Genomic DNA, 70,452 nt, shown 5'->3' with positions numbered 1-70,452 from the left:
GTTCAGAAGACAGCCTTTAGATCTAGATATGGCCATTACGAGTATCTGGTCATGCCCTTTGGTGTGACTAATGCCCCTGCCATATTCATGGATTACATGAATAGGATTTTTCGACCTTTCTTAGATAAATTCGTTGTCGTCTTCATAGATGACATTCTAATATATTCTAAGAGTGAAGAAGAACACGCCGATCATCTTAGAGCAGTGTTGAGGATATTGAGAGAAAGAAAGTTGTATGCCAAGCTCTCAAAATGTGAGTTCTGGATGAGAGAAGTGCAGTTCCTTGGTCATATTATATCAGCTGATGGGATTTCTGTAGATCCGGCCAAGGTTCAAGCCGTGTTGCAATGGGAAAGACCGAAGTCAGTCACTGAGGTCATAAGCTTTGTTGGGTTAGTAGGCAACTATCGTCGCTTCATTGAAGATTTCTCTAAGATTGTAGCCTCTTTGACACAACTGACTAGGAAAGACACTCCATTTGCATGGACAGACCGTTGTGAGGCTAGCTTTCAGGAGTTGAAGCAGAGATTGACTAGCGCTCCAGTATTGGCCATTCCTGACACAGGTAAACCTTTTGAGGTTTTCTGTGATGCTTCCTATCAGGGACTAGGATGTGTCTTGATGCAAGAAAGAAGAGTTGTTGCATATGCCTCAAGACAACTAAAGATTCATGAGAGAAACTACCCTACACATGATTTGGAATTAGCTGCAGTGGTGTTTGCTCTCAAGATATGGAGACATTATTTGTATGGAGCTCAATTTCAGGTGTTCAGTGATCACAAGAGCCTAAAGTATCTGTTTGATCAAAAGGATCTTAATATGAGACAAAGAAGGTGGATGGAGTTCTTGAAAGACTATGACTTTGATCTTCTCTACCATCCAGGGAAGGCCAATGTGGTTGCTGATGCTTTGAGCAGGAAGACCGTGCATATCTCAGCTTTGATGGTGAGAGAACTAGAGTTAGTAGAGAGCTTCAGTGATTTGAAGTTGAATGTGGAGTTTGAACCTGATGGTATAAGATGCTGCAAATTGGTGATATCTAATGGGCTCTTTGAGCGAATCATAGCAGGGAAACTCTTAGACCCCGAGCTTCAGAAGTCAAGGGCTTTAATTGGTAGAGAACAAGGAAGAGATTTTAACACTGGGACAGACGGTCTTCTACGATTCAAAGGAAGAACATGTATACCAAATGATGGAGAGTTGAAAAGAGTGATTTTAGAAGAAGGTCATCGTAGTCGTTTTAGCATGCATCCCGGCATGACTAAAATGTACCAAGATCTTAGGAAATCATTTTGGTGGTCAGGTATGAAAGGTGATATAGCTAGATTTGTTTCCTCTTGCCTTACCTGTCAGAAGGCTAAGATAGAACACCAGAGGCCAGGTGGTATGTTACAACAACCTGATGTTCCTGAGTGGAAATGGGACAGCATTGCAATGGATTTCGTAACCCATTTGCCACACACTGTCAGAAATCATGATGCCATCTGGGTAATAGTTGATAGATTGACCAAGAGTGCTCACTTCTTGGCAATTAATTTGAAGATGTCTATGCAGAAATTAGCTCAGTTGTACATCAAGGAAATAGTTAGATTGCATGGTGTGCCTTCCAGCATCATATCGGACAGAGACCCCCGCTTCACTTCTCGTTTCTGGCAGACTTTACAGAATGAGATGGGCAGTAAACTCCAGATGAGTTCTGCTTACCATCCTCAGACTGATGGTCAGTCAGAACGGACTATACATTCATTGGAGGATCTGCTTAGGACGTGTATACTTGATCATATGGCAGTCTGGGATGAAGTGTTGCCATTGGTGGAATTCTCATATAATAATAGCTTTCAGACCAGTATTGGAATGGCACCGTTCGAAGCTCTTTATGGGAGGTGTTGCAGGACACCTTTATGCTGGTTCCAAGATGGGGAGTTTGTGTTGACTGGGCCAGAAATAGTGCAACAAACGACTGAGAAAGTGAAAGTGATTCAAGAGAGGATGAGAGCCTCACAGAGTAGGCAAAAATCATATGCTGATAGGAGACGCATGCCTTTGGAGTTTGAGGCCGGTGATCATGTGTTTCTTCGTGTGACGCCTACTACTGGAGTAGGAAAGGCTATTCGAGCTAAGAAGCTTTCTCCCAGATACCTTGGGCCATATCAGATTTCTAGACGCATCGGACCAGTCGCATATGAGATAGCTATGCCGCCCCAGCTAGCTAATCTCCATCCAGTCTTTCATGTTTCTCAGCTTCAGAAGTATGTCCCCGACCCTTCTCATGTGTTAGAAGCTGACACTGTACAAGTCAAGGAAGATCTCTCTATAGAGATGCAACCGGTCAAAGTAGACGAGAGGCTATCCAAACGACCAGATGGGAAAGCTACCAGACTGATCAAAGTCATTTGGGACAGTAGAACTGGCGATTCTACCTGGGAGAAGGAGGAAGAGATGAAGAAGTCATATCCTCACTTGTTTTCTGGTAAGTCCTAATTTTCGAGGACGAAAATTTTTGTTGTTGGGGAGAATGTAAGGGCCGCACGTTCTCAGTGGGAGGGGGCGGCAGTCATCATGCTTAGAAGCACCAGCCGCCCCAATATCAGAAGTGGGCTTCTATTTTATTGCTAATGGGGAGCAGCACTCAGAGGGTCCCTTTCCTTCAACCTGCACCGTCCAAGAGCAACAAGGGAGCTGAGGCATGGCTTTAAAACTACAGAGAGGAGAAAATAGAGTTTTGGGCTGCAAAAATCTGAAAGGTGAGGTTGAGAGCTCTGGAATTGCAAGGAGACCGTGGGAGGGAGATTCAAAGATTTTGCAAAGGAAGTCTTCAAGAGGTAAGTGGAGCTAGATCCTTTTCTTTAGATTGTATGAATCATGTATGTGTTTAGGGAAATCTATAATATAGCTTCGTTCATGAACAAATTTCGTACTCAGAGTGACCTGGTTGTATGTAAATCTGCATGAGTGGTTGTAAAATTGTGTTGTTGAAGAAAATCTGGGAAGAAGGGGATGAAAAATTGGGGTTTTCTGGGTTTTCTGGAAATCTGGTGCGTTTCTGCAGAATTCTGCAGAACGCGCGTTCGTTCCAAATGGCTCGACCAATTAGTGCTCGGCCAAATATTATGCGCGTTCGGTTTTGATGGTACGAACGTTCGCGTTCGTTGTTATGTTGAGCGTTCGTCCTTAAATGTTATAGTGAGCGTTCGTCCTTAAATGTTATAGTGAGCGTTCGTCCAAACAGTGTTCGTCAAAGTGCTTTTGACGTTCGTCCAAACAGTGTTCGTCCAAGTGCTTTTGACGTTCGTCCAAACAGTGTTCGTCCAAGTGCTTTTGACGTTCGGTCAAATAGGGTTCGTCCAAATGCTTTTGACGTTCGTCAAAATAGGGTTCGTCCAATGGGTTTTGGACGTTCGTCCAAACAGTGTTCGTCCAAGTGCTTTTGACGTTCGTTCAAACAGTGTCCGTCCAATGGGTTTTGGACGTTCGTCCAAACAGTGTCCGCCCAAGGGCTTTTGGCGCTCGTCCAAATAGTGTTCGTCGAGTGGTGATATTTTCTGTTATGTTTTCTCTCATCCAGTAAGTTATGTTATTTAAATATTTCGGTTACAATTTATGAATGCATCTTCATGTGATCCAGATTGGTTGAAAGTGTATGGTTATAAGTGGTTTATGATGTACATTGTTGATCCAAAAGAAATATCATGAGATTTAAAATGGTAGGATTTAATCGGAAATTAAGATCTCTCGGTGGGATCGGTCAGTGTATTGAATGAATGTAAGAGGCTTCTATATGGGGGGTTATCCCTAACACTCCAACGGTCTTTCATTCTCACTTAGAGAGGATTGACGCGTGTGGTGGTAGTAGTGGGAGGTCCTAGGGTAGACGCTATCACTGGAGGTCTATCCCGCGGTAACGGACTAGCCTTGTGTATGGTCGGGTGGAACCCCTCGGCAATGGCTTTGCAAAGCAGTAGAGGCCATCACAAGTGCACAACCCGCCCCAGCTCTACATACATTCTATGTCCGGACGTGTCTAGAGTCTTAACATGATAAGATGCTTGTCTTGATGAGTTTTATGAAATAAATGCTAGATTGATTGAAAATGAATTGTATGATTGTTTGAGACCTAGCTCACCCTTGCATTTGTATGTGTTGCATGTGTTTGCTTTCCCCCTCGCGATGATCATCCAATCCTTTGGATGTGAGCAGTAGGTGATGATGTACCTTTGGAGCAAGCTTTGGAAGTTGAGGAAGACCCAGCTCCTAGTGCTTAGGATTTCTAATAGCTATTATGTTAAATAGCTCTTTATTTTGAAAGACTTCTAGCCTTCATTTTTAGCATGAGCTGTGTTTTGGAGAATTGTGAACATGTACTTAAGTTTTAAAAGTTTTCCAGCCAGACTTGGATAACTGTACTCCTTAATTCAATCTATTGTGTACTCTTAACTGCTTTCTATTATTATAATCGATGCATTCTACGTATATACATTGTTATATATTTTGGGATGTCACATTAATGGTATCAGAGAAGTTTTTATCCTTAGAGAACCTGTAGGTTATGTACATTCCTTACTTGTGCTTGTGTGCCTTAAATGTACTTGTGGTGGATTACACGTGGCGATCGCAGAGTGGACGTCCGGTAGTGGAGAACAGTGTGTCGGCCAGACTGAACGTGCGTCCGCGATGGTGGAAGACGCGTGGCAACAGTGCAGTGGTCGACCGTCCGGCGTGGGCCGTCAGAGGCGTAGTGGAGTGCGAACGTGCGCTGGCAAGTGGGAATTCTGAACTTATTCCCCACTTCCCCTGCACGTCCCTCTCTTTGCCATTTCTGAGAACTCATCGTCTCCTCCTTCTCTCTACACTCTCTGCACCCTTCTCTCTCTAAGGAACCACCACTACACCTCCTCCGATCAGTATCTCCGGCGTAGCTGAAGGACGCTCGGCGTAGGACTCCAGAAGAACGTTCGGTTCGTGAAAGCTGAACCGGTAAGTCTTTTCCTTCATTCTGCCGTTCGTCCTCCGTGCATGAAAACTCAGTTTGAATTGTACGTTCGTTATTCTCTTAGAGTAGAGTGGTTCTGATTTTTGGTTTTTGGGGTTCGTCTGAATAGTGGATTAACGAGCGTTGGCGATTAGGATTTGAGTGGAGAGCGTCTGTGTGCGTCTGTGAACGTTCGTTCATTACCAGGTAAGGCAAGCTTACTTAATTTAACTGTTTTGATGTATGTGTGTATGAACGTTCGTTATTTCACTGTATGATGTTGCTATAGTTGATTTGCATGAACGTTCGTTATGAAATATATGAAATTTGAGATTTTGGGTTGATATGAACGAATGAAATGATATAATTTTGATGAGAGACGAACCTTCCATGAAAAGTTGTACGTTCATTCTGGACAGTCATTGACCGTTCGGTTTTTCCTTAGAAATATGGTTGAAATGTTGATTCTGTCATTTGATTGAAACTCTGGTTGAGGACAAACGTCCTCATCCTAGAATGCTCTGTTTGAGCGTTCGTTTTGGCACTGTTGAATCTTGTACGTTTGATAAATTTCTTTCTTTTTGAACTTGTATATATATATATGAAACAGTGCATATTCCCGTTCGTATTACTTCTTCAAAATTCTCTTAGTTTATCTCCAAGATCTATCAATCTGAGTTATTGAACGTTCGGTCTTACACCTGACGTTCGTCCAGAATAGCGTTCGGTCTTACACCGGACGATCGTACTGGGAAGCGTTCGGTCTTACACTGAACGTACGTTCAAAGGGACGCTCGGTCTTATATCGAGCGCTCATTCTAAATAGTGTTCGGCCTTATGCCCAACGCTCGCTCAAATTGGTGCTCGGTCTCACACTGAGCGTTCGTCCTAAAATTGGGCTCGGTCTTATACTGAGCGCTCGCTCAAATTGAGGCTCGGCCTGGGCGTTCGTCCTAAATGACGCTCGTTATTATTTTGAGCGCTCGTACTCTTTTTCCGCGAAATGGCGTTCGTCCAATAAACAGTACCATACTTGGCCATTTCCGTACTTAACTGTAACTCTGCCGTTCGTTCTTTGATCCGAACGAGCGTCTTTTGGTCTCGCTCTTAGCGTTCGTTCTTTGATCCGAACGTCTTCTGGTCTCGCAAAACAGCGTTCGTTTTCGGTCTCCTTGTGATGGAACGTTCGGTATTTAATGATATTGATTAATAATAAATGATGAATAGTAAATGATGAAGAGTATATGAGATGAATGGAAAGTTATGACTTTTGAAAGAGCGTTCTGGGGAGGAACGACTCAGAATTTGATTATTGAGATCTGTAAAGTATGAATGTGGTAAGCTTAGCCGGTTGTTCATCCTGATGTTCCGTGAGTACTCGTCCTCACGTAGAGGGAGTACGTCATGTATGGGAACGGCAGGAGGTCCTAGTCCTGGTGGTTATTTGGACAGATAGGATTAACCTCGGGTGGCAGCTGATGAGAGTTCCAGTTACTACATTGTCAGGACTCAGAAAATAGCATGCACAGTGGAGTCCACGTGGCAGCAGGAGAGCGCGCCACCTCAGCAGTGTACATGGCCGACAGCAGTGCCCGACACCCACTGACGGACGCCAGCTGCCGCACGTCCGGGTGAGTCAGCAGCGTCAGTGGAGCGCCCACTACCAGCCTGTGAACGTGCGCTCGAAGTGGTGGAAAACACGTGGCAACCGCTGAGTGGACGTTCGTTCATCATGGGCAGTCTGGATTATGAAGTGGAAGACACGTGGCGACAGCAGAATGGACGTCCGGCCAAGTCAGTCAGAACCGGTAGTGGAAACTGGTAGTGGAGCACACATGTCCGCCTGGGAATGGACGACCGTCCGGTATGGGCTGAAGTGCGAACGTGCGCTGGCAGTGTGGAGTGCGCTGGCAGGTGCGAACGTGCGCTGGCAGAGTGGAAAGCAAAAGCTGAGAACTTCTGAAGTATTCCCCAACCTCTGCACGCACCACCATTTGCCATTTCTGAGAAACCTAAGTTCTCTCCTCCTTCTCTCTACACTCTCTGCACCCTTTCTCTCTCTAAGGAACCACCACTGCACCTCCTCCGATCAGTATCTCCGGCGTAGCTGGAGGACGCTCGGCGTAGGACTCCAGAAGAACGTTCGGTTCGTGAAAGCTGAACCGGTAAGTCCTTTCCTTCCTCTCTGTCGTTCGTCCTTCGTGCATGCAAACTCAATTCTGAGTTGTGCGTTCGTTATTTTCTTTGAGTAGAGAAGTTCTGAGTTTGGTCTTGGGGTTCGTCTGAATAGTGGATTAACGAGCGTTGGCGATAAGGATTTGAGTGGAGAGCGTCTGTGTGCGTTTGTGAACGTTCATTAATTTCCGGGTAAGGGAAGCTTACTTAATTTAACTGTTTTTGATGTATGTGTGTATGTGAACGTTCGTTATTTCACTGTATGATGTTGTTGTGGTTGATTGCATGAGCGTTCGTTTTTATGGAATGAGAATGATATATGACTAAGTTACATATTATGCATGAGATGTTGGATAAAATGAGATATATGAAATTTAAAAGTTTGGGTTGATATGAACAAATGAGATTATATGATTTTATGAGAAATGAACCTTCCATGAGACATTGTACGTTCGTTCTGGACGGTCATTGATCGTTCGGTTTTCCTTAGAAATATGGTTGGAATGTTGATTCTGTCATTTGACTAAATCTGTGGGTGAGGACGAACGTCCTCACTGTTTGAGCGTTCGGTTTGGCACTGTTGAATCTTGTACGTTTGATAAACTTCTTTCTTTTTGTACTTGTATATATATATGTAGCAGTGCATATTCCCGTTCGTATTACTCCACCAAACTTCTCTTAGTTTATTTTCAAGATTTATCAATCTGAGTTACTGAACGTTCGGTCTTACATCTGACGTTCGTCCAGTATAGCACTCGGTCTTACACCGGACGATCGTACTGGGAAGCGTTCGGTCTTAGACTGAACGTACGTTAAAAGGGACGTTCGGTCTTATGTCGAGCGTTCGTCCTAATAGTGCTCGGTTTCGAAATGAGCGGTCGTCCTAATAGGGCTCGGTCTGCAACTGAGCGTTCGTCCCAATAGTGCTCGGTATCACACTGAGCGGTCGTTCTAATTAGTGCTCGGTCTCACACTGAGCGTTCGTCCTAATGGTGCTCGGTTTGAACTGAGCGTTCGTCCTAAAATGGGGCTCGGTCTTATACTGAGCGCTCGTTCTCAACGGTGTTCGGTATTATACTGAGCGCTCGTTCTCAACGGTGTTCGGTATTATACTGAGCGCTCGCTCAAAATGAGGCTCGGCTTTATGCTGAGCGTTCGTACTAAATGACGCTCGGTATTATTTTGAGCGCTCGTTCTCTTTTCCCACTAAATAGCGTTCGTCCAATGAACAGTATTAGACTTGGACATTTCTGAACTTAAACCGTTCGTTCTTTGATTCGAACGAGCGTCCTTTTGGTCTCACTTACAGCGTTCGTCCTAGGTCTTTGGGGACAGAACGTTCGGCTTTTGGTGATTTTGTTATGAATGATGAAAATGATTATGGATTGATGAATAATGAATGATGAACAATATTTGAGATGATATGAAAGTTATGAATATTGAACGAGCGTTCGAGGCAGGAACGACTCATGGTTGAATGTTGAAAGTTGTAAAGTATGACTGTGGATAGTTAATGCTGGCTGTTCGATCCTGATGTTCCGTGAGTGCTCGTTCTCAAGTAGAGGACGCACGTCATGCGTGGGAACGGCAGGAGGTCCTTAGTCCACAAGTTAACATGGGCGACGTAAGAACGGACTAACCTCGGGTGGCAGCTGATGAGGATGCCAGTTACCACACCACCCGGGTGCGTGAACGCCTGTAGCTACGCAGATTTCATACAGTCCGGACAGTCAGTCGTGTTGAGTTTTATTTTGTTCATGCGTTAAATTATGTGATGTATGATGAATGCGTACGTTGATATGTATGTGTGAAATGAACTGTTTGCTGGAATTTATATATTGATGCATGAGTTAAATTACGTAAGCTTACCCTTTCGTTTTCCTTGTGTTGTCCATTGTTCTTGTACGTCCGTCTTGTCATTGCAATGATCATCCGTGTGGATGTGAGCAGAGGGAGACGAGCATTTGGAAGAGTTGCTGGAAGAAGAGAATCTGGTTGATATGGAAGTGAAGACCGAGCAATGAGACCGCTCGGCCAATAGTGTAGTTGTTGAATTGAGTGGTCGTTCGACCATCCCTTGTTTTCGTTTAAGTTGTTTTCGACCGTTCGGTATTTGTCTTGTGTAAACCGTTCGGTCAGGTTTCTTGTACGTTCGATTTTATTTTGTAAACCCTTGTGTGGACGTGCGGCTTTGCGCGCTCGTCCTTAACTATTGAACTGTACTCAAGGACGTTCGTCCTTGAGCGTTCGTTCTCATTTTGGAATTTTGTTTTATTTGGAAAAACTGTTTTGAATTATTGTTAAATGTGATATTCTGAATATATAGTTTTGGCTGTATTTTTGGGATGTCACATACATCACCCGGGTGCTCGAACACCGAAGCTACACAGAATTCATACAGTCCGAACAGTCAGTCGTGTTATGAGTTTTATGATAAGCGTGCGTTGAAATGTGCATGTATGTTGAATTATTTACTTGAATTGTTATGTTGATGCATGAGTTAAATTACGTAAGCTTACCCTGCGTTTTCCTTGTGTTGTCTCGTCATGTACGTCCGTCTTGTCATTGCAATGATCATCCGTGTGGATGTGAGCAGAGGGAGACGAGCGTTTGGAAGAGTTGCTGGAAGAGGAGAATCTGGTGGAAGTGGAAGTGAAGACCGAGCAGTGAGACCGCTCGGCCAGTAGTGTATTTTGTTGAACTGAGTGGTCGTTCGACCACCTCTTGTTTTCGTTTAAGTTTAATTCGACCGTTCGGTAATTGTTTTTGTGAACCGTTCAGTCAGCTTTCTTGTACGTTCGGTTTTATTCACTTGTAACTCTTGTGTGGACGTGCGGTTTTTAGCGCTCGTCTTGAAATTGTACTCAAGGACGTTCGTCCTTGAGCGTTCGTTTGTTTCAAAATTTTAACTTTTAGTGGTAAAACTGTTTGAGATTATTATTAAATGTGATTTTCTAAATTTATAGTTATGACTGTATTTTTGGGATGTCACAAAAGGCATCTTGAAGCTGCGAAGGTAAATCTTCATATACCCCAAACTCTTTGGTCATGTATATATGCCTTCCTTAGATATACTTTCCTTATGCGTGCTGAGTGATAAGATCAATGTATATATTTGCGTTCGCTTGCCTTCCTCTGTTAATCAAAACTGCACCCAAAATGCAGTTTCAGTGCTTTCATTTATTTAACTAACAATAGAAGATTGGCATACACTTCCCCAACCTCAACACTGCATACCCCTTTAGCACCCAGAAAAAACATGCAAATGAAAGCAAACTGGAATAACAGACGCATTACCAAACACAATGAACAGACTAAATCATAAATCCCACGCCATTAGGTTTGGAGCTTGGCTTTCGGAACCACTGACTGTATCTTACGGTATCCTTTGCGTTCAAAGGAGAAACAAGGTGCTAAATCAGCCACTGCCCCTATGGACTGGACCTTTTACTCTTCCCTCTAACACTAACACTGGCACAGAATCTTTGGACCTTTTACTCTTCCCTCTAACACTGGCACAGAATCTTTTCGTCAAAGCCTCTCAAGTCAGTCACCACCATTTTCGTTTCATCCAACCACAAAAAACGAAGGTTTCCCTTTCGTATACGCCGAATACACTTAACACAGGACCCATCCTTCGCCTCTCACGACTTCCATTACTCCATCTACTCGACCAAACTTCATTCCTTCATCCAATCATCAACCACTACCAACACCTCACGGCCACCACTACTCATACTCGCACTCATACTCAGTCGAACACAACAGTCGCACACAACAGACACCCATCGTTCCCAATCCATTAATCAATAAATGAGTAAATAAAAAAATGAGGAAAAAGAGGGAAGGATGCGTGGAGATGCTGGAGAGGAAAGAACTATTGAAAGGAGACTAGGAGGGCCCATCGGTGGGGGCCTCCAAGGCTGACGGCGCCGCGGTTGGAAACGATTCCGGTGGCGATGGGGGTTGCCGCCGACGCCAAGATCAGAAGAGGTGGTGGCGTGGTGGCTGGTCCGTGAGAGACAGTGACGCGGTGGCTGAGCTCGCCCAAGATTCGCGAAGGAGAGAACTATCCCTCTCGCGCGTAAAGAGAAGAGGAAAAGGGGAACTCGACGACGGCTCCGGCGACGAACTGGCGACGCCATGGAAGGCGGTTCACGGTGGTCGATTTGAAGAGGTGTTGGTGCGTGTGCGGCGGAGGGAGACCCTCCCTTGGGCTGCTGTCCTCGAAGCGAAAGGGAGAATAGGCAGGTCCGAGGCCGTGACCGGCGGCGGCCTAGGTGGCTTCGTCGGCGAAGTGTTGGACCAGATAGAGGGCCCTCCCGCAGTGACTGTTTGGGCGGTGGCTGGGGCGTGGTCGTTGAGAGGCGGAGGTGAGCACCTCTGGGATTTCTCGCTCAGAGAGAAAGAGACCCTGGGTCTCATGTGAGAGAAATGGCATGATATGTGAAGAATGGGCTAGAGGTTCCCTGAGCTGAGGAACAACAAGGCCTTGGGCCTGCGTTTTTGACCCAGCTTTCAAAAGATATAATAGAAAGCTTTTCCGTTCTGCAGACCCTGTTTTCTCACCCGCTCACCCCCATACCACCCCCGGGCCAGTGCTGGGTCAAGCCCAAGAAGAAAAAAAACTCCTTTCTCCTTCGCGCAGCTCCTGTTTCTCACTTCCACACCCCTTTCAGCTTGGGTTTTTGGCCCAATGCATTTACAAAAGAAAAAAATAGTTTAGACACCCAGTTTCTCATTTAGGCATCCTACTATTTGTTTTATTTTTACTACTTATTTATTTATTTGTTTTTCTTTATCTATTTTATTTTGTTCCCTCATTTATCTTATTCTATTTGTTTTTTTTTATTTTATTTTATTATTTTTATTGTTGTTTTGGTTTTTATTGTTTTCATTTTATTTTATTTATTTATTCTAAATATTTATTTATTTTAAATACATATTTAATAATACATAAAAAATAAAATATTTATATATATATATATAAAATGTACAAAAAATTATTTTAAAGGTTTAGGCACATGTGTGATCGCACGCATCGTCGTTGTGTTGGAACCTTTTCTTCTTCTCTTCTAAAAAATAATAAAAAAATATTTAAGCACACGTGTTCGCATTGTTCTTGTGCTAAAAACCTTTTCTCTTTCTTAAATGAAAATACCAAAAATATTTTAAAGGTTTAGGCACATGTGTGATCGCACGCATCGTCCTTGTGCTAAAACTTTTTCTTCTTCTAAAAATAATAAAAATGTTTTAAAGGTTTAGGCACATGTGTGATCGCACGCATGTTAGAACCTTTTCTTCTTCTCTTCTAAAAAATAATAAAAAATATTTAAGCACACGTGTGATCGTTCGCATCGTCCTTGTGCTAAAAACCTTTTTTCTTCCTTAAATGAAAATACCAAAAATAGTTTTTAAAGGTTAAGCACGTGTGTGATCTTGTGCTAAAAACCTCTCTCTTTCTTTTATAAAAATATAAAAAAAAATGTATAAAATCTTCAAAAAACTAAAAACAACACTTTCAAGCAAACAAACAATATTTCTAGCTAGAACTACGTTATCCTTGATTCTCCATCAAAAGTGGAGATACGTAGGAGTAAGGCTAGTCCTTGTCAGGTTCACTTCCCAAAAATCCAAAATCATTTCAAAACAAATTTTCAAACAACTTCCAAACAAACATCTCAAACAGTTTCAAAAGAACTATGTAACCCTGATTTCTCATTCTGAATGAGAATACATAGGAGCAAGGTCAATCCTTGTCGGCCCAAAAAACTAAAAAATATATTTTGTTTCTTTAGAGTTTTATTTGTGGGGATAGTTAAACATTTTGAAAACCACATCATATTCGCGTATTTAGTTAAAGGCACTGCCTTAGGGCAGGCGTTGTAGGGTGCTAACACCTTCCCTACGCGTAACTGACTCCCGATCCCAGAATCTGGTTTTCGCGAACCGTGTCTTATCATTTTATGGTTTTTCCGTAGTTTTCCAGAATAAACTATGGTGGCGACTCCAAATCTCTTTTCAAAACCCGTTTCTTTTTTGGATCGTCGTCCCGTCGCGATTCCGTTTGCGACAACATTACACCAACACAATCAAGTAAAACAACAAATTGGAAATGATAACAAACATTGTCAGCATTTGTTAAAACACAACCAAAAAGAGAACAAAAAAATAATAGTCATTTATTAATTCATATAATTCGTGCCACATAAAAATACATTTTGTCAGACTCCTGCTACAGGAACAGAACTGGTACGTAAGGCAAATTAACTGGGTACCTGGGTTCAACTTTTACCACAACGACGCCAACTACGACCACCACACTACTTTTGGGGTGGCTTGTTTATTTTCCCTCATTTCATCTACTTCTAAGTAATCTGGGAACAATTACTTAACATTTTATTAACACATTCGTGCCACATAAAACTACATTTTCTAACACTCATGGTACAGGAACAGAACTGGTACCTTAGGCAAAATAAGTGGGTACCTGGGTTCCAGTTTTTGCACACCAAGGCCAACTACGTCCATCACTCTCATTTTGGGGTGGCTTGTTTGTTTTCCCTCATTTCAGCTACTTCTAAGTAATTTGGGAACAATTTCTTAACATTTTATTAACAAATTCGTCTCGCATAAAAATACATTCTCTAGGACCCTTGGTTCACCAACATAACTGTTACCAAAGCCGAATGAAGTGGGTAATTGGGTTGAAGTTTTTTCACAGCAAGGCCAACTAGGTCCATGACTACCAATCCAACAAAATTACAGCAACAATGTAAGATTAACCAAAGAACATGTATACAAATCAGTAACACAACAAAATCCACTTGGGAGACGTATCATACATAACCAAATCCATCCACAAACAACATCATCCATGTATTAAACATTCATTCCACTGAAAAAACAAAAAAAAAAAACAACCTTGAGTGAAGACGACGTGTGGCGGTTGGAACAGAGACGATTGCCTAAGGTGTGGGTGGGACTGACAACCCGGAAAACCCCTCTTTTTGGTCCACCGAACAGTCCACACTCCGGCGACACTCCGGTGATGCTCCGGCGGCACTCCGGGACAGGGACGGAAGCAGCTGGGACGAAGCGACACCTTGAATGCGCCCCTAAGTCGCTGGGCCGGAACGGACGGAACACGATGTCGTGTTCGCTTCGAGCGGTCGACGTCGGGGCTGCGGCGGCCGTGAAACGGAACCGGCTGGACGGGTTGAATATCTCCGACACGGCCTTCAACGCTGTCCGCCGGCACTCCGGCAAGCACTCCGTCTCTCTCTCTCTCTCTCGAACCCCCTTTCTCCAACTCTCGGCCTCTCTCTCTAGGTCACAGCCTCCCTCTGAATGTTCGCGCCGCTTCTCTCTCTACAATGTTCGAAATGAATTTCAAATTTCAAACGCAACTTCTAACCCTGCCCGTCCCTTGCCACGTCAGATTTCGGCAGCTTTTTCATTAAAAACGTGGACCGCTCACATTTAGACACGTGTCCCGTGTCTAAATGTTGTCAAATGAAGTTGTTCAAGTATCATTTTCCATTTTTTTAATACGAAAGCAGAAATAATAAATTTGTATTTAATTTTCCTTTTTTCTTAAAAAAAAGAAAAAGATGAATAAAAACAATAAAAAACTTAAGAAATAAGAAAAATAAAATAAAAAAAATATTTTATTTTATTCTTTATCGTCTTTAATTTTATTATTTATTATAAGAGAAAAAGAAAATAAACAACGATAACTAAGAAAATGCACTTTCTAAAAGCATGCATGTATCCTTTTGCTGTGATTTCAAATTCTGTAATGGACCCTCTTTTTGCTATTAAAGATATTATGGGTGATTGGAATGATTTTATTGATCATAGCTAAATCTTTCTCCTATCATGTTTATCTGAATATCCTTCAAAAAAATTTACAGAAAGCTTCAAAAGTAAAATATTAATATAATTTGAGAGGGAACTTTATCCAGAAGACAAATAAATGCTAATCATGAACATCTGTGAAATTTTTCTAGAGCACACATGAGCCAACAGAGTAATCATATACAATATCCTAACTCATCATACACATATATAAGTTATGATTTGATTTTAGTACACATATCTGTGAAATTTTTTGAATTAATTTGTATTATTTTCATAGCTTAAAATGAAACAGCCACATAAAAGTATAATCCCAAATTCCCTTTTAACTTTAATTAGGGTTTTGTCTACTCTTTAGGTATGGAAGGAAACTTCTCATGGCTGTGGCATGCAGGCCAAAGTAAAACCAAATGCATAAATTCCACAGAATAAAGTAAAAGAATGATCTTTGTTTTGCCATGTTGTCCTGTGCATAAGTGGAATGATATTTCCAACAACTAATAAAATCCACTGAGAAAAACATTGTTCTGTGCTCACTTTTATATTAAAGTAGTTTAACTTTAATGCATTAAAAAAGAAAAAAGACAAACACTAACTAGTATCCCATGTTGGCTAAAAATTTATAACTTTTCTGAATTAAATTCCAAGAAAAACTTCATAGATTCTTTAACAAGTATTTTCAAGAGATTTGATAGTAAAATCTAAAAACAAAGATACGTGTTGCATGTTTAATGAATTTAAAATACATAAATAATACATACAAAATTTATTAAATTTTATATTAACTATTTTTAAAATTGTGTTAATAGTAATTTTAAATTGGTTTAAATGTAGATTTTTTACAATAATATAATGATTAGAACTTTGTTAAACTAATGATAAGTTAAAACAAACACATTGCAAGTAGCATGACATGACTCCAATTCATGTCCTTTCTCAATCTATGCATGGTTAAGGTTTCACTGTCACATAGTATGAATGTTCAGTTCCTTACAAATGCATGAAACCTGCAACATTTGTTTGTATCTGCAGAAATTTAGGGTCAATAACAAATTCAAAAATTGACAAAACTTTCGGTTCAGCACAATTCCCCCTTTTGTGTGTCTGGTATCAATGGAGTGTATAAAAGAGAATGATGGTGGATAGAACAAAATCCCCTCAATTCATGGGGATTTCATGGCTCTAAAGCAACCCAAGAGAGGCTCATAAGTCAAAATCAAGTAGCTCAGATGCTCTTTTCTTCCCTTAATCCTTGCTTCCAATATGGTGTAAGCCTAGTTTGTTTTTCTCAATGATTAAATCTTGATTTTTACGTACATATCTTAGTCTTTATAGTTACAAGGTCATCAGAAATTACAAATCAAGAGTTTGCATGACCTTCCCTGTTTTAATTGATCAGTTTTGGTTTATTAGGAAATTGAGAAATTATGTAGGAAGAAATGGATAAATGAGATTTCCATGAAAAACCCACTTATTTTCCTAAGAAAATACATCATATTTAAAGAGATTTTTCACCAAAGGATGGATCTTTTCTCTTGGTATGTTTGGATTTTCCTCGTACAGCTTGTGGACACTCTGTTCTGGGTTTCCACCAGAATCTTCATGAGGTACTGAAATTGAAGTTTTCATCACATCATAAGTTAAGATACTAGCCATTTATGCTAATTGTCTTAACTGTATTATGTTTATTTCAGATATTTCAGTCATGAAGCAATCAATTCAGATTGTTCTTCAAGCCTTTTCCATGAAACCTACCACACTGATCCTAACAACTCTGAGATTAAAACTGAGGTTGAAGAAGATTGTTCCGAACATTCCAAAGATGCAGAGTTCAAAAGTGAAAGATTTGAGGAAGGTAATGATGTTATTCAACTTAAACAAGAGTGTAGTCATCAAAGTGACTCAAATGGTTCTGAACCAGAAGCCAAGTCCAATGGGGATTGTTCAGTCACTATTACTAACTATACTGGAAACTTTGGCGTTGAAGAAAAGGAGAAAACGATGTTGGTTTTCAAATTCCAATACCAAACTTGGAACTGTGGGGAAACTTTTGATTTTGTGAACACTGACAATGATAAGGCTCCTGGAATCACCAGCAAGCATGAGTTCATCTCAGGTAACAGTTTCAGCACCTTCTTGGATGAAACATGTGTTCATTCAAAATATTTTCCTTTGGAAAATGATTCTGCAGTTGAATCTGAAGGGAGCTTTGAACCAGAAAGTTATGTTGATCAAGTAGTGAGGCCCCAGACCGCACTTTCTGTAGAACAGCCGAATGAACATCAAGTGGAGAATCTGAATGCCAATGTGTTTGTTGAAGAAATTTCAGCTGCGGACAGTGTCTTTTCTGAAGATGATTTCATTTGTGTAAGCTTTGAATTAGATTCTATGACCAGTTCTGTAGGAGGTGGGTTTTTGTTGGACACAGATTTTGCAACCATTGTTCAGCTTGATGAAGAAAATGGAGTGCTACCAAAGGAAAATTTGGACTACGAGGGTGAAATAAGATCAGAGAGTTTATACTTCGAACATAGAGACACAGTCGTTGGGATAAGAAATTTGGAGGAAGAGATGACAGTGCAGCAAGATTCAGATATTATTGAGAACATAAATTTGAAAAGCCATTGTTTTCAAGATAGGCATGGCAAGAACTTGCATGGTTCAACAGGTTCAGATCTTGAGGATTCCTACCGGTTTGATGCACAATGGGAACACCAAGAATTGATAGAACAGCTAAAGATGGAGCTGAACAAGGTCAGAGCCACTGGTTTGCCTACTACCTTTGAGACACAAAGAATAATGAAAGACTTGAAGCCATGGGAAATTGATGAAAATTTCAAGCATGGAAGTACAAGAAACGATCTCACAAAACTCTACAGGAGTTACACAGAAAGAATGAGAAAATTTGATATCTTAAATTACCAGAAACTGTTTGCCATTGGTCAGTAGTTCTAAACTTTCACCTGTTTTCACTCAATGATTTAGAATTTACACTGCTTAGTTTAGTGGTTAAGAATCCAATCATAATATCGTTTTTCTAACTGTGATGTTGTGTTATAGGTGCCCTGAAGACCACAGACCTTACGCTATCATTTTCAAGTCGTGAGAACTCTTCTCAGGCCATCACATCCTTGCTTCCACATCTCTTTCACCATTGTAGACGTAAGAAGTTTGAATCTGATCCATTGAAAAAGTTCAGAAGAGAAATTTACAGTGACTTGGAAATGGTTTATGTGGGACAGTTGTGCCTTTCTTGGGAATTTCTTAGGTGGGAGTATGACAAGGCCTTGCAGTTATGGGAATCTGAACAACATAGGTTTCAAAGTTACAGTGAAGTAGCTGAGGAGTTCCAACAATTTCAAGTGCTTCTGCTAAGATTCTTAGAGAATGAACGTTTCCAAGGTCCAAGAGTTGAATACTATGCCAGGAATCGTTGTGCTATGCAAAATCTTCTTCATGTTCCAGTTATAAGAGGTCAGAACTTTCAATATACTGGAAATTTTTCACATTTATCTTTAAACCTTGCTTTGATCTACATACATGCTGAACCATATAGAAATCCATTAGCAAGAAACTAGTATCTAATGTGTAGAACGTTAATTGAGTGCAGAGGACAACACCAAAGATGAAGAGAAATATGCAGATAATAAAAATGAAATGACAAGTAACATGCTGGTTGAGATTTTGGAAGAATCAATCAGGATATTTTGGCATTTCACTAAAGCTGATAAAGATGCATCTAGCTCAGCTCATAAAGGTTCAAGAGAAACTCAAGTAAAAATCCAAGATCCTGCAGATTCAGAATTTCTAAGGGAGATTCAAGTAGAACTTCAGAAGGTAATTGAGACTTGTGAAACAAAGTTTCCTTTGCTTATGTGAAAAGGGTTTTGTGATGATTCTTCTTTTGTTAACTACTTCTTTTCATTTATGCAGAAGGAAAGAAGACTTGGTGAATTTTTGAAGAGCAGAAGTAGCATACTGAGGATGTTCCAAAAGCATGAGGAAAATAGTAGAGATAATTTTCTTTACCTTTTTCCACAAGTGGAGATAAAATTGGTTTGGAGAGTGTTAAACATGTCAAAAATAACAAAGGATCAACTAGTATGGTGTCATAATAAACTAAACAATATCAATATTGTAAGCAGAAGGATGCATATAGCACCACCATCTTTCTCACTTTTTCCTAGCTAGCATTTGCTAGTTTTGTACATAATTTGGATGTAGCCAAGGAAATTTTTATTCTTTCCACAACTAAATTGTTGGTGTTTTGTAAATAGAGAATGAAACAGAGGTATCACACTAAGAATTACAAGTTATATCTTCCAATGAAAATGGACAAAGTTGGTGTACACTTTCACCAATAAAGTGATTATAAGAAAAAATGTGAAATCATCTATGAATATTTAGCATTTTGTTTATAGGTAGCTTGTTAAAGCTAAACTCTTTAGCTAATGAGCTTTATATAGATTAAAATTTACTAATTTTGACCAGTGTTTTGATAATTTCTTCATCGAGAAAGAATTTTACTTTCATGAATACAACCAAAATTACTAGTTGAAATAAATTCACCCAAATTGATGTTTAAAAATAGTCGACCAATTTTTTTTTAAAGTATGCTTCATGGTCAAATTTTAATGCAAGGGAGACATTAATCAGAGAGGAGAGAGATAGGATATTAGAAATTAATATATATATATATATATATATATATATATATATATATATATATATATATATATATATATATATATATATATACACAGAGAGAGAGAAAGAGAGAGAGAGAGAGAGAGAGATTACTTTTAATATATAGCAATGAGAACTAAGTTGTGATTAATGAAAATAAAAATTACATTATGAGATTCAAACTCAACAACTAGTCTAAAAACTTACTATTATACTTTAGCATATTTTGTAAGGTAAGAAAATTATGTAATTTTCATTTATTCATTTTATTTTATTATTAAAGAATAGGTTGAGATGATTAAAAAGCCAAAATTAAAAATGATTATTTCCTATTTTATCGTATGCTTTCTTTTTTTACCTTGTAATATAAAAAATATTAACGTTGTTATTATATATAGTATATTTTAGATTATATACTTTGAACATTCAAATAATTTGGAAAGTAATTTTATATTGTATAATCTGAAATAGAATTACACAATCAAGTATAGTTTCACGTTATATAATTTATAATATATGTTGGATAATTTTAGATTGTTTAATATAAAATGCTTATATCTTAGTATTTCAGAATACTTTAGCATATAGTTCCCATTATGAGGTATTATGAGATGTAAATGTTAATCATTTCTTGTATTACGATGGTAGGATAAGAAATTATGAAGGTGCGGAAAGAAATATCTACCAAACGAATTGTGTTAGTGAAGCCAATCTAATGTTTGGAAAAGAAAATTACAAGGCTCCTTCTTCTGCGCCTCTTTTTTCTTCTTCTTGCATCCCAGAGTTTAATGAAATGACAAATTTACCCTCATCTTCTTCATCAATCCACAAGAATTAAACCCAAACACTTTATTTAAAGATTTCTTTTTGACGAAGCAATAACTCATTATGATTAGATTTACAGTGTAAAATACTTTTTGCATTATTACTAAATTATTATTTTAGATAAAGACTTTTAAAAAATTTAATTAAAAATGTTTAATCTCAAAATCAGTTGATCCATAGAAGCAACTAGTTGATGGTAATCTGAACTAAAGAAACTTGTAATTCTGTGCTATCTCTGTATGCGGTGGCCAGAAAATTGGCTCCTCTGCAGAATGAAAGTATTTTATCTCAGAGTTTATAGTGTGTGTATATCTAATTATCCATATATATTATTTTATATGTTAAATTAATACATAACCTTTTTAACTTTATATTTATTCATTTCACTTTCTCACATTCATTCTTGCACGCCACGTTCCTGCACTATCCTCTCATGATATGAACCAATTTGTCAGTATTACTCATTTCTTATATAAAACAGTGAAAGCTAATTTTTATTTATTTATTTATGATCAAGTGTTTTTATAGTATAAGCCAAAGTAAAAGTCTTTATTCTCTTAACATAAATCTAAATATGCGTTGTGCTAACTTAGCCTTTTCAACAATTTTCAACAATAGTATGACAAAGAAAATTCCAAGTGTTTGTTTCTTAGATTTTCGTTAGACACTAAAATATAGAAAACAGAAAAACATAACAGAAGAGAAATAAATTATAAACCAGTAAAAAAATTAAAGCTGTATGCAGAGAAATGGAACTATATGTACATCTTGGTAAATATAATACCAAGCACATCAAACATATAAGCATATAAGCAAACCTCCTTGAAACAAGGGATTGCTGCACCCAAAGTGAATCAATCCTAGAGAGTTTTGCAAGTGAGAGAATCACATGAGTTAGAAACATAGACACACAAAAGAACTAGAAATTTTGTGTATTTTTTTTCCCTTCACATGACTCTGTCACATGAAAAACTAACATGGAAGATCTATTTTCCCAGCACATGCATGACTTATAAAATTTGGACTCTTTTTTGTGTTTCTTGGTGGCAGTTACCTTCAGGTACATTTAACTATGAACAAGGAAACAATGGTGTAACCCTTGTACATTTACAAATAAAATCAGCACTTGGTGGTATTGATTTTAGTGGTAAATATACCAAAATTGTAGAAGTCGTAAACCTGATCATGCACAGCATTAATGCCCCCAATTTGGTTGATGAATCAAGTGTAGCATTTACTGGTGGAATAGGTAGTGGACATGTCACTGGGGCAAGAAGATGAATCCCATGCCACAGAAGACTTCCATGCATCATATGGGGGAAGCAAAGTAAAGGGAAATCCAGTGGCTCTCCCAATTGTTTCCCAATCTTGTTGTTCTTTTGTTACTGTTTCTGTGCTCATGTTTTGTTGGATGAAGTGAGGTAGATTGGTTGAGAAGCCACTATACTGTTGTTGGTTTGGCTCTTCAAATGTTATGTAGTCAGGGTTGGGAGAAAGCATGGAACTGGCATCAAGTGTGCACTTGGTGTGTTCTGTGTAGAATATGAAGTCATCTGAAACAGGAATTTGTGGTGAAGGCTTGGGAACTGTGCTGCTGTTGATGGGTTTGTAACTGGCAATATCTGAATCTGTGAAGTTGGTGTTGATGTCACTATTGGAGACTTGGTTTAACTCTTGCTTTTCATAACAAAATTGAATGGCTGGTGATCCTAGGTGATGGTTTGTTTCTGCACCCTGTGTGAACATGTCAGATACCATGCTTCCTGATAACTGAGAGATCCAAGGGTGAGATAAAGCTTTCTGTGCCATGGAAAGGGAGTTGGTTTTCTTGAATATCCTACAGATTGCCCATGAATCCTGAAAACACAGACAAAGAACTCTGCTTCACTGCATGATTAAGCAGAATTGGAATATATATACAATGTACTGTTTATCTATCTATTTGTATTGCTTGAAAAATGCTGATAAGACACTCTTCAACATCCTCAGTTATAGAAAAGACAAATTTTTGTAGGTTTCACTTTATAATGAGTCTCTTTCATGATGGTAAAGTTTTCAACAAATTTGTATCAAAATACAGAAAGTGTTTGAAGAATATACTAAATAAATCTTGTCCGAGAATGTGTATGGCATTAACACTCCTCTGTATAGTTTATGAGTATGAACATGACAAGATTAGTCTTGAAATGTCCTGTAAAAATGTATGTATGTATAAGGAATTGGTTGAATACATACACTTGGAGGGAGGGTTTTGTCTGAGAGTTTTTTAGAAGGGGCTGAGTCAGAGATGCAAGGAAGCCTAAACTCATGCATCATCCAATCAGTTTTCATCCCTTTGGCAGCTCTTCCTCTGTAGAACACAAGAGACTTCTTCAAACCAATGCACTTCCCTTCAGAGGAATATATAGGTCTGTCAGTTCCAGTGGCCTTCCAAAACCCAGCTCTTGTGACCCTATTTGGACGTGCACTGTTCCTGTATTTTCTGTCCCTTGGGCAATAGAAGTACCACTCTTTCTCCCCTGTGCCTGCTAGCTCTTCTTGTGCATAAAAACAACAAAATGAAACAAGTTAAATATGCTATGAAATATCAGCATAGCTGAGATGTCAAAGTTTATAATAATATTTAGAAGTATCAACATAGCTAAGATGTCAAAATTTATAGTAATGCTTAGCACGAGCAAGTTAAATAAAGAAAGAGTTGTCTAGTTTTAAACAGTTGAACCTTTGATGATCTCCACAACTTAAGAAGAGTGTTGTAATGTGTTTTAGGTGCCTCAAGATTTAGTCAATATTAGTTTTAGTCTCTGCATTCTAAACTGTTAATTTCTTTTCTGACAAAACCTATACTTCAGTTTGACTTGATTAAAAGTAAAATTTACATTAGAAATACAAAGGCCAAATAAAACTAGGAAAACTTGGTTGCAGAATAGTATAAATGTATATGTAACATTTGTGCATCTGGCATAAAGCCAAACAGCAGAAAAAGAGAAAGGTAGAATAAAAATGAGGATGTGAGCCATGAGAGTTCTTACTTGGAAGGTCCCATGGATCATGTTTGTAAATATCCACTTGCTTAATCAGTTCAATAGGGAGAGATTTCTGCTGAATTTTTCTCTTGAGATAGAAATCAACAAGCTCTTCATCAGTGGGGTGAAAACGAAATCCTGGCATAACATCATCAATCTTTTCCATCTCATTCCTCTCCTCCATGTTCTTTCTCTATATGAATTACTTCTCCAAAAGCCAAAAGCAAATATATATAGAGAGAGAGGCTTCTCAAGATGTCAATATCTTTTCAAATATCTGTAAGAAGCTTCAACTCACTAAGTAAGTGACAGTGAAATATAAGATATTATATTATAACTTTTCTTATGGCTATGATATTTCCATACATGGAAGCACAAGCATGTTGTAGTTTGCAAGTTTTGGAAAATAAAAACCCATTATTTATTTGCTGTTCTCAAATATGCATAATGACACAAAAGAAGTTTCAAGTTGTGCTAACTCACAGTGTTTGCAAATTTGGTCAGTCCAAGGCCAAGTTATGTGCCTCCCAAGAAGGTTTCTGTTCCCAAAACTTCTGCCTCCCTTTTAGGATATGGCTCCAATGAAAATGATGATGACTTTGGTGTTGAGAAGAGGGTGTGTTTGTATGCTATTTAAGCTTCTTGCAAAGGAAGATGTCACCAACCAAGTCAAGCAAAAGTAAAACCCCTTTCAATGGATATCTCTCACTCCCCCACTTTGGCCTTTTATGTGTTATTGGTGTGAATGAATGACAGAAATTTAAGGATCAGAAGAGACTGCAGAATTAGAAGCATTATGAGGTGCTTTTATATTGTGAATCTGTGCTATGATTGTTTCACTTTCATTGCTGATGCTCACAAACATTTCCTTTTATCTTCAACAAATCAAAGACAAGCACAACATGACAAGGCAACCTTCTAACTTACTTGTTTTTCATTTTCTACGTGTAAACAATTCTATTTTGAATTCTTCCTTTGTGAAGTATGTGGGAAGGACTCATTGTTCAATATAATACTGTTAATGTTGCTTTCTGTATGAGAAATTCTCTGCCTCATTCTTCTGAGACTCTTCTGAGACAATGTCTGTCACATCTGTGCTAATTCTTGGATTGCAACAATCCTCTTTTCTATGCCAAACTTTTCACATCTTATATTCCTCATCTTCTTCCATCACACGTATGAACATGTGACCTGTCACAAATTCTGAAAAAAGCACATGCAAAAGAAGGGAATTTTCAACATAAATATTTCTAAAAAAATAAATGAATTTCTCTCCAAAATAAAAACGGGAATTTAGATTCACAAACTAGTTTTAACCAATTTTTTATTTATTAAATATTAATGGGGAATGATGATGATGATCATAAAAAGAATATAAAAATTGAAGGGTTAAAGAGATGGTGAAATGACAGTGCATTAAATTGCTAACCATGCCCCTTATGGGTAGGCAGCTATGTAGCAACATAGGAGTCTACTAAATTGGTAAAGATAAAAATCGAAACATAGTGAATTTACAAGAACTTAGACCTCGTTTGATGCCATTGTTGTCTCTTTCGTGTGTCTTAGGGTTTACAACCCATGTTGGAAAACTGGTCAAACTCCAGCAACCTAAGTCCCTGTCTCTTTCTGTGTGGACACCACTCCAAACATAATTATTAAGACTTAAAACTATGCTTTGCAATTTTTTTCATTTTTTATGTAATCATGATAAAAAATCAAGTGGGTAATCAAGTGTATTAAAATAAAGTTTCACATTTATATTTTACTTTCTTTGAGTCTGTATAAATATATTTCAGAACTTTGCTTTGAAACGCCATCTCTCACTCTAAAATGTTATCTATAACGAATTTCTGCAATTAAGAAAATTAGCAATCTAAGTAGTAATGGTAAACTAAACAAAGAATTACTTGATGTAATTATCCATGCCTGAAAAACATGGATAAGAATTTGGAATTTTCATGGTTTGAAACACTTTAAACATCTTCCACACGAAATTGATTGGTAGCTCTCAAAATCTGTGTAATGCAGTGTTATTTTCTTCAATCAACAGGGAATATCTCTTACAATGTTAATATATTATTGTTAAACCAAGCAAGAAAGCATAATTTATTTCTTATGTTAGTTTCTGAGTATGTGAACTGGTTGAAAAAAAAAGCCAAACACATCACTTTCTAATGTAGTTTCCATTATTGCTTGAGCAGAAATATATGAAACTAGCAACGTTTGACTTTGTTTTTTATCTTACCACTCTTTTCATTTGGAGTATTATATTTGTTACTGATCCAACAAAGTTTTGCACGCAAGGAATCATATTGACTTAAAAAATACCTATCGAATATTTTGAACTTTTTATGTCGAAATAGATTGAAATGAAAAAAAAAAACAATGTTTTACATGAATGCTAAATTTTTGCACACAAGGAATCAATTTTTGACTTAAAAAAATTAAACTATACTCACCTTTTTCAGGTATTGTGAAATTATACAAACCCTTTCAACCTTTTATAAGGAAATGGTGGAATGCTTTAAGTTATAATGTATAAAGAGTGTAAGTGTGATATTTTTTCAATAATTAAAAAAGTTTGGTGGAAGGGAAAATAGAAATTATATATAATTTCACAAAATCTCATAGATAACAATGTAATTTATTCTAACTAAACTAATCATATAACTCCACCAAAACAAAATAATATTATCTTTAACACTGTTTTTGGATCCAATTATTTACAGATTTATTGTGGATGAAAAAGTGGAGTAGAGAAAGGAGGTATTTTAACGTGTTTAGGGATTTGTATACGTTTGTATTTAAGGATTTCATTGAAAAGAATAAGAAAGAAAGAGGAGAGAGAGGACACCCTCTCTATTTTTATAATGTGCATTTTAATTTGTATAACGAATTTCATCGATGAGTAAATTCACATTGTAATATTGCTTTAATAAAAGATGCAAATTTGTTTCCAATTTATTAAATGAATATATATGCTCATCTACTTATTTTCACTTACTCTTTCGTATATTCAAACAATTTCACTTTTCACCCAAGTGGCTTAATTCATCATTACTCAAGGGTTAATTATATGCATAATCAATTTTACATAAAAGATACAAAAATACCAGTGTTATTCAATAACTTTTACCATAAAAAAAATAGTGTAAATATAAATCAGCGAAAAATGAGTTGTAGAATGTACAGGATTTTGTTTCAAGAGTGAAGTATTTTGATAATCGTGCAATTATTTATACCATACTTCTATTATAAGACCCTGGATTGCACAGATGAATTACTTTCTTTTGGCTGCAAATATAATACATTTGTGGGTGTATAACAACACATCAATACATATAAACCAAAACCATTTCAAGAACTTTGTTCCTCAAGTACCACAGGCAGCTCCAACTTTTCACTGCCCCTCTGAACCATCAACACCACTTTATCTCCTACATTATACTCATCCAATGCTTTCAACAACTCTGCTTTGCTCTTCACCTGCAAAGGATGCACCAAACTTATTATCAAATAAATTAACACAAGTTTATCATATGCATTGCTGAAGTCAACCTCTAACTATGATTAGAGAGAATAGCACAAACACTTAAGGAAATTAACAAAAAAATCTTCAGAAGAGGACTCACAGGCTTATTGTCAACTGCAACAATGATATCTCCAAGGACTATATTTCCAGCAAATCCCCTTGTGGTGGGATTTAAACCAGCTTTGGCAGCAAGACTATTTGCAGGAACCTGAGGAACACAAGTTCAAGAGAGTTAAAGAATGATTTATAAGTAATTTATAAGTGTTAAGAAATAGACTTTAAACCTAATTCAATCTCACAAAATTTTTAAAGTGAGGCTTGCACTCACTCATTATATATTATAAATTTGTCTTATTTCGGGTCGACGTGGAATCTCTAACAATAAGTAAAGTTTAATTACAGTGTAACAAGAGAATCTTGTGGATTTACCAGAAGAACAAGAGCTCCATTTCGAACATTAAGTTGGTTTGCAATTAAATCCGGTGCAATATCCACATTTATCCCAGCTCTAACAACCTTGAATGACAAATTATGAAACCAAATGTAAATGTAGCCATAAATATATAGGTCTTAAAATTTATGCAGCTAGATTGTCAAAACAGATATTATATATAAATATGATATACTACAGTTGTTTTCCTGTGTTTTCTTCCCAAACAAAACAACAAAGCATTTTCTCTCTGATTAAAATCTAGAAAAAATAATGTGCTTTTTGCATTAAATCATAAAAGGACTATCTACCAACCATGAAACCTTGTCATATTAATAAGGATATCACAGCAAATACAAAGACTAGCTAGATTCTTTTTGCATATTTTGGTTCCATGAAACACTTACTTTTCCAAACTGAATGAGTTGAGGAACAATTCGCAATACAGTTGAAGATGGGATCGCAAATCCTACACCAGCTGATGTTCCTGCAATAGCAAGAAAAGAAACAAAAGCATGAACCCTGCAAAACTAGAACAGCAACTAGAACTTGCAGCTTAAACAGTCATTTCGCCATGCAAAGTAAAGTGAATGGATCAACAATGTAATGAAGGAAAGAGTGGTAACAAGTGAACCCGAAAGATTTTCTCAGCTATAATTTTCATATATACATCAATGTTCAGTAGTACAATTCCTTCTGATTGTAATGGTAAAATAACTTGCCTGTCTGAGTAAATATTGCAGTATTAATCCCAATTAAGCTTCCTTTCGAATTGAGAAGGGGGCCTCCGCTGTAAACATCATAGGAAAAGTAAGAAATGCAGCATTTGATATAACAACCAGTTAACACTCAATACCATCATGGAAAAGAAAAAGAAAACATTTTGACCAAGTAAACAGCACCAAACTCAAGAAAGGGAACTATTTCTAGTTCATATATGGAAAGGAGCCTAGTGTAACCTGTTCCCAGGATTTATTGCAGCATCAGTTTGAACACCACCACCAATTGTTACCCCAGTTTGACTAAAGATATCTCGGTTAAGTCCACTAATAACCCCAACTGTGAGGGTGTGATCAAAACCAAATGGATTTCCAATTGCCAAACATTGCTGCCCAACTTTTAGAGAAGATGATTGCCCCACCTTGATAGGCCTTAAAATATCTTTAGGGGCATCTACCTGTATTTGTGGATTTGTTAATACTTGTCATGTGTATGTTACATGCATGCTCAAATTTTATTAACTATCCAAACGAGTTTAATTAACAAGAAAGCAACTTTTAGCCACCATAATTTTAATGCACAAGTAACATGGATGAAGAAGAAGACAAACCTTTAGAATTTGAATGATGAATTAATCATTTGATGGAATAGAATAGAATATTATAAAAGTAAAACAGAAACTAACATACAGAAGACCTCATATTACTAGGAATCTCAGTAACAACAATAGAATATCCAACTTGGAAGAAAAAATGTTATAGAGTGCAACAGAGATGTTATGATTTACAGAAGAAATAAATTCAGAAAGTAAAATAGAAATCATGCCTTCAAGACAGCGAGATCCTTTAAACGGTCAGCTCCAATGAGTACACCTTCAAAATTCTTTTGTAACCTTTATATAGTAGAAATCAGAATTACATGTTAGTTTCAAACGGAATTTGGACATTATATGCAAAGAAAAAACAGTCTACATGAGCCTCACCCTTCTGATGCTAGAATATTAACTCGGGCAACCACCTCACCAGCCTTTGGGTTTTTTGAAAGGGCATTGCCAACTACTGAATAATACAAGAATGTAACAATCACAAGTCAGCACCTGGTCTTGCAAGCCTACCGTATACACTGAGATTGGGAAAACATGCATACAAATTAACAAGCGCACAGTACAGAGCATTCTATCATAGCACAGCAAATACATTAGGCAAGTAGGCAAGCAGAAAAATGGAGCTGAAGAATTCAAAGAAAGGAGCAAAGAGGAGATAAATCAAAAGATGTTTAAAAGCACGATACAAAATTCAACAAATACTTGTTACATCAAATACACATGCCAAAACAAGAAGTCCAGCTGAATCTAATCAAATACAGGAGAAAGGCCTGATCCACATACGAGAAACCTAAGCCCGTTCACATGGAGAGCTCAACAAAATCTTACTGAAGAGATCAAAAGCTAAATGTGTGTGTGTTGTTTTAAAGATTGAAGCAAAACAAAACATAGAAACTGGTCCCTGCCTGATTCTCACCATGATAATTTGTCACAATGTGGCCCTCCTGATCCCACACTACTCCAGAACCATTTCCTTCAGGAATCTGGTAATATAGATACAAAAAACAAATTAAACTGTTTGATATTCTATTGTAGGACAATAAAAAAACCTATCATGCTTATTAGATAGACGCAATATAATAATTAAAAAATAAAGAGTCCTTGATAAGACCTTAAAATGATTTAACATAAGATAGTATAGATTAAATACTGAGGTACCTCAACCACACCAGTTATATTAAGCTGAGGACGTAGTGTCACATCAAAAATGTTAACAACAGAATATGTGTTTCTTTCAAATAGCTGGACAATTCGATCCTGAAAACCACAATGAATTGGAATTAACTATTGCTACAACAGTATAGAAAATGTGCCATGCAGCCACCACAGACAAAAGAGGGGCTATAGTTGAAAGCTGACCTCTATGGGAAAGAGTGGCCCAGAAGAAAACACAGGAGGGGTTACTTCTTCAAGTGTTACTGATGGATCTCCCAATGCTAGGGCTGTACATTTACAAGTTATGACATGAAGATAAACTTTGCTGGTAAATACTAAAAAGAGACTTGCATAAAAGAATGCAAAAATATGCTTATAATGAAAGAAAACACAAAATTAAAACACGCTGCTAGAATTGGATTACTGCACTTCACCAGTTATGGATTTACAATTGATGACATATTACAACTGTGAACTCCTGACACCATCGGGTTCCTAGAATAACTGCTGACACATTTCACACAGTCCAGCGTACAATCATGATCTAATGGCTATTTTCTTTTTCTTCTAATATCATATGAATTTTACAAAGTTAAAAAAATAAAATTAAAGGTTAAGATTCAAATTTCTTTCTCTCCGACTACAGAAAATTTTCCTCCCACCATTGGCAACTCACAGCTCCATGTCCATGTTATAAACTACTAGTCAAATACACCAAACCAAAGCTGATCCATCTCACTAGCATTTACAAAAATATAAATATAAATATAAATATTTTAGCAGATTAACAATACCCTGTTAATAGTTTAATTGTCATGCACTATGGGCGCAAAGATTTTTACATGGTCAAATAATTATATTGGGTAATATTATATCTTCCAACAAATCCTCATAACACTTTATAAAGAAAGTATTAAATGTAAAAGAAAATGCGTTTGATGATAGAAAATATTCTATTATTTCATTATCTAGTAAGTAGGAGAATTAGTAGCTAGAGAATATAGGAAGTATTGGATTGGAACTATTCTTAGAAATCGCTTTAGATATGTTTTCCAAAGTAATCATTACGAAAGTCTAACAATTTTTCCATCCCGTACATACATACCAATAGTTATTAACTTACGAACATATAACCAATCAAACAAGTTGAACACAAAAGCAGAACCGTGCGGACCTGACATGTACCTTGAAGAACATAAACAGGAAAACATAGTTAAACTCGCCACTAACACACGTCGTGTTGGAGATAGAACAAGATTCTTCACCATTTCATCAAAATCCAAAGTTTTATCTTGAACTCGAATAGTGCTGCCGCTACATGGTATTCAATCAAACATGCACACGTCAATCAAAGTCTCAATCCCACATAAAACAAACAACACCAACAACGAAAACGCACTCTTGGATGCACAAAGACTCAAACTTTGCAAACGCGACCAGAAAAGACACACCAAATTGCAGTTTGTCATGAAAAACTTATGTTTTCACAGTTAATTACGAAAGAGAAAAAGAATTATGCAGTCCTAATGTAAGCTTATATTGTCATTCAATCACAAATTGTCATGTATGATAAATTTGATGACTTTTGCTGTCATGTCAGTGTTTAATAACACTTTTTTTTTGTTTTTTTTTTCCGCTGTTTCTTATGCAAACTTTTGAAAACAGTAAAACAGAAAATGCTTTTCCAAACCAAACAGCCCCTAGTTTGAGAATGAAAATGCACTCACAAAGACTCAAACTTTTGAAACGCAACCACAAAAGGCCCACACCCAGTGCAATTTTTTACTGAAATCTCAATTTGCAAAACCAATGAGGATAGACAGCGTAATGGGGGCAAACCTGGTGGGTGTAACGGCGTCGTTTGGGGAGTGTTGAGAGTGAGAGCAGACAGAGGACATTCCATCAAAGCAAATCTCACGGCGGCTGAGGACACAGCTTCTTCTTCTTCTTGTGCGGGTTGGAACACCCACTGACCACAAATTGCAGGCTGATAGAACTTGCATTTCTGATTTGGGGTGAAAATTGGAGTGAAAAAAATGCAAACTTGGAAGCTGAATTTTGGGGAGGGGAAGGAAGAGGGATAAGGGCTAAAGGGTGGTTCTATGATTATGGAATTTGAGATATTAATGGCATGTTTTCGGACAGAACAGAATCTATGGTTGAAGATTTAAAAGAAAGAAAAAATTCTATACTTGTGTTGTATTTGTGATTTTCTCCATTGAAGTTTTATCTCAAAATATATACAAATACTTATTTTGTATACTATAGAAGTGAAATTTTAATTTTTGATGGAAAAAAAAGGTATAAAAATTATTTACAGAATTTATACTAAAAGTCATCCTTAATTTTGATTGAAAAACAATATAAGCATGGATTTTTTGGATTGAAAAACAGCACTTGAAAAAGTGAATTATCAAATTAAAATTCTAATTTGAATATAACAATGAAATTTTAAAATATAATGAATGAGTGGAATTGAATTAAATTAAAACAATTTAGAGATTAATTTTAGACATTCTCATTATTCGAGGATTACAGATTTTCCATTGCTAATTAATTAAAAAAATACTTGTATTGAATTTTAAATCAATTATTATAAATCTTAACAATTTTACAAACTAGTGTACAACTGGATCATTTAATAAAACCTTTTAATGCTTCTAAATTAAATTTTTAAAATTATTGTTTAATTGAGAAAACTTTTTTTTATTGTTGTTTAAAAGGTGCTTTAAGGTGGAAAGAGCATTTAAACTCGTAAGATGTATTTGGAAATTCCAATGTGTAACATCCCAAAATATAGTAATTACCATAGATTAGAATTAATTACAATTAACAGTGAAACATGCAGTCTTTACAATTAACAGAGTTCAAGGTTCAAAAGCCGAGCGGCTTGGATACAAAAATAACGAGCGTAACACCGAAACAGGAAAGTAAACTAGAACGAACGGTTTTACAAAAGAATTAACCGAACGTCCAAATAAGTTAACATTTACAGCCTAACATCCACGCGCGCTCTAATCAAAACGAAAGACGGACGTTCTACGGCTCCGCTTTCACTTCCACTTCAACCAAGTTTTCTTCTTCGATCACATCCTCTAAGGTGGCCTCGCCTTCTGCTCACATCCACACGGATGATCATTGCAAGACATGACGAACGTACATAGACAGCAGGACAACACAAGGAAAACGAAAGGGTAAGCTTATATAGTTTAAGTTATACATCAACACATACAATATTTCATCCCATACAAACACATAGTTTAACATATAACATCATGTAGCATTTGTATATATATATATATATGACGACCGTCCGGACTGTATGAACCGTGTAGCTACAGGCGTCCTTGCACCCAAGTGGTGTAGTAACTGGGATACACTCAACAGTTGCCACTCGAGGTTAGTCCGTTCTTACGTCGCCCATGTTAACTTATGGACTAAGGACCTCCTGCCATTCCCACACATGAACTACTCTCCTCTACATGAAGATGAGTATCACGGAATATCAGGATGGACCAAGCCAGCATTAGCAATAGCCACAGTCATACTTTACCAATTAATATCCAACATATATGAGACGTTCCTCCCTGGAACGCTCGTTCAAATTCCATAATCGTATAATCATGTAATATAGTGTTCACACGTCTTAATATTTCATATTCATAACATTTTCATTCTATGTTCCACTTTCTTAAAAGGACGAACGTTCAACTTTCTGAAGGAAGAGGATGAACGTAAAAAGCCAGATTTAGAAGAACTCAGTCACAATCAGGAAGACTCCAGAGTAATAAGACCATTTTCATAATAATTTAAGTACCAAGAGGTCAGGTTGACTCAACTTGGACGAAGATACATCAATAAGAATACTTAACTACATTGGGAATCTTTTGTTTAAAAAGGGTCGACTGCCAGTCAATGACTGAACGCGCCAATGTACATTTACTAATTATTTGGACGAACGCTATTTACGTTCGTTAAGGAATCAAAGATAAGGACGAGCGTTCGATTTAAGACCGAACACTACGTTAAGACACACGCTAGGTAGATGACCGAAAACCAATCATGACGAACGCCGTGTTCAAGACCGAGCGCTCTTTAGGACGAACGCTTGGTTCAAGACCGAGCGCTCTTTAGGACGAACGCTTGGTATAAGATCGAGCGCTATTTAGAACGAACGTTCGGTATAAGACCGAGCGCTATTTAGGACGAACGCTCAGTGTAAGACCGAACGTTACTTAATTCCGTACCATTTAAGGCGTACGACAACTCTATGCTGAGCCGAACGCTCAAACATAGTAATTCGAAATAAGGACGCTCGTTCTCAAATCGAATTCTTCCCAAATGAAAGAATTCTACTCTAAGTTATTTCCAAGGAACACGAACGGTATAAGACCGTACGGTGACGAGCGTAATTTATCATAAGGAGAATTATCATATCCAGATTTTTCAACTTTCTTAACTTTAACATTTTTCATATGATTCATATCTAGTGACTTCATATCCATGCTTAATTTTCATACTATACAGATCTCATCATTTTAATACATCCATCCATACCATAGTCATACACCTTTCATACGTATCCAAATCAACATACATTTCAACCAACAGAAAACATACACAATATCAGCGATCGTTCATAACAACTCAAACAACATACTTTTCATATATCCAAATCAAATCATACAACATACAAGTATAAATTAAACATATAAGCTTCCCTTACCCGGATCAGTGAAGGAAACGTCCTAATACAAGACTTTTGGTTCGTCCAGCTAACGGTATCCTACCCTCAACGTTTCTTGACTCTTCTTACAACAAATCTAACCACAGAAAATGAATCCATTAGACTACACATACGCATGCAGCCAACAACTTGGTTTCCAGAAAACCTAAGGACGAGCTACTGAAGGAAAGCTTACCAATTTCAGTTCTTGAAACTGTTCGGTCCAATGCGTAGCTCTCGGTTCAGCGAACGTTCCTACGGTGCTGAAACGTGATCGGAGAAACGCTTAGTGAGTTACAGTAGAGAGAAGTTGGGAGGTTTTAGAGAGAAGGTGGAGAAAATGAAGGGTTAGGTTCAGAGGTAGAAGATGAGTGCGTGCAGGTGGGAGAGATTTTCGAAAAATCAAAGTTTTGTTAATTGCCACGCCCCACGGACGAGCGTCTCCTCTGCTGACACCTGCACACCCACTTCTGAATCGTAAACTTCTCTCGTGACACGTGGCGTGCGTGCATGCAGTGTTTGGTGCGCTTTTAAAGCCCTGAGCGTGTGACGTGGTGCGTTTTCCAGTGCAGATCAGAGTGGTGTATGAGATTGGTGAGTGGGTTTTAATGGCTGAGTATGGAAGTGGCGTGCATTAATGGTGATGTGACAGAAATTATTATTGCTAATTATTAAGGGTCTCACACAATGTAGACCCCGTGACTTGGTCGACTCCATTTATCTCCAAAAGAGAGACTTTCTCCGTATCATTTTCAATTAAAACATCAAACTTTATGGCTTTTATGGCACCAGATAGTGCTTTTTTTTTCGTAGAAAAACTCATCATCCATGGAACTTGATAACCTTTTACTCAATAGAATATTTGAAGTAACCCGAGTGAAAGGAGTAAATGATCGAGTAGAATAGCACTCAATGAGTTTTTATGAAAGTTGCACGACAATGCTTTGCGAGGAACAAAATCGAAGGGAAAAATTGAATTTAATTATAGTGAGTGAAAGAGTCAGAAAGCTTTTATCGTGGTCTAGCTCTATACTCGACGTATGTTAAGAAGTAGACTTTAAGTCTAATTCAACCCCACAACACCGACTTGTAAGGTGAGGTTTCTACTCACTTATATACTATAAATTTGACTTATCTCTAGTCGATTACAATTATATTACAATATATGTATATAAGCACAAAATTTGTCATTTAAAGGGCATTCTCTACAATTCTCTCCTTTTACTCCCATCATCACTCACACAGACACAACTCTTTTTTACCTCTTTTGGGAGAAAACAAAAAGAAAACTTACAGAAGAAGGCAAGAAAAAGAGAGGAGAAAAGTTACATTTTATGTACGGAACAAAAGAGTGATATCAATGGAGAAAAAGATAATTGAAAAGTTTGGAAGGTATGTCATTACCATTTTTTTCTTTTTATTAATGCATTTTTAATTTTGATTATTATACGGTGCTTTTCAAAATTGTATGTGTTTTGTTTTAATATTGTATAAGTGATCGACTACAAACTCAATTTGGTTTCTTAGACCATTCTTTTCAGTTTTCTCATAGTGTTTATCAATAAATTATGGTGGCGACTCCTCTTAAAGTGTTTTCTTTCCTTGTAAAAGACTTTTTTGGTTAGTCATCTTATTATGACTTTGGTTTACAATTTGCATCAAATTTTATCTCATTCAAATCTAGCTTATACTAAAGATATCAGTGTTAGTCCATAAAAAAAAAAAACAAAATACAAATTAAGAAGTAAAGTGTACTACCACGTATAATTTTCCTCTTTTATATCTTAACAACATAAAATTCACAAGTAATTAACTACATATCAATAATTAACGCAAATGAAATATGAATGAATCATCAATCACGAATGTTACAGCAAGAGTAAAAGTAAAGTTTTGTATATAGTTTTTGTATCGTCTTATTACACTAAAAATGTGTATCTCTCGTTAAGAAGTGAATTTTAAGACTAACTCAACTCCAAAAAATCGGCCTGTAAGGTGAGGTTTGCACCTATTATATACTATAAATATGTCTTATCTCTAGTCAATGCGGAACTTCCAACACACCTCCTCACGCCGAAGTATATACATCTCAAGCGTGAGAATAGACTTTAATGGATGGTCCGATAATGACCCCATAGCGGGTGGAAAAATATGTTCACACAAATCTTGCTAGGATAGACTCTAATCTGGTTCGGATACCTATTTCACTAAGCTCAAGGTATGGATCACCAACAACACAAAACGAAACGTACTATCATTGCGATTTCCAAAGAACCACATCTTTTATCCATCTTAAACCAGAAGGATTACAAGCATATTCGACAACTTCTTTTTTTTTATATATATATATATATATAAGCAAAAAAAGTATTAGGTGTTTTATTAAGATTTAGCTTAGAAATACTAAGGCAATTCGAAACACGAGAACTTAACTCATTAGTTGTACCTCTAAAATCAACCAATTTCTTACAAGATCGAGTCTTGTCATAAAAAACTTAATCAGTTTCCACTAGAAATTGCATAAGGGACTTCTGTAACTCGATGAAAATTTGGAATCACTTGGAAGCAATTAAGAATGATCAAATTTTTTCTTGGAATATATTTTTCAATGAAGTTCGGATCAACATCATTCAATAAAGAAATAACGTGTCCTCGTGATAAAACCCTTATATTCACATAATTTTCTTCTTGTTGAGCATCATAAGGAATAAAATCCCAATAATCAACTGGTAGGCTTCATCCCAAAATTTTCTTTGAAGCTTTATCATTCACTTCAACAATAATTGTTATTCTTCTATAGAGATCATTGGACGAAAATTTAAACTTCATCGATGGTTCACGACCCATCTCATTTCCAAAACAATATTTGCATTTGATATGGTCCTTGATTCCAAAGATTAATTGACCACCCTTATATTTATGACAAATAGATTTACAAACAAGGCAAATCTTTTTCAAGATTTGTGCAATCTCTGACATAAAATACGAATGGAGTATGGGACAAGGAAATTTGATTACTCCAAAATAACCTTCATAAAACTTTTTGTCTTTAGAACCACAAGTGGCACACTCTTTATCGGTTTTATGACACTAGATGGCGCTTTGTTTTCGTAGAAAAACTCATCATCCATGGAACTTGATAACTTTTTACTCAGTAGAATATTTGAAGTAACCCGAGTGAAAGGAGTGAATGATCGTGTTGAGATTGTTGATAGGGAGAGTACTGGTTTAGCTAAACCTTACAATCTCAAAGCTTCTGGTTTTTTATGATGACAACACATTATTAATAACACATGTGTTTATGTGTTACATGTTCATAACTTTCATGTTTATGATTATTTGAGAACATGTTTGTGTTGATTATGTCATTGTTGCAATTCACTGTGTTTTACATGAGATCTTATTTGTGAATGCATGACATATATTTGAGAAAAGGAAAATCACATGCACTTTTGTTGAACTTATAATATATGGCAAAACAACAGTTTTAAGTCGACTTCATTATGAAGTAAGTCGATTAAAACTCGTGGCTTTGCACAAATTTTTTCAAAGTGTGTTGTGAGTATTTTTGAAGAGAAAGTTTTTCAAAACTTTGTTTAACTGTGTTGTAAAGTCGATTACATGCAACCTGCATTCGACTAAGTCTGTTACAGTTTTGAAATTCGATTAATGCTTGAATTAAATGTTACAACAACTATAGTTTTAAATATGTTGACCGTTCGGTCATCATCATCATTCAGCACCATCACCGTTCGATCACCATTCAGTGGTCATAACCGTTCGGCCATTACCAATACCGTTCGGTCACCATCACCATTTAGTCATCATAATCGTTCGACCATTAACAATACCGTTCGGTCATTACCATACGGTGAGGGACAAATTGACTCTGTCAGAAAAAAAATGACATGACACTTTAGTGTTAGTCAGCTCAGCTTTTTTTTAATGCCATTAGTTTTTGATGACGAAAAATTGTGATTTCCTGAAGGAGAGGACTAAAATGTACTTTACTTTGAAAGATGAACTAAAAACAAATTTGCTTGATAGATTAGGGACTAAAAACATATTTAAGCCAAAAAAATACTATATGCCTATTACTACATATGTTTTGTATTTTAATTAAATCTCCAAACACATTAATATTAATTTAAAAAAGAGATTGAAGATTCGAATTTTAAGTTTTAAATTAATTTTTAAATCTCCGAATTATTTGATAATTTTAATTAGGACTCTTAATTAAGTAAGGTAGAAGTGAGTCGTTAATCTTATAATTCTTTAATTGAGTGGTGATGATTTTTAAAATTGCCATATATTTTATTTTTACTATTTCACGGAAAACCAATTTCAAAATCATTTTTAACAGACTCCAAAAACTTAAAAAGATCTAATATAAAAGAATTTTGATATGGAGAAATACTTAAAATTTTCAATTGATTTTGGGATCTGCATATTAATTTAACCAATTCCGAAAGATAATTAATTAGAAGGGTCTCCTAATAAATCATTCAAATAATTTTTTTCCAATAATTAAATAATCACAATTACCATGGTATTTGAATAAGTTTTTTGTACCAGAAAAACCACAAAACAACTATTTGCATTTTCTCTTTCGGAATTGAAACCCCCAGTTTCAATCTTCATCATTTTTTAGAACCAACGATTCGAAATTTCCCAAACCCCAGCTTCGTGCACTAACACAGAGTCGTTTCCAAATCGCCATCCTAAATCCCACTTCCAAATTTGTTCCCAAATTTGTTTGTTCTTCAAATACCTGAGGATTCCGAGTCCCCAAATCGCGTTTGCAAAACGTGACTCCAAAAAGTTGGGGACTTGAACACTGTTCAACGTTGTTCGCTGCTGCGAGGTGCCTATCTTTCCCTTTCTCGTAACACACGTCGAATATCTTTTATCGTGTAGGGTTCCAGGCATCCAAGTTTAAAGCTTTCTACATGATGCCGTATTACCTAACGGAACTTGAGATTGTTAATTTTTTTATAATTTTGTTAACTGTCTGAGATCAATACCAGTAAAAAAAGGAATAAAAAATGGATTTTGTTTGAACTTGAAAGTAAGTGGGTGGGGGTGATTTGGTGTGTCCCAAAGTTGTATTATCTTGCCTTACCCTTTTTAAGTTGAACAAATTATATGACAAATTGAGTACATGTAAGGAATTGGGTTGGTGTAAACCAGGTAAACTGTGTTTCACAAGTTAATTTTGGAGATGTCTTGTTCAATGCTGTAAGTGGTCAATTTTCTTGATAATGCAGATATTTTTTTGCTAAATTTAATTCTATCCTCCCGCAAACATATATACTTAAGTTTTCAGTGTACTTGAGCAGGCCATTTAGCTTTGGTGGCAAGTTGACTCAAACGGGCAACGCAAGGAAATCTCCACTAATTGACCATTACCAGGTAATGAAACATGCCAACCATAAACTATTTACATTTCTGAATCTCATTTTTTGTTGGGTTTATCATATAAGATTACTTGTTGAATGACTTGATTGTTGATGTTTGTTCTCTGCATGATTAGAACTCTTACTTGGAATGAGAATGCATTGAAAGACGTGAGAATTATTTATCTAATACTCTAGTCATGATCATATGTGCGAAATCTTCATAAATGTATTTTTCATTCCATAGTATTCCAATTTAAAAACTACTGAATAACCTGTTATATCCTCTCGTTCTATTACTAAATCAACATTTTAAAATCCTTAAATTTAGCCTCTAAGCATTCGAACTCTGATTCAGTTCTAGTCTCATTCACTGTAATTAATACTGATTCAGTCCAAAATTCCAGTAATATGCACCTAATCCTCTACTGGTATGTTACTGATTTGGTAACACTAATAAATTTTTTAATAATTGAGCTTAAACTAAATGGGTTAAACCTTTTAGGTTAGAAAACAATTCCAACCCATAAAAAACACCCTGGAGTTGTCACCCTCACCTTCCATGAAGAGACTCGTAGAGAGGCCAGCGTTATGGCTGCCACAGCGTTATGCTGCCACAGCGTTATGCTGCCACTGCTAGGTACACCGATGCTGTGAGAGTTGCCACTGATAGAGGCGCCAAGCAGCCGTGAGGTCTGTCCACGTATTATCCCTTACACTGGGAGGGATTGCATCGGGAGGCTGCTAGAGAAGCACAATCGCAAGCTGTGTCCGCTTCTTCCTCGCTGTTGGGAGGAACTGCATCGCAAGAAGCATTCCACACGAGTTGCAATTTGGAATGGGATTGTGAGTTTTAAGTGAAGTGAGATTGGAGTGGGATAAGAAGAACATCCCTTGGCACAGGTAATTTGTTAAAGGAAAATAAGAACATCCATAGCCTATAGACAATGCCTCCAAATGCAATTTGTTCTGAAGTTTCACGTATCAGTTCATCAGTCTGCAGCTTCAACATGGTGTTTTGTGGAGCATAAAAAAAAAGAACTTTGGATCACATATGCATGCATTATTAAGGATATCATTTTAGTCTGAGCATGTCAAACAACATGGACATGTATTTCCAACAAAATAGTCACTATGGTGTTTTGAAGGTATCTGTATACCTTGGCCAATACAAATTTGATGGCATATTGGCATATCTAAAAGAACTTGGTAGGTCTGAATGTTGGACCAAAATTGGAAAAGCTTGACCAATACCAAGTACTTCTCACATTAATTTCTTGATTTGATTTTAAGATGAAGTTTTTAATTTCTTCCAAAAAAGAGAAAATACTTCTTAAATTCAGATTCCAGGTCAGTTTGTTTGTGCTTATTTGTTTTAAAGTCTTGTTTGCTAAAAAAATAAATTGATGCATTCTTCTAATATGTTTTTCTAATCTGTTTATTTTAAAAATAAGTAGTTTTCAACTATTTTTAATGAGTGAATCTTATCTACTTAAATATGTGATTTTTTAAAAAAGATTTTATTTCAAAAACACTTATTTTAAATTTAAACAAACTGGCACATGATGAAGTCAGTATGTTTAAGTGTGCTCATCTACTAATTATTGTTTTCCTTCAAATTTTATTGTCAAAATATGTTTTTTTCTTAGGCTGAGCAAAAAATAGAGTAAATACTCAATTGCTTCCAAGATGAGTGGTCTGACATCCACTGATTAAAATTTCCACGTAAATGAATCATTGAGAAATTTATCTGCTTAGATGTAAGTCCTTTATCTGTATTTGATATTTGATATGCAGACATAGACTTTTCTTTGTATTTGATACAAAAGGACTTACTGGAAGCAAATGAATTTTTCAAGGACCCATTTTCTTGAAATTTTTTATACTGGAACATTCCAGTCAGTGCACAAACTTTGCTTTGTATTTGATTCAAAAGGACTTATATGTGTCAGGCTTTTTGTCTTGCATGTCCAATTGGAACCTTCTTGATCAATGCATAGAGTTTATTATCCAAGTGCTTTTGGATGTGACCCCCATAAAAGAGAGTTTGTCAAAAAGTTATTATGATGCCAAAAGATTAGTATCAAAGCTAGGATTGGAAGCTAAAGAGTTGATTGCTGCGGAGATGGTTATATGTTTTTTTTTCCTCAATGACTTTTGGAAAACAAGAGGGAAAGTTAGTTAAATCAAATTTGTCACACGCCAAGGTATCATGATTGCCACACTGGAACAAGTAACAAAAGACAAGTTCCAGTTTGGGCAATTTTCTATTTGCTTATAATCCTAAGGTTGCAAAGAATGTCTGCATTGTTTCAAACTGCAGGACAAACCAGGAAAAGAGAAGAACCTCATGAGTGTTATGCCATCCATATGATGGCACAACTTGGAAGCACTTTGATCTTGTACATCTAGATTTTTCCATGAATGTAAGACTTGGTTTATGCTTTGATGGGTTTAATTTATATATCAAGGCATCATTTTCACTATTTTTGTTGGCTTGTAATTTTGACCATATTCAATCATCCACATGAATGTGGATGTCAAAAGGTAGTTGTTTTTGTGTTGCCTTATACCAAGCCCATCTAATTCAAAGGCCAATATTGATGCTCATTTAGAACCTTTTTATTAACTATCTAAAGAAGTCATGGGATGGAGTTTTGACATATGATGTTTCATGGAAGCAAATTTTTTAGGATGAAAGCAACTTTGATGTGGATTATTAATGAGTTTGCTGCTTGTTTTGTTGTCTGTTCGGGTCATGGTAGGTTTGCCTTTGTGCATTGCATAAGAACTCCTTCACATTACATTATGGCAGGCAAAGTTGTTGGTTTGGCCTACTAGGTTCTTACATTACGTTTATCCATTTCAGAAGAACAAAATGCCCTTCATAAAGGGAGAAACCTAACCTAACCACTTGCACTGCTTTGGCATAGATTTGAGAATTTTCCACAAAGTCACAACTTTGGTGTATTAATTTAACCAATTATTAATGATAATTAATTGCTTTTAAAAAAAAATGAAACATAATTAATTAGAAGGGTCTCCTACTAATTCATCCGAATAATTTTTCAAATATGAACAATAATTTAGTATTAAAAACATACTATTAGTGTAGTATTTGAACCCACAATGTTCTTTGTACCAAAAAAACAAAAAAATTATTTGCAATGCAAATCGTAAGCATATGGGACTCCACGTTTCTAAGCATTTTCTCAGTCCAATGAATTGAATACCTTGATCTATTCCCATTCTCATTGCAATCGAGTCTAAATTTGATTCAAGCTTCTATCTTTCAATTCTCTGCATTGCGTTCTTGGCATGACATAATTTCAACTGGTTTTCCTTTGATCTTTGTGGTAGAAATAGTGTAACCGGTTTGAAAGTTGGGTTTTTCTAATATTTAAGATTTGTTGTTGCTATTTTATTGTGATTTTTCCTAATTGGTAATGGATTTATGATTTAGGTTTTCAATTGTCATATGGTTTCTAGCTTGGATAATTCTCATGGTTAGCTACTGTATTACTTTCTGGCTGTCAATATGATCTTGGTAACTTTAGTTTTTTTTTTTATGCAAACTTTTGTTATTGAACCATGCACTGAGTCAAACTTGTGCTAGTTTTTTTCCTCGAGTGCATGGGTATTGTTGTGATTTAGTTGACTTGTTGGATTATGATTTAGTGGGGATGACTGAATTCTGAAGATTGATTTTGATGCTTTCATATCATATATCTGTCTAATATGTTTGTTTATTTCCAGATCTGGGGTATCTGCTTTGTAGGACTTCAGTTTCAGAGTTCTGTGTAATGTCTGAATCAGAAGCTCAGCTTCCTACTGCCTTTGGTATGTTGTAATTTTCTGGTTTCTGATTCATGTACACGGATTGTCTGTTTTATGATGTTTTTATTCAAGTGGAGATTTTGGTAATTGGACACAACGTACACATGAGCTTCCCCTTTATTGATGTCTACTGAATCCAAGCTTTATTGCTAATTGTGGTCGCCTATTGTCATCATCCTTGATATTGTGGTTTGGTGTGACTGATGTGTCCACAATTATGATTGTGCAGACTCCAAAAAGCTTGATATAGTAGTCCAAAAACCTTGAACTGTTTTTTCTTAAAACCTTGGTAGAATCTTCAGGAGCCTTCCTTATGCATGGGTACTTTGATTCATATTTAGTTTTTCTTTTCTGCTGTGAGCATATTCTGGTCTTCTTTTGTGTTGGTCAACTTGGTAAAATATTAATTGTTCAGAGGAATTGAGAATTGTTCTGAGTTGACATTTTGATTTCTTTTCCATATACTCAAACTAGTTAATGATACCTTTTAATAAATTGAACTCTGTCTTTACAAATAAAGATAAAATGCTGAAGGGCATAATTTTGACTGCTGCAGTTTTTTGTTATGGGTTCAATATGGTTCTACTAGTTCTGATGTTTGCTTTCCTTTGTCTGTATTGTAGTTGCTGATGTTCTACTGTGGAAGAGGTGGCACATTTCCTTGGGTGTCATTGTTGTTGCTACAGTTGCCTGGATCGTGTTTGAGTGGACCAATTTACCATTTTTAACAATATGTTCAGATGTCTTACTGATTTTGATCGTACTGTTGTTTCTGCATGCTAACTATGCTGCCCTCAGAAATAAGTATGACTGCCATCCCTTTAATGCCTTTTTTTTTTATCGTTTTCAACATTAGAACAATGTCATCTGTATCCTTTTCTTCTCACGCAGACAACCACCAACATTACCTGAACTAGTTGTGTCAGAGGAGATGGTTAATAATGTGGCAGCTTCATTTCGGGTCAAAATCAACAATGTTCTTCTTATAGCCCATGACATCACTATTGGCAAGGATTTTAGAATTTTTTTCAAGGTTAGTGTGTTTCATGTTGCAGCCTTTTAGTATTGTAGCTTGGGGAAGTGTGACCTAAATAATTAGTATTTCTTTTCGTTGTAAAGAATTATAGGTTTTGTATGCTATTGTCTAGAAGGATTACACTTAATTTGGCAATGGCTTATCAAATGCTTTCAATAGTCACTCCCTTCATTGAACTTGCTCTGTTTAAGTAATTCCTTCAAATGTATCATTTGTTTTTCAATACTATCTTTGGGCATTTCTGTTATGTAAGCATTTTTCTCAAGTTTTTCTTTTCTGCAGCAATGTGCTTTATGCACCTAGAATTATAAATGAGATGATGGTAATCATCAATATTTTTTATGACTTGGTGGAAAATTAACTGACATAATTTAGTGTCTATTGTCTACTTGACAGGTGGTTATTTGTCTGTGGCTCTTGTCTGTCATCGGCAGCGTCTTCTCCTTCTTTACCCTCGCATATATTGGTATGCTTTCAATTTCTGATGTTCCTAACAGACCATCCTTTTTCATTGATGTATATAGTAAACACCGTAATATATCATTTTTGGATTTTTATCTTTTGTTTGGTTTTTGGTGGGTTGTGTTGAAGGTCATTTGCATCCAACTCCATTCAATGTACATTGTTTCCATTTACCCCATTGGATGTTTGCACAAACATACATTATTAGGTGCTTTTGAACCTTTTTACCTGCATATCACTGTACACATACATTGGATGTTGTATATTGAAGAGCCATTTTAACAGCCAATTGTCTTGAACATCTCACATCTGTTTTTAGATGTAGTATGTTGGCAAGCTCTACCTATGATACATCCTGAAAATATATCTGGGTGTAATTTGTTAACACTCCTTTGACAGAAACAAGTGGTGTATATTAGCTCATGTTTATAGGATTTGCTAATGTATACTTACATTTTAAGAGTACATTCACAAATTATAACTACAGTAGATCTTAAAATACAAATTACAATGTTGTCCTTCTAAAAGATAGAAGTTTGTTAGTGTTTACTCACTCACTTTTTAGAATTGAGTGTGCTAGCAAACTATAATCTCAGTAGATCTTAATATACACCCATATATACTTATTTAGGAAAACAAGTGGGTCTATATGATAGAAAATCCCTATATGACATACATGACACTTTGTTAATTTTTTTTTTATATTCTTCCTCTTTAATGGTGACAGGAACCCTTCTTATGATTACCATCCCTGCATTGTACCGCAAATATGGTGGTTATGTAGATAAATGTTGTGGAGTAATAAACCGCCAACTTTCAAGACATTATAGAATAGTAGATGAGAATGTTTTCAACAGACTTCCACGAAATATACCAAAGGAAAAAGAGTCTTGATTTCCAAGGTCTTCCAACCCATTTCATGTTCATTCTCTGAAAGAAACTATTCCATTTTGTTGTTGGTTATGTTGTTTAGAATCTTACAAACTTAGTTGTCTGTTCATGCCAACAACTAATGGCAGTTTTCATTTTTCTGTCTTCTGATAGAGAAAGGTTGGAAGCTTTTGTGTACATAGTTGGAGGATTTTGAACTAAAATGTGGTGATCTTTTTGTGAAAACCTTTGTTGAAAGTTTTATAGGAGTTGCACATTGTCATTATTTTCTAATGTGATGCTTCTTACATTTTAATGCCTCATACATTTTGTTTTTTTAACTGGGTTTATAAAGTGTTAGTCACATCGCTTAATGATTTCATTAACATCATGTAATGTGTAAGCAGATAAAAAAAATACATTACAGTTCAAATGACTAATCAAATGCTAAGTGGATTCGCTTGTCTCTTTAAATCTTTTTAAAATCTTCCTGATTAAAATACTTTGCATGGTGAAATAATTCACCAAAATCTTCTAAGTATGTATAAGTTGAGCCATCCAAAGAGAAATTGAGTAAAAATGAATACGAATGTGACATAAAAAAGCATTGATTTTTTTGCGAGTATCCGCGGGTACCCACAAGTTTTAAAATATTTGTGGGTATTTTTTAAACGGGTATCCAACGGGTAGCGGATATAATTTTATCCAACGGATCGGATTGCTGGTAGGCACTATCCGTACCTGACCTGACTCGTTGCCATCTTTAGGCATGATTCTTAACCGGATCATAGCCCGAAGGAAAATAACCAACAACAGGAGCTGTTTTATTGGGATGCTCGTGGACAACCTCCACTGCAACCTCAATTCGATCAAGTTGAGGGGGAACATCTTTTTTCTTCTTGTTCTTCTCCTTTTTGGGAGTTTTGGATTTTGGTGCATCAGTGTTCGAATCCATTACACTGTATCGATTAAAAATTATTAGATTCCACGCAAAGAATAGATAGAGATGTCAACAAAGGTTCTTCAGACACACAAATCGTAGGCACATCATAGATTTTGAAATCAAAAAGTGTCGTTTGGTATGCAAAACCTAAATAAAATACACAAATTTATAGAAAGACAAACCCTAAAACCAACTACAAAATCAAACAACGAAGGGTTATCTATCGTTACAAAGTGTTCAACCCGGATGCTAGGGTGTCTGCTATTGAACAGAGAGAACCCTAAACCCCAACTGAGCCCAGGATTGTATAATATAAAGGTTTAATGTATTTGGAGGTTCCTATTTCTGCGGATTCGTATCAATTGGGTCCTCTTATTTTGGAAGTGCTCAATTGGGTCCGTAATTTGACAAAATTGAGTCAATAATACCCTTTCCGTTAAATGCAATGGACGACGTTAACTTTTTAAACAGGTGGCATGCTGAGGCATCCTTTTATTTCCAGGTGGCACAGTTTGAGCTTAATATGTGGATTTTATATCATTTTAAAGCATTAGTAAGAAGTTGGATTTATTTAATCCCTCAATCTGAAGGTCAAAATCCCTAAATTAAAAGGGTGTGTTAGGAGGTCGACCTTGTAGTTCTGAGACGCGGGTGGGTGTAGTGGTATTGGAGCTTGTGCTTGTTCTTGTTCGAAGACAATGTCGAAGGAGCACTCTTGCTATTTATCGAGTTGCAGTGCCAAGCGGAAGAAAAATGGTACGTCTTCACCGATCTGCCACTGTGGTCAGAGATCTGTGGTGAGAACTGCCAAAACTATGAAGAATCGGGGCAAGCAATTTTGGGGATGCTCCAAGTATAAGGTATGTTAAATTCAACCTAATTAAGTTGTGGTACTATTTCTGAGAACACGACATTGTTCAATGGTGGTGAAGACGGTGGTACTCCCTAATTAAGTTGAATGTTGTCTTTACAGAACGGTGGTGAAGACGGTGGTTGCAACTTCTTCAAATGGTGCACTGATATTGGGTTTGACGAAAGGGGTAGCTACTTCAACAGTGAAGGAAACAAAGAAACTTTGGTGAACAGTGAAGACATGGATAGTACTAGGAAAATGGTAGTGAATTTATGTTCATTGTTCAAAAGTGGATGAAGGTGTTGATGTTGTTGGTTTCTGTTTTATGTGTAATAGAGACAATTTTAGTTTCAATGTTGATGAGGAAGGGATGATTTCTTGTAACTTTGTTGTAGGTTGGTTTTGTTGTAATGAAATGAATGAAATGAAGGGTTGTTTCATAATTAATGGAGTTGTGCTTATAGAATCTGATGTGTTCATCAGTAAGCATGGGATGATTGTAATTTGACTTGAATATAAAGAATTGGTTTACATAGAATTGAGTTACAGAATTAGTATAGTAATGCACATAATCTGTTAAGGTAAGGAAGAAAACATTGCAGTGTTCAGCTTGATACTCCTGTTTCATATAACTTATCAAACCTTAAGTGTACTCAGTCCTGTTTTATATAACTTGATATTTTATCCTTATCAAACCTTAAGTGGTATGAATCATTCCATAAAAGCAAAGATAACATTCCATAAAAGCAAATATAAACATCAGAATTGGTTACAGCATTGAGATAAACATCAGAATTGGTTAAAAAAAGATGTGCTGAAATTGTGACATCAGAATTGGGTCAACATCAGAATTGGTTCAACATCAGAAATGTTTACATCATTAAAAGGTAAAAAAAAGATGTGCTAAAATTGTGACACCAGATTTGGTTCAACATTAGAATTGTTTACATCATTAAAAGGTAAAAAAAAGATGTACTGAAATTGTCACAGGTAAACATCAGAATTGGTTACAACACTGAGATATACATTAAAATTCCCTTCCTATGCTTCAGGCTCATTTGATGATGGTATGTTTGGTTCATTTGCTGGGTTGCTTTGTTGTGTTTGGTCAGGGTTCACATCACGATCTTGGGTTGATTTCTGGCAAGAAGTTATGTTGTGACCCAGCTCCCTACAAATGCCACATCTTTTATGTATACCACCATTCCTTATTCTTGTGTCGTCCCTGACTAACTCCCATTCCTGCAACCTTCTTTAAACATTTGTTTAAGTGTTGAACACATGATAAATGTTAATAAATTAAGCTTACCTAGGAATCCAAAATTTAGTTAGTTGGGACTCCTTATTAACTCTACTCTTGATTTTAGGACAAATCAACCCAGACAATGATTCACTTTTTGTTCGGTTTGTTGTCCATCTGTTCATCAAGTAAAGGCGGATCTCCTCCAACATGGTTATGATTGGTTTTGACCTTGTATGCACCAAAACACTGTTGAATGCCTCTGACATGTTGTTTACCAAAGTATCACACTTAGAAGTGGTGGTAAACCTTGATCGTGACCAGTATCTACATTGCAAGAGATTATGAAATATTACTATCACATTCTGCACTTGCACAAGTATGAATTGAATCACAACCACATTTTTTGAAGAACATACCTAGGAGGAATTTTTATTAGGTATTTGAGAGCCTTAATGTTGACTTCCTTTAATTTTGTCATTTCGGTTTCCTAGGCTTGTGGATGGGTTGTTGTAGTTGCCTTCCACATCAACCGCTTTAGCTGCTTTTCAGGAATTTTTTCTTGAAATTTGCGTAAAGGTGCCTAACACAAAAGCGTTGATCAACTCCAGGGACCACTTCTTGAATAGCTTGCATTAAGCCCTGTAATTTGAAATTGTCAGTGTTGTTAAAGGTCTGATATCAATAACAATGAAAATGAACATACATTTTTAGGAAAAAAGGGCATGTGAATAACCTTTTGTTGATCTAATATGAATGTCAATGATGCATGTACTGGCTCCCCACCAACGTCTTCAACCAGAAGTTCCAGAAACCATTTCCACGTGTCCTTGTTCTCTACTTCCACAATGGCATATGCTAGAGGTAGCATCTGGTCATTTGCGTCTCTTCTAATAACAATTAGCAATTCCCCACCATATTTACCTTTTAAAAAAGCACCATCCAACCCTATAATTGGCCTGCAGGACACAAAACTGTCCTTGCAGGCCTTTAGACAAACATATAACCTCTTGAAAATATGTCCACCAATATTCTCTTCCACTTGCACCTTTACTGTGGATCCAGGATTACGAATTAGGAGCTCATTCGCATAATCATATATCTTTCTATATTGCTCTTTGAAAGACCCATCTACATGGTCTGAAGCAATGGCCTTTCCCTATAAGCCATGGATTTAGATACACCTACATTCCACTTTCTACTTATCTTGTCACGAATTTTCACTCCCTTGACTTTGGGATTTTCTTTCACAGTTTTCTCCAACCTCTTACTCAGCCATTTTGAATTAAGTAATTTGACTTTGTGCTTTCTACTACAATTGTGGTTGTCAGCAATAGTCCTTAATTGCCACGTTCATATTGCATTCATATAAGCAGAGTATGCCATCCAAGGGCAGTTTCCTTTACCACCCATACATTTGATCCTAATTCTCTTCTTATCATTTTTAACATATGTTAGATTTCTTCCATTTTCTACTGCATACGTTTTGATGGCATCCAGAATATCTTGCTTGTCAGCAAAATAAGTCCTCAAATCCCACTTGTAATCCACCATTGTTTTAGGCATACTAAATGTTACAAACTTTCCATAACTGTCTTCTTCATCATCTTCTCCATGAATTTCTCCTTCACTAAGCAATTCTTCTGATTCTCAATTATCACCGGACAGATCTCTATCATTGTCAGTATTTATACCATCATCAACATCACTATCGGACATGTGAGTCCATGATGGTCCATCATCTTGCACATCAACTTCAATTTCACCAAACCAATTCTCAACTCCATGTCCTACCTCTTCTTGTATATCAGAGTCAACTAGGTCTTCCATACAGTCATCATTAACATCCACATTGCAATCAACATTAGCATCCTCACCATTAGAACTCCAGCTATGAACATCAACATCATCTCCTTCAAACTGACCCACATCACATTCAGCTTCAATTTGACCTTCTACAACATCATCTCCCTCACATCTTTGTTCTGAAACAGGAACTTCACATCTCTCAACTACCACGTCATTCACCTCACCATGACCTTGTTGACACTCACCATCACCTTCCTCTTGACACTCACCATGACCTTGTTCACACTCACCATCACTTTCCTCTTGACACTCAGCATGACCTTGTTCACACTCACCATCACCTTCCTCTTGACACTCACCATGACCTTGTTCACACTCACCATCACCTTCCTCTTGACACTCACCATGACCTTGTTCACACTCACCATCACCACTATCATGCATCACAGGTTGAACTTCTTCTTCACCTATATTATGAGGAACATTTTCTAACAAGTGCATGATCTCAGGTTTAGACACTGTGTGAACAACAAATAGATGAACCTCACCATTTAGCCTAGCTAAGTTAATCATGTGCATGGCTCCTTTATCACACAAAGGCTCTAACCTATTATCTAACATAAACCCCCCTACACAATACCACAACTCCTTAAACCCATCATATCCAAGTCCTTTTACTACACTAACTACAATGAAGTAACTCCACATGTTTGGGTCAAAAGACAGAGTTGTACTTTCCCCCTCATACTTAAGTGGCCCATCATTTATGAAATGACCTCCATGGTGGAAAACAACTTCAAAATGATCCTCCATGTACAACACTATAACAGTATATATCCTATAAAATAATAAAAAGGCCAACGACAACAAAAATTATACAAAATTAGAACCAGGACAAGGAAACATGGAGACCAACGACAACATAACTTAAACAAAATAAAAAGCACAAGAAACAAACATGGGGACCACATTGCAACAGCAATATAAAGCACAACAACAATTAAACATGGGGGACCACACTAGCACACCACTTCAAACATGGGGGACCACGAATGAGCATGCATCATTGTCCAAAATATACAAACAATTAAACATTTACTAACCTGAACACATGCTACACCTGCAACGACCTTCGCGAAACTCTCCCACGTGATTCACTGTCAACAATTAGCTGCTTCCACCGAAAACCACCGATAGATGACTACAATTTCATACAACGAAAGGCTATGTATAGGTAATTTCTCACCTAAGTGCAATGTTCCCCAAATCCCAGCACAAGGACAAACCCACCCACAAACCTTACTTTCCCCAATTTCGCACATACAAAATATCTGACCCCAAAATAAGAAACATTGGCTTAAGAAGTTTTAATTATATTTCCAGAATACATTTGACCCTAATTTTGCTTTTATTATATTTTACAATTTAAAATGATATAAAATCCAAGTATTAAGCTCAAACTGTGCCACCTGGAAATAAAAGGATGCCTCACCATGCCACCTATTTAAAAAGTTAACGCCATCCATTGCATTTAACGAAAAGGGCATTATTGACTCAATTTTGTCAAATTAGGGACCCAATTGAACACTTCCAAAATAGAAGGACCCAATTGATACGAATCCGTAGAAATAAGGACCTTCGAATACATTAAACCTAATATAAAACACCTAGTTCCTTTTAACCAAATCATTTTTACATATATTATTATCGATAATTATTAATAAACAAAAATCTCGTATAAGATTTTATAACTTTTTTTTATTGTACATAATTTACTATTAATTTTACATTAATTAATATAATTTATTTTTATTACTTTTTATAACCATATTTTTAATAATTTAAATAACATATTTTATTTTAATAACTATGATGAAAAAATTATTATCATAAGCAAAGAAACGTATTACTTCCCCCAAATCCTTGGTTCTCTTTCGCGGCCAAAAACAAAACCCAGCTGAGGGCTCTTCAATCTCGCGTTCCCTTCTCTTTCGTCTTGATCCTCCATCTCGCACAAGGAAGGTGGTCTCGCGGTGGCCTCGTGGGAGCAGAGATGAAGATGCGATTGAAGCGCAACGAAGGCGCCACGACGAAGGTTTCTTCTCTCCATTCTGATTCGCGACATAAGGAGAAAGCTTCTACCTTCTCCTTCTTTCTCTGATTTCGATTGGGTTTTAAGGCTTCCTATTTTCGCATGAGCGGTTTGGTTTTCTTCATTGGGTTGTTGTCTGGTTGATTGTTCTTTGAAGGAGGGGTGAGGGAAACGTGTCGTTCTCGTTCTTGCAACGATTTGGAGTTCATATTTCATCTTGGACGTTTGACTTCTGGGTTTCTGTTTAATGCATATCCTATTCTTCAACATTTTCTGGGAATGATTTTAATGCTCTACCAGCAAAATAGACCTAAATAAATTAAGGAGAACAAAAATTAAAAAAAAGTTCAATTTCAAGCGCCAATCTTCACAGTAGACGCACCCCACCAACGAAGCACCACCATCGCACCATCACTGCACCACCAACGCAACACAAACACAAGTAAAAATGAAAAAGAAAAAAGGAATGAAGTGGAAACGGATATGGAGAATGGTAGGAGAAAAACGGATATGAAAGAAAGAGAGAAAGTAAGAGATGGGGGTGGACTGCGACTGAGTTAAAACGAGAGGTAGGGAAGTAGGGTTTTCGTATAAAAGTAAAAAAAAAAGTAAATGTTTTTTGTAATTAAATTTTTTTTGGAAGGTGTAGGGAGGTGTAGGGGTGGTGGAAAGAGTAACTCTCAAAAAATGTGATTCATAAAATATGCATTAAATATCTAATATATTTTTAGAATGAACACTTACTTAATTGATTAAGTACTTTTTACATGTATTCAAGCATGTCGAGAAGATCAAACACTTTAATAATTGTTTAATATCGAAAAGATAAAAACAAAAACCAAAAAACTAAGTAAAAGAAAACATGATCACAAAATCACTTAATCTTTATAAGAATAATATATATTATGAAGAATTTTCATTTTTCCATATGGCTTTACAAAAATCTTATAGTTTACTAGGTTATATATATATATATATAAATGAATTTCTTCCTTTCAAATCCTTTTGTGATTATTATACATTCAAGTTTTCTTTATCTAGTATTTTTGAGATTTAACAACATATTTTTACTCCTAATAAAATATAATTCTTCGTTAACTAACGTTTAAATTTTATTTAGTTAGCCGAGACTGTGATGCTACTCATCCCCTTTATTATGCTGAAGTTAGATATAGTTATTTAGTCATCAATTCTAAATTTCTTTTTCAATTAACTTAAGCTTTTATTTCACGCAAAAAAGATATTGGACTATACATTCAACGTATTATTTATAATATATGAAAAACAAATATAACTCCAAAAATAATTATATATATATATATCTATACATTGAATTTTGCACATATATTTGTTACTCTCCACATTTTTTATATACTCTAAAATTTGTATGACAACTAAGTACATTAACTCTTAATAACTTAAAAAAATCATGCAAAAAATATATATTATGGAAAGCTTTACCAACATGCAAAGCTTGATTTAAACAAAGAAAAAAGTTGACTAAGCGATACCATGATAAGACGAGAATATATTGATCTAAAATTTTTAGAATAATTTATAGAATAAATTAAAAGCTTAAAATACTTTTGTTGTCATTAAATAATGACATATTACAATCATGGCATTTTAGATATGTTATTCCTTAATTGTCATAAATTAATTTTTTTTGTCGTTGTTTTAATAAATTACTGAATTTTTAATATAATTAAGAGCTAATTTATAAGAAAATTGAATTCATAAAAAAATGAAATACAAAGATCTATTAAACAAAGGAACATAGAAACAGAGTACATAACTTTTCATAGGTATTCAAACATATTTAAATGTTTACGTTAAATCAGTTCAGTTTAAATTGGACCAGGTTAAAAATTAATTCGTTTATAATAAAAAAAAATTGAATTTAACTCACTTACAAACTAATTTATTTTGGTGGATAGAAGCTATCCATCAACTTATCTAAAAAGTGAAAAGACCACATAATTATAAAAATAATATAAAACTAAAATGTTAATTCTTTAATTACTCGTGTATTATATAAAAACTTGAAATTAGTGAGAAATTTATAATTTTTTAATTTATCATGAAATTTGTATTGTATGTAATCTTTAATTACTTATTAAAATTTAAAAATTATATATACATATATATTAAAATAAATATTTTAAATTTGATGGACTAGTTAACTCAATGGATTAAATCTAAAAAGCATTTAAGATATTTTACGTTAAGACAAAGTTTAAATTGATTAATTTATAAGATAGATTATGTAACATCCCAAAATTATACAGTCATCAACCATATACTTAGAATAATTACACGTATCAATCACCCAAAACAGTTTTAATATTAAAGGGAACAGATTAAACAAATGGCCGAACGGCCTTTCATATATTAGAATTAACGAGCGTTTACAAAAAAACAAGGACGAACGGTGTACAAAATAATGACCGCACGTCCAACTATTTACAATCAAAAGAGCGCTCGCTCACAGCCGCTCGCTACTCTAAATACACTAACTAGAACCGAACGTTCACTGTTCGGCCTTCACTTCAGCTTCGACGAGGTTGGCGTCCTCCAAATTTTCTTCTTCCAGCGTTTCTTCAAGTAACGCCTCACCATCTGCTCACATCCACACGGATGATCATTGCATTCGACAAGACGGGTATACATAGACGAGACAACACAATGGAAAACGCAAGGGTAAGCTTATTGAATTTAATTCAAGTCAAACATACAGTTCATACATATCAAACATATCAATTTATTCGTAACACATGCATTCAAATCAGACATTAACTCAACCAAAATCCTGATACTAGACCGACCGTCCGGACTGTATGAAACCTGTGTAGCTAAGGCGTCCGTGCACCCAGGTGAGTGACTGGAATACTCATCAGTAGCCACCTGAGGTTAGTCTTTTATGTCCAAGTTACAGTTATGGACTAGACCTCCTGCCATTCCCACGCATGACATACTCCTCTCTACTTGAGAACGAGCACTCACGGAATATCAGGATGAACCACCATCTAAGCTTACCACGTTCATACTTACAAATCTCAATTTCCATCCAAGAGTCGTTCCTCCCTGGAACGCTCGTTCAAAACCAACAATCACAATTCCATTTCTCATGGTGTTCGCACATCTTAATATTTCATCTTATTAACACTTTCATTATTAGTTTCACTTCCATAAAAGAACGAACGTCCAGCCCTCTTTGTAATAGAGGACGAACGTTAATGCAATACCAAGAAGGCCTGTTCACGAACTTGAATCAGTTAGATGAACTGAATCTAGAATGATCTGAAATTTACTTAGAATAATTTAAATTCAATAACTCTGGAACGAATCAAATGGATAGATATATCACAACTTATTTAGATAAAGAATACGAACATGATTTAATTCAAGAGACAGCCGCCAGTCAATGACCGAGCACTAAATGAAACTTTTGGACGAACGTCACTGAAATATTGGACGAACGTTACTAGGATTATTGGACGAACGCTATTTAGATTTTAAGGACGAACGTTATTTCAAATTTGGGACGAACGCTATTACCGCTCGTTGATAATTTAGGAAGGAACGAACGTTCGGTATAGGACCGAGCGTTCTTTATCGCATACGCATTTTGGACGAGCGTTCGGTATCAGACCGAGCGTTACTTATCATTCACTCTTTTTGGGACGAGCGTTCGGTCTAAGACCGAGCGTTACTTATCATTCACTCTTTTTGGGACGAGCGTTCGGTATCAGACCGAACGCCACTTCAGGACGTACGTTTTTAGGTAGGGAACTTTCACTGATTCAAAATCAAAGAAGTTTGGGATTTCTATAAGATAAGATACTTAAAATTTTTATCTTACAAATTGACTAAGAGTTCAAAAGGATGTTATCAAGTTTCTCAATTCTCACGCAACACTCATGAAGTGTACGTCTGGCCAAATGCTCAAACGTAAAGCTATTTAAGAGGGCGTTCGTCCTCAAAGGGAGTCCTTTCCAAATGAAAGGGTCCGACTACTACAAGAATTTACTGATAATACCGAACGGTCAATGACCGTATCGATACGAACGTTCATTTTCATAGGATTTTCATATTTACATTCCACATACAGTAACCATATTTTCCAGTATACACTTTCATGCATTAAATCAATCATACCATAGTATTTTTCCATGCTTCTCATGCTTTTAATCAACATCATATACTAACATTCAAATATCAAAATCATCCACATACAACGTTACAGAACATTCATACACTCAGCATATAATTTCCAGTACATACATGCATCGTTTTCTCATATCATCTCAGAATCATATTCATAAACTCCAAAGTCCAATATCATAAATCATATTTCAAGCATTACATAACGCACATGCAGTACAGAAATTTCATGAATTAAACCAATAAGCTTCCCTTACCCGGATTAAGCAACGTGCGTTCGTTCTTCAGAGAGAGAGAAAACAGATTCCAGTATACTCCTCTACCCTTAACGTTTAAAACCCCAAAACTCCTCAAACTAAAATTACAGAAAAACCAATACTGGTTCAGAGAAGGTGCATGCAGATCAAAACGAAGCTTGCATGTTAAAAATGAAGAGTGGTTGAGGACGTGAAATTTACCCGTTTCAGAATCCAAAACCAATCGGTTTGATGGAAAGCTCACGGTGCAGGGACGCTTCTCACGGTGCTGAAACGTGAACGGAGCAAAGGAGGGTGAGTTGCAGAAGAGAGAAGAAGAAAGGTCTCTAGAGAGATGGAGGAGAAAAATGGAGGTTTGGTTTTCTGAGGAAGATGAAGGAGCACGCAGAGAAGGGAAGAGTGTTTCAGAAAATTAATTTTTCTTCCCAAGTCAAACGGACACTCTCTCCTGCGCTGCCACTTGGCTTCCACTATCAAACTCAAAACCTTCCAATTTGACACCTGGCGGTGGCATGCAGAGTGAGGGTGTGTGCTTCTTTAATGGCACGGAACACGTGTCACACGTATTAATGGAAGCAGGGAGGTGACTAAGCAGAATAATTAATGGGGCGTGACAGATTACATAGCAAAGATCCACAGTTCAGAACGACCACATTTTTACTGTTATATTTCTAAAAAAAATATTACTTATATCACATCTCACTTGATAAATGTCAATAAAATTTGTAAGGGTTATTTTATTTTTCGATTTTTAACTTCAAAGAACTCAGGTTTCTTTTATTATGTTAACATTATAAGATTTCATTATTTTCAGCATTTTTTGTTATATTTTTCTCAGATATTAAGATTAATAAGTTTCAGAATTTTACAAAATTAATCATTTAAATAAAATTGGTAAAATCAGAAATTAAAGTAAATAGGGGAAAAGAAAGGACAAAAATTGGCATCCGAGACAACACAGGGTGTCATAAACATGAAGGCAAGGGTGGTGGGTCTGCCCTACATGTGCAGGAAACAGCATCTTATAATAATATCTGATTTCATTATTCCAAAATAAATAGCAAAAATGAAAATAAATATGTTTCTCTTTGTCTTATCCCATGATCATAGCATATTAGTGGACCATATGATTAAGTTGCATTTGACTGTTTAATTACTGAATGACTTTGCATAAGGCCATTTTAATTTCTTATCCAAAAGCCATTTCATGAAAGTGTATTGCACTATTTCTTTCATTGATTAAAAGTAAATTATATAACATCTCTTGTTATATTAGTTTTTTAATTAAAAATGGTCATTAAAGTAATCTTCAAAAGATTTAAATATTTATCTATTACTTTTAAAAAAAAAACTATTTAAACTTTTATCTCATCAATACTTTATTTTTTTTCATATATATATATATATATATATATATATATATATATATATATATATATATTTATATATATATATATATGGTTTAATAGGTTCGGAAGTCCCTATATTTGCGGGTTCGTTTCAATTGGGTCCTTCAATTTTAGAAGTGATCAATTGGGTTCCCACCACCGGCTTAATTTAATATTTTTAATAATTTCTAATTATATTTTCATTTATTAATATATTTAACAATTAAAAATGTTAAAAATCCATCTATACAGCTCAAACGGTGCCACCTGGATGTCATCTATATTTAACGAAAATGTTATTATTGAATCAAATTGACCAAATTAGAGATCCAATTGATCACTTCCAAAATTAGAGGACCCAATTGAAACGAACCTGCAAATATAGGGACCTCCGAACCTATTAAACCTATATATATATATATATATATAATTGGGTTTGAAACTAATTCAAATTAATCTAGATTTAGTTTGATCTAGTCTTAATCCAAGTCTAATTTGATCTTGATTAAACTATGATCTACCTAGGTCAACTAAATTTAGGTAAATATGGGTTGGTCCTAATTCAAAAAAATGTAAACTCATCTTGATTTAGTTTGGCCCGAGCTTAAGCTAATTCGGCTTTATTTAAGTCCAAAGGCTTAGGTTGATTCTAGTTCGACCTAAATCCAAATAGAATAGATTTGACTTAAGCTTGATCGGACTAAAATCAATCCAAGTCTAGTTTTATTTGGCTAAACGTGAGTTGACCCAACTGAAATGAACTTGAACTCACCTAACTCGACTAAATATTTATTGTTCCGACTTAGTTCAACTTGAACCTCGAGCACGTGTTAGGTCTGAACCAACTTGCTTAAAATCAAGCTAACATTAATTAACCAAAACCTATGTTTACTTGGCTTAAGTTAAGTCTAGTCCGACTCTGATCAAGACTCATGCCTATTTGGTTAAAGTTAAGTCTAATTTAACTTAGACAAGACCTACACATACCTAGCTTGAGTTAGGTTCAGACTAGCTCAATTTGACCCAACTTAAATTGACTAGACTTGATCCCAACCTATATTAACTTAGTTTGACCTTACATAAATCGGTGTTATCTTATTTATGATCTAATTTAACATTTCACATTATTTAAAAATAGTCACATATTGAGAAAAAGAATTTGTAAATATAAAATGAAAATTTATGAAAAACTTTAACAAAAAAAAAATTAATCAAGATCAATTAAATAAGATTATCATTATTGATATTTTTAAATTTTTAATAATTATTTAACGTTTAAATATTTTTTTAATTTGATAGTGATTGAATTACTTTATTCAAATAAGAAAAATAAAATTAAAAAAATTGAATAATCTTTTTCAAACAAAACATTTGATAAATAAAACGATTAGAAATAAAATCTCAAATTCAATATATTTGAACGTATGTAAGATTATGAAATTTTTTATCCAGGTACACATATAAGTAATACTTTCTAGATAATATTTTCTTAAATATGTGAAGGAGTTTCAGAAGATAGTTTTGTCTACCAAATATACTCATAGGGTATACTAAGAATAGTATCAGATGGAGGAAACCAAAAAATCCCTTTCCTGGAGAGAGATAAGTGCAACATTAGGCTTATGATCGATCTTTATAGGGTCACCAGGTTTCGAAACGCAAAAAGTCATTCCAGGCGACATAGAACTGAAATTTCAAGTTCATCATGCTATAAAATTCGTTGTGAACACAGTAAAGGTGCTTGTGAGATCAAGGAAATGGCAGTGGCCAGTTAATGGGAGATTATAGTGTCGATGTTCTCTCATGTTTTCTCCCATGCCACGGATCAAAGAGCTCGCACAAGATCACGGTTTAGTTTGTTCAATGGTTACATCTAATTGTTGAGGCTATAAGGTCTTTTGAGACTTCATTGTTTTCTGTCAAAAGACCTTATGGCCTTTTTTTGTTCTCATAAATTGAGATTTGGTGTAACAGTGGTATGTATAAAAATCGAACAGAGCAATGAAATTTTATTGAGAAGTAAAACTGTCCCAGTACAAATAATACGTGGCTAACAATGAAAATGTCAAATGCAGAAAATAAAACTGTATGAGTCACAGCGTGTTCCATTCCTGTAAAAGAATAAAGGAAAGGAACTTAGAGAATTATCCACACTGAAATCAGAGAAGAAGAATTTGAGGAAAAAATGATTGCAGAAAGAGGGACCATACCACCGACTGACTATCCCTGAATGAAATCCCTCCATTTAGTATTTCCTCTCCTCTCACGTGTCCCTCTGCGCACTCACATGCCTTCATCTTTGTTTGACAGGTGGCCACTAGGTGTAACCGTTTCTCGCCCCTTAATACTGTCATGCTTTATGCGCGTGACAATACTCCCATCTTGAATAGCAACCTTGTCCTCAAGGTTGAAGTGAGGGTATGTGTTTCGACTGAGTCGGTGAGGACCTTGTTAAAACATACAAACTTACTTGTCGAAGACGGGCGGGCGGACGGCGAAGATGCATGGACCGAGCGGACACTACTGAATTCCACGAACCGAAGCAAGCTGAACTGGCGGACGGTACAAAGATGGACGGACGCTGCTCCACACTCCAAGCCGGGCGGACGCCCTCTTACTCCAGGCGCTGCTCCATGCTCCAAGCCGGGCGGACATCCTCCTTCTCCAGGCGCTGCTCCGTGCTCCAAGCCGGGAGGCCGGGTACTTGCTAAAGGCACTCCGACGCTCAAGTCAGTAATATGACAGAGCAGTTTGTGATGCATGGATGCATCGTAAGGAAAAGTTGTCCAGAACTCATACCTGAGACCTTTATTTATAATGATCGTAATGGGCTTTTACCATTAATGGGCCTGATGAAGGCCCCTTTTACCTTTAGTGGGTTTGATAACGGCCCAAGTACGAACGGTTGGAAGGATGATCGGCCAGGGATGTCAACTTGTGCGTGTGGCCATCTGACTTTGCTGACCGGTCACACTGGACGCTCGGTCCTTTTGCGTACCTGGGCGGACGGTCGAATCATGTCTGGCAAACCTTGGAGGGTCGCCCGGTCTATTGAGCAACCGGGCAGCGATAACTTTGACGCTCGTTCTTGGCGCTCGGCAGTGGACGAACGGTCTTCATTGTGACTAGGGAAGGGGTGCGACCTTGGACGAACGCTCGGTCTTGTTTGTGACTTGGGGGGCGGGCGACTTTGGACGAACGCTCGGTCTTGTTCGTGACCTGGGGGGCGGGTGGCCTGTGGTTGTCCGTACATCGCTCGGTCCTGCTGGTACATAAGTCCCCCGAGCCCGAGCATAATTTTATTATGCGTAGGGGTATTGTAGATGGCCCCTCATGCTGAACGCTCGGTCTTGGCGCTCGACATGGACGAACGCGTGATCCTTGATTCTGACCTGGGCGAACGGTCTTGGATGGACGCTCTGGTTGTCTTTTCGTACGGCGTCCGGTCCTATTGGTACATAAGTCCCCCGAGCCCGAGCGTAATTTTATTATGCGAGGGGGTTATTATTGGACGTTTGCTTGGATGCCCACATTGGACGGTCAGTCCTGTTTGGTTAAAAGGATGGAAGTTCGGCCTTGGCACTCGACCAGGGCGGACGTTCTTGTGCTATCCGCCCGCTCGGTCTATGCTGGGACGACCTTGGCTGAGGCCGGATGGCCGAGTGCTTGTTGAGGCCGGACGGCCAATAGAGTAGGCCAATTTGTCGGACGGTTGAATGTTGAATGCCAGATTTGGCTAAGTACCTGAACGATCAAGGTTAATGCCGGACGGCCTTGGAGGCCAACTTGCCGGACGGTTGAATGTTGAATGCCGGATTTGGCTAAGTACCTGAACGATCAAGGTTAATGCCGGACGGCCTTGGAGGCCAACTTGCCGGACGGTTGAATGTTGAATGCCAGATTTTGGCGAAGTACCTAAGACCGAATAGCCGGACGGTTGATGCCGAACGACCGAGGGGTGAATGCCAAATCTGGCTAAGGTTGAGGCCGGACGGCTAATACTTGAGGTCGGATGGCCGGGAATGGGGGCCGGATGCTCATATCTCTCATGGTCACCACTGGGTATTTGAAATCCCACGGCCCCACGGTGGGCGCCAAATGTTTCGACTGAGTCGGTGAGGACCCTGTTAAAACATACAAACTTACTTGTCGAAGACGGGCGGGCGGACGGCGAAGATGCATGGACCGGGCGGACACTGCTGAATCCCACGAACCGAAGCAAGCTGAACTGGCGGACGGTACAAAGATGGACGGACGCTGCTCCACACTCCAAGCCGGGCGGACGCCCTCTTACTCCAGGCGCTGCTCCATGCTTCAAGCCGGGCGGACGTCCTCCTTCTCCAGGCGCTACTCCGTGCTCCAAGCCGGGAGGCCGGGTACCTGCTAAAGGCACTCCGACGCTCAAGTGAGTAATATGACAGAGCAGTTTGTGATGCATGGTTGCATCGTAAGGAAAAGTTGTCCAGAACTCATACCTGAGACCTTTATTTATAATGATCGTAATGGGCTTTTACCATTAATGGGCCTGATGAAGGCCCCTTTTACCTTTAGTGGACGAACGGTCTTCATTGTGACTAGGGAAGGGGTGCGACCTTGGACGAACGCTCGGTCTTGTTTGTGACTTGGGGGGCGGGCGGCTTTGGACGAACGCTCGGTCTTGTTCGTGACCTGGGGGGCGGGCGGCCTGTGGTTGTCCGTACATCGCCCGGTCCTGCTGGTACAGTATGCTTTCTGTACTTCTTCAATGGCTTCCCATGAATTGTCTGCGTCATAAAACGAATTCCATTGTATCAGCACCTCGGTTACTTCTCGTCCGTTTCTGTTAACCACTCTTTTGTCCAGAATCTGATAAGGTTGCATGATTGGTCCCACTTCAGTAGTAGTAAGAGGTAATGGAAAATATGGTTGCTTAGGATCTCCATGAAATTTCTTAAGCAATGAAATGTGGAACACTGGGTGTATTTTTGCGGAATCTGGGAGTAGGAGTTTGTAAGCAACCTTGCCAATCTTCTCAATAACTTTAAAAGGTCCAAAGTACCTTAAGCTCAACTTTTGATTCCTTCTCAGGGTCACCGAATGTTGCCTGTAGGGTTGTAATTTCACTAGAACAAGATCCCCTACTTAAGAAAACATCTCTTCTTTTCTTATCCGCTTGCCCCTTCATATAATTCTTAGAATGGTGAAGCTTAGCTTTTAATTTCTTCAATAAAACATCACGGTTCTTTAAGCTCTCTTGTAGGTCTACGGGGTCATTGTCACTATGCTCATATTTAATTATAGTTGGTGGTAACTTTCCATAGACCGCTTGGTAGGGAGACATACCAATACTATGGTGAAAAGATGAATTATACCAAAATTGAGCCCATGGGAGCATCTCCAGCCATTTCTTAGGATGGTCAAAGACAAAACATCTGAGATACATCTCCAAAGTTCTGTTTAAATTTTCGGTTTGGCCGTCGGATTGAGTATGGTATTATGAGCTCATGGCTAAAGTGGTGCCTTGATACTTGAATAATAACTTCCAAAAGTTGCTGATGAAGACTCTATCAGACACAATGGATTTTGGAAATCCATATAATTTGACAATATGTTGAATGAAAATTTTAGATACAGTTTTGCTATTAAATCCTGTCTTTAATGGAATAAAGTGCGCGAACTTTGAAAGTCTATCAATGACCACCATGATATTGGAATAACCCTGCGAAATTGGTAAGCCAACAATGAAATCCATAGCAATGTCTTCCCAAATCAAGTTTGGAATTGGTAGGGGTTGCAGCAGACCAACTGAATGACTTTAGCTTGCTGGCAAATAGAGCATTCCTTCACAAACATCCTTATATCTTCCCGCATTTTGGGCCAAAAAAATTGAGCACTCAGTCTAGCCATAGTTCTTGTAGTTCCCGCGTGACCACCAATTTTTGATCCATGGAATTCTCCTATAATCTGATTTATCAGTTCTGCATGATTTGGCAGCATAATTCGCCCTTTCCACGTCAAAATATCTTGCTGTATTGCATAGTCCCCCTTCTTCCCTGAGTTGTTCTTGCATTCTGGAAAAATTTTCATCAATTCCTCATCTTTTCTGGTTGCTTCTGCAATTGACCAAGCCATTGCAAAGCTCCTAGATAAAGCATCAACAGGGATATTCTCTTTCCCTGGGGAGTATTGTATTGTCAAATTGATAATGCTAAATTTTACCATTATTTAAGCATCATTTTAGTAGCAAAATCAACTCCTTTCTAACTTATAACTTGTTAAATCCTCTTCTTTTGTCTTGTTGTAACATCCCAAAATACAGTAATTACCATAATCAGAATTAATTACATTAAACCAGTAAAACAATGCAGTCTTTACATTTCTAAACGAGCGTCAAAAGCCGAACGGCTTAAATTACAGAAATAAACGAACGCAATAAAGACAGGAGTTCAGAGACGAACGGTCTTACAAAACTATGACCGAACGTCCAAAAATAAAACTAACAGACAACAAAAGAAAACACGCGAGCGCTTTAAGGCTCAGCTTTAACTTCCACTTCCACCAGATTTGCGTCTTCCAAATTTTCTTCTTCTAGCACCTCTTCAAGTGACGCACCTCCATCTGCTCACATCCACACGGATGATCATTGCAATGACAGGACGAACGTACATAGACAAAACGACAACACAAGGAAAACGAAAGGGTAAGCTTAAGTAATTTAATTCATACGTCAACATATACACTAACATTTCAATTCATACAAACACATAACTCAACATATAACATCATCCAAAATATATATATATATATATATATATATATATATATATATATATATATATATATATACTAGACCGACCGTCCGGACTGTATGAATCTGTGTAGTTACAAGCGTCCTTGCACCCGAGTGATGTAGTAACTGGGATACACCAAACAGTTGCCACTCGAGGTCAGTCCGTTCTTACGTCGCCCATGTTAACTTATGGACTAAGGACCTCCTGCCGTTCCCACACATGACATACTTCCTCTACATGAAGATAGTACTCACGGAACATCAGGATGGACAGCGAGTCTTAACTTATCCATAGTCATACTTTACCAAATTTACTGTTCAATATATATATATAAGAGTCGTTCCTCCCCGGAACGCTCGTTCAAATTCCATAATCGTATAATCATTCAATATAGTGTTCGCACTTCAACATCTTATAATTTATCATCATTTCTATCTTTAGTTTTAAAAATATAAAATAACGAACGTTCATACTTCTAAAGAACGAAGACGAACGCTAAAGAATAGATTTAGAAGGCTCGTTGTCAAACCGAAGAAATCAATACGTACTTACATGACGAACGTGACTACTACTAGAATCAGTTGAATGAACCGACTCTTAGAGATATAACATCAATGTTCAGAATAATTTAGGTGCAAAGACTTTAGACCAAATTCAAATGGATAAAGATACAAAAAGACGATTATTTAGTGATACTGAGAGCAATTGGTTTAACAGGATCGACTGCCAGTCAATGACCGAAAGCAAATATTCATTTACTGATAATTTGAGACGAACGCTATTTACGTATGTTCTGAAATCAAAGGTATGGACGAGCGTTCGGTATAAGACCGTACACTTCTTAGGACGAACGCTAGACCGAGCGCTACCAATTTATAAGTATAAGGGATAATAACTTAATTTAAATTACAAGATTACCACTAGGCTGAGCCGAACGCTCAACCTAGTATTTCACGGGACACTCGTTCTCGATCGGGACTCTTTTCAGATAAAAGAATTCCTTTTTAAGGAAATGACTAGAAACCGAACGGTATAAGACCGTACGATGACGAACGCAGCTTATCATAGTAATAATTATCATATTCATATTTTTCATCTATTCTAACTCAACATTTCTCATACGATTCATAATCATATAATCTCAGATTCCTCATTTAATTTACATACATTATAGAATTCATATTAACAACTCATACTATACAAAATCATCCATATTCCAATTCATACGTACCAACCAGCACATTCTATATTCATTCATGCATAATAGCGATCGTTCAGTCATACTCAAACAGCATACATCTCATACATTCTATTTCTATCATACTTGCACACAATCATCTACGTATAAACTAAATTATTAAGCTTCCCTTACCTGGATAGCAGTGTACTCCCCAAAAAGCAAGGTTTAGTTCGTCCTCTAACAGCGGTCTACCCTCAGGTTTCGCTCAACAACTTGCACTTAATCTAAAACACCAGAAATCAGAAACAACTCAGACCTATAACCCATGCATGCAACCAGAACTAGGGTTCGCATGAAACCAAATGGACGAACGGTTAGCAACGAGAACTTACCAGCTCAGATCCCAATTCTGTTCGGTCCAGAATGACGCTCACGTCTCAGGGAACGTTTCTACGGTTCTGAAACGTGATCGGAGAAGAAGGTGATGAGTTACAGTAGAGAGAAGGTGAACTGGTTCTAGAGAGAAGGTAGAGAAAATGAAGAGTTGAGTTCTGAGGAAGAAGAAGAGTGCGTGCAGGTGAGAGAGAGTTTTTTCAAAAACTCAGTTTTGTTAATTTCCACGCCCAAACGAACGAGCGTCTCCTCTGCTGACACCTGCACTCCCACTTCTGATTTCAGAAACTTCTAACGTGACACGTGGCGCTCGTGCATGCAGTGCAAAGTGCGTTTTTAATGCACTGGACGTGTGGCGTGGGTGCATTTATGGAAGCTGACAGGTGACTCAGCAATGTATTAATTGAGATTAGACAAGATAATTATGGTTTAATTTTTCCGAGGTCTCACACTTGTTTTCTTAATAACTGTGTTTTTGGCTACTTTGATGAACTTTCATCAATAATCCCTTATTTTGTAGCTAAAAATGACCTTGGAAGAGTCTCCAACAATGTATAGAGCTGAACCAAAGAAAGCACACGCAGAAACGCTCGTCACCAGCAAGAGGACGCTCGTCCAGGACATTTAGAGGGGACGCTCGTCCAGCAAAAGACAAGAGAGAACGCTCGCCAGGAGATAGCACGCTCGTCCAGAGTGGAAACACGAGCGGACGCTCATCCAGAGGCAGAAGTGGACGCTCGTCCAGCCAGGCAGAAAAGGACGCTCGTCCAGCCAGGCAGAAGTGGACGCTCGTCCATCCAGGCAGAGAGGACGTTCGTCAGCAAGAAGAGGATGCTCGTCCAATGAGATGCGCAGTGGACGCTCGTCCAGCAAAGAGAGGAGAGGACGCTCGTCCAGCGAGAGAAGAGGACGCTCGTCCAAGGAGGCGCTCAGTGGACGCTCGGCATCGAAAATTGGACGCTCCTTCATTTTCAAAGGACGCTCGCCCTTATCCAGATTGTCCGCGCCCGGGCGCGACAGAGGGGCGCCGGGCGCGATTTTCCAGAGAGTTTCACGCCCGGGCGCGAAACAAAGAGGGCGTCGGGCGCGACTTTTGCTGATGTGTCTGACAGAGCTTATTTAACCATAAAACGCGAAGGGGTTTGGGTCTTTGGTTCTTTGGAGGCGCGATTTCATTCTGAGGAGAGCTTGGAGGGCTGCTAGGGCTCGTGGGAACACTCCCTTCTTCCTCTTGGGTTCTTCATCTTCTTCCATGGCCATTTTGTAAGCTTAAAGGCTCTCCATGGAAATGGAGAGCCAAACCCATCTTGTTGGGGTTAGTTGTAGCCTTTGAATCTTGTGTAATTGTTGAATGATTTGAATATATATATGCCTTTTCTATCAATTGCTAGTATTCTTGTTTCCGATCTTAAAGCTTGCATGTAATGGGGACGTTCATGACTTGATTTTGGGGTTTTATGGATTATGGGGACGTAAGATGAAACCCAGAACTGAAATAGGAGTCCTTGTGGTTCATTGATTCTAGGGATGGAAGATGATTCATATGTTGTCTTAGATCCTAGCTCTTTAATGCGGGTTTGCTTGTTAGATTGTCCAAGGGATTGGAGTTTGATAAGGAAAACCTAGGCTCTTTCACCTAAGGGATTAGGGCTAGAGTGTTTTAGTGGATTGACTTTAGGAAATTGATAGAGGAGATGAAATTGGTCATATACAAGAGTGCATTGGTGAAAACTAACCTTAACAATGTCATTTCATACCATTTCTAGTCTTTTCCATTTCCAAGTGTCTTCAATACCAAAGTCCAACCTTGTAATTACTTGTGAATGTTTGTTTTTGCACTTGTTCTGTAAATTGATGTTATGTTCTTGAGTCTAGATGAGTTGTTAATCGCACAATTCTCTAGTATTACGAGTCTCTTGGGAAAACGATACCTGGTCTTACCGATTTATTACTTGAAGCGATTCGGTACACTTGCCGAAAATCCCTAACAAGTTTTTGGCGCCGTTGCCGGGGACTCATGTCAATACTAGACTTTTGTGAGGTTTCTAACTTATGTAGACTTGATTTTGTATATAGAACTAACTCTTTTGTTGTAAATAGATTTTCAGTTTTGTTTGGGCTAATTTGTAGCTTTAGCCTAGTTGTGTCTAAGTGTATATGCAGGGAGATGTTCATCATGGAGGACTGCAGCCTCAAAAGCATCATGAAGACCCTGAGTTTGAAGGAAATTATAGGACACAAGGAGACAACTATGTTGAGCATCACAAGCTGCCCCAACTTCTTCTTCCTTTGAAGATGCTCCAAGTGCTAAGTGAAAGATGAAGAAAGGGAGAAGGAAAACCACCACCCTTTGATGAGAGACAAGGAACTCAAGCCTAGCAAGCCAAAGTTGATCAAGAGGATTGAGTATTTAAAGATGTCAAGGTAGTGGAAGGGCTAAAAAGAAGAATTCAAGCTATGAGAGTTGATTTGGTGGCTAGAAAGTGGTTCAAGAAGAGTTGGTAGAAGGAGCACACCAACATCAACATTTGCACTTCATTGAGTAATCCGTCAAACTAATGACGTTAAACAAGCGCTTTTGGGAGGCAACCCAGTTTTCTTACCCTTTTTACTTGTGTTTGTATGATTTTTGTGTCATGTGCATTAGTAACTTAGGTTTTGCATGTTTGTGTAGTTTTGAATTGTTGTAATTTTTGAGTTGTGATGTTGTTTTTATGGTTTGTATAAGTGTATTAGGTTAGTTTTAGCTTGTTTGGTGTGTGAGTGCATTGAATGAAGGTCTAGAACCGAAAATCACATGGTGAGTGGCCAATTTCGTAGAAATCTGCATTATGCAGAAAACTGATGTGGCGCCCAGCGCCCCCTGGCTGAGGGGCGCCCAGCGCGAGCTGCATCAGGGCCATCCTTCACCCAACTGACTGAGTGGCGCCCGGCACCCCCCTGCTGAGGGGCGCCCGGGCGCGACCTACACTAGTGGCCTCCTGCACTCAATTGGCCGAGTGGCGCCCAACATCCTCTGCTGAGGGACGCCCGGGCGCGAGCTGCACCAGGGGC

The 70,452-nt window shown here is 37.1% G+C and overlaps 6 protein-coding genes and 1 long non-coding RNA gene across 17 annotated transcripts; 3 read left to right on the top strand and 4 right to left on the bottom strand.

Annotated features, from left to right (window-relative positions):
* Positions 1-15,980: 15,980 nt before the first annotated feature.
* On the top strand, positions 15,981-19,316 carry LOC108344746 (uncharacterized). 3 transcript variants are annotated; one of them, XM_017583229.2, is made up of 6 exons: positions 15,981-16,272; positions 16,568-16,611; positions 16,699-17,945; positions 18,065-18,478; positions 18,615-18,841; positions 18,938-19,316. In XM_017583229.2, the coding sequence occupies exons 1-6, from the start codon at positions 16,234-16,236 to the stop codon at positions 19,193-19,195; spliced, it is 2,229 nt and encodes a 742-aa protein (XP_017438718.1). In that variant the 5' UTR covers positions 15,981-16,233; the 3' UTR covers positions 19,196-19,316. The 3 variants fall into 3 exon arrangements, with proteins under 3 accessions (XP_017438718.1, XP_017438716.1, XP_017438719.1); XM_017583227.2 differs by having other exon boundaries at positions 15,981-16,611; XM_017583230.2 differs by lacking the exon at positions 16,568-16,611 and having other exon boundaries at positions 15,982-16,272.
* Positions 19,317-21,433: 2,117 nt separating this feature from the next.
* On the bottom strand, positions 21,434-25,155 carry LOC108345099 (protein FEZ). 2 transcript variants are annotated; one of them, XM_052867951.1, is made up of 5 exons: positions 25,069-25,155; positions 24,025-24,744; positions 23,548-23,818; positions 22,751-23,052; positions 21,434-22,372 (listed from the first exon to the last, which is right to left on the bottom strand). In XM_052867951.1, exons 3-5 carry the CDS (start codon positions 23,723-23,725, stop codon positions 21,737-21,739), a joined length of 1,116 nt encoding a protein of 371 aa, XP_052723911.1. In that variant the 5' UTR covers positions 23,726-23,818; positions 24,025-24,744; positions 25,069-25,155; the 3' UTR covers positions 21,434-21,736. The 2 variants fall into 2 exon arrangements, with proteins under 2 accessions (XP_052723911.1, XP_017439160.1); XM_017583671.2 differs by having other exon boundaries at positions 22,751-23,049.
* Positions 25,156-26,679: 1,524 nt separating this feature from the next.
* Positions 26,680-32,153, bottom strand: LOC108344813 (protease Do-like 8, chloroplastic). 4 transcript variants are annotated; one of them, XM_052867680.1, is made up of 13 exons: positions 31,822-32,143; positions 31,157-31,290; positions 30,187-30,269; positions 29,986-30,084; positions 29,744-29,810; positions 29,206-29,281; positions 29,049-29,115; positions 28,463-28,680; positions 28,226-28,293; positions 27,911-27,990; positions 27,503-27,589; positions 27,174-27,281; positions 26,680-27,027 (listed from the first exon to the last, which is right to left on the bottom strand). In XM_052867680.1, the coding sequence occupies exons 1-13, from the start codon at positions 31,983-31,985 to the stop codon at positions 26,899-26,901; spliced, it is 1,380 nt and encodes a 459-aa protein (XP_052723640.1). In that variant the 5' UTR covers positions 31,986-32,143; the 3' UTR covers positions 26,680-26,898. The 4 variants fall into 4 exon arrangements, with proteins under 4 accessions (XP_052723640.1, XP_017438803.1, XP_017438804.1 ...); XM_017583314.2 differs by having other exon boundaries at positions 31,157-31,296; positions 31,822-32,142; XM_017583315.2 differs by lacking the exon at positions 27,503-27,589 and having other exon boundaries at positions 31,157-31,296; positions 31,822-32,146.
* Positions 32,154-39,291: 7,138 nt separating this feature from the next.
* Positions 39,292-46,603, top strand: LOC128193576 (reticulon-like protein B16). 5 transcript variants are annotated; one of them, XM_052867335.1, is made up of 8 exons: positions 39,292-39,572; positions 40,048-40,120; positions 40,610-41,007; positions 42,428-42,530; positions 43,861-43,944; positions 44,565-44,745; positions 44,833-44,974; positions 45,374-45,728. In XM_052867335.1, the coding sequence occupies exons 5-8, from the start codon at positions 43,908-43,910 to the stop codon at positions 45,719-45,721; spliced, it is 708 nt and encodes a 235-aa protein (XP_052723295.1). In that variant the 5' UTR covers positions 39,292-39,572; positions 40,048-40,120; positions 40,610-41,007; positions 42,428-42,530; positions 43,861-43,907; the 3' UTR covers positions 45,722-45,728. The 5 variants fall into 5 exon arrangements, with proteins under 5 accessions (XP_052723295.1, XP_052723296.1, XP_052723294.1 ...); XM_052867336.1 differs by lacking the exon at positions 40,610-41,007; XM_052867334.1 differs by lacking the exons at positions 40,610-41,007; positions 42,428-42,530.
* Positions 46,604-46,740: 137 nt separating this feature from the next.
* LOC108345387 (uncharacterized) lies at positions 46,741-48,685 on the top strand. Its single transcript, XM_017583983.2, has 2 exons — positions 46,741-48,112; positions 48,226-48,685. The coding sequence occupies exons 1-2, from the start codon at positions 47,951-47,953 to the stop codon at positions 48,400-48,402; spliced, it is 339 nt and encodes a 112-aa protein (XP_017439472.1). The 5' UTR covers positions 46,741-47,950; the 3' UTR covers positions 48,403-48,685.
* Positions 48,686-48,924: 239 nt separating this feature from the next.
* Positions 48,925-52,830, bottom strand: LOC128193457 (protein Ycf2-like). Its single transcript, XM_052866748.1, has 4 exons — positions 52,258-52,830; positions 50,082-51,992; positions 49,765-49,987; positions 48,925-49,672 (listed from the first exon to the last, which is right to left on the bottom strand). The coding sequence occupies exon 2, from the start codon at positions 51,965-51,967 to the stop codon at positions 50,996-50,998; it is 972 nt and encodes a 323-aa protein (XP_052722708.1). The 5' UTR covers positions 51,968-51,992; positions 52,258-52,830; the 3' UTR covers positions 48,925-49,672; positions 49,765-49,987; positions 50,082-50,995.
* A 2,894-nt stretch (positions 52,831-55,724) lies between these two features.
* On the bottom strand, positions 55,725-58,106 carry LOC128193591 (uncharacterized). Its single transcript, XR_008244924.1, has 3 exons — positions 57,869-58,106; positions 57,668-57,765; positions 55,725-55,865 (listed from the first exon to the last, which is right to left on the bottom strand). It is a non-coding gene; the product is annotated as an uncharacterized LOC128193591 (long non-coding RNA).
* Positions 58,107-70,452: the final 12,346 nt, after the last annotated feature.

This window comes from Vigna angularis, chromosome 8, assembly GCF_016808095.1.
Source record: "Vigna angularis cultivar LongXiaoDou No.4 chromosome 8, ASM1680809v1, whole genome shotgun sequence".
NCBI classification, from domain to species: domain Eukaryota; kingdom Viridiplantae; phylum Streptophyta; class Magnoliopsida; order Fabales; family Fabaceae; genus Vigna; species Vigna angularis.
This window is presented reverse-complemented; position numbering and strand designations above follow the sequence as displayed.

Coding starts and splice junctions, on each gene's coding strand:
- LOC108344746 (XM_017583227.2), top strand. CDS start 16,463: ATGAAAAACCCACTTATTTTCCTAAGAAAATACATCATATTTAAAGAG. Junction 17,946..18,064: donor CCAGAAACTGTTTGCCATTG/GTCAGTAGTTCT, acceptor GTTGTGTTATAG/GTGCCCTGAAGACCACAGAC. Junction 18,479..18,614: donor TCATGTTCCAGTTATAAGAG/GTCAGAACTTTC, acceptor AATTGAGTGCAG/AGGACAACACCAAAGATGAA.
- LOC108345099 (XM_052867951.1), bottom strand. CDS start 23,725: ATGGAGGAGAGGAATGAGATGGAAAAGATTGATGATGTTATGCCAGGA. Junction 23,053..23,547: donor TGATCCATGGGACCTTCCAA/GTAAGAACTCTC, acceptor TTTATGCACAAG/AAGAGCTAGCAGGCACAGGG. Junction 22,373..22,750: donor ACAAAACCCTCCCTCCAAGT/GTATGTATTCAA, acceptor CTGTGTTTTCAG/GATTCATGGGCAATCTGTAG.
- LOC108344813 (XM_017583314.2), bottom strand. CDS start 31,985: ATGCAAGTTCTATCAGCCTGCAATTTGTGGTCAGTGGGTGTTCCAACC. Junction 29,811..29,985: donor ATATAACTGGTGTGGTTGAG/GTACCTCAGTAT, acceptor CTATATTACCAG/ATTCCTGAAGGAAATGGTTC. Junction 29,116..29,205: donor AATATTCTAGCATCAGAAGG/GTGAGGCTCATG, acceptor TACTATATAAAG/GTTACAAAAGAATTTTGAAG.
- LOC128193576 (XM_052867333.1), top strand. CDS start 43,583: ATGGTTTCTAGCTTGGATAATTCTCATG. Junction 43,611..43,860: donor TAGCTTGGATAATTCTCATG/GTTAGCTACTGT, acceptor GTTTATTTCCAG/ATCTGGGGTATCTGCTTTGT. Junction 43,945..44,564: donor TCAGCTTCCTACTGCCTTTG/GTATGTTGTAAT, acceptor TCTGTATTGTAG/TTGCTGATGTTCTACTGTGG.
- LOC108345387 (XM_017583983.2), top strand. CDS start 47,951: ATGTCGAAGGAGCACTCTTGCTATTTATCGAGTTGCAGTGCCAAGCGG. Junction 48,113..48,225: donor GGGGATGCTCCAAGTATAAG/GTATGTTAAATT, acceptor TTGTCTTTACAG/AACGGTGGTGAAGACGGTGG.
- LOC128193457 (XM_052866748.1), bottom strand. CDS start 51,967: ATGGAGGATCATTTTGAAGTTGTTTTCCACCATGGAGGTCATTTCATA.